The sequence below is a fragment of the Carya illinoinensis genome, chromosome 11 (assembly GCF_018687715.1).
Source record: "Carya illinoinensis cultivar Pawnee chromosome 11, C.illinoinensisPawnee_v1, whole genome shotgun sequence".
Lineage (NCBI taxonomy): Eukaryota > Viridiplantae > Streptophyta > Magnoliopsida > Fagales > Juglandaceae > Carya > Carya illinoinensis.
Genome location: NC_056762.1, coordinates 40295529 through 40367617, shown reverse-complemented (window position 1 = coordinate 40367617; position 72089 = coordinate 40295529). Strand labels below are relative to the sequence as shown.

The following is a 72089-nucleotide window of genomic DNA, read 5'->3' as shown; positions in this document are numbered from 1 at the left end:
GTTTATGATGTTAGTAAAACGAGTGTGCATACTAGAAATAGATTCATCATCATTCATCTTAAACATTTCATATTCATGAGTAAGAATATAAATTTTTGATTCCTTGACTTGCGAAGTTCCTTCATAAGTTACTTCCAAGTTATCCCAAATTTCCTTTGCCGTAGCGCAATTCATTATTCTATTAAACTCATTTCCATTAAAAGCATTATATAATAAATTCATAGCAGTTAAATTTAAAGTATAAAGTCTATCGTCTTCACGATCAAACTCTTCTTCTTCCTTTTTGACCTTTACTCCACCAACTACTTTTGTTGGAATATAAGGTCCATTTACAATACATTTCCATATTTCTCTACCTTGAGCTTGAAGAAATATTCTCATTCTAACTTTCCAGAATGAGTAATTATCTCCACAAAAGAGTGGAGGCCGACTACTAGATTGACCTTTACCAAATGAAGCTGCAATGTTAGCCATAAGATCTTAACTCAAAAGATAGTTAATCTTATAATAGAGCTCTTAGCTCTGATACCAATTGTTGCCCAGATGACTAACACAAGAGGGGGGTGAATTGAGTTGTATTAAAAAAAATAACAATTATAAATCAAATATATAATATAAAATATAAACAAAATATGAAATAACAATAAATATAAAGAGTAAGGGTAAGAGAGAAGCAAACTCAGTATGTTAACGAGGTTCGGCCCCACTGCCTACGTCCTCGCCTCAAGCTACCCCTTGAGGATTCCCAAATTCACTATTCAACCTCCTTCAGGTGGAGATAGAAACCTATTACAGCTTTGAACAACACCGCTACAAAGGATCCGTGTAGAACACCCTCTACACTTGCAATCACCTTACACGTGGTGATTCAACTATTCTCCGTGTAGAATACTTTCTACACACACAAGGGTTATACACACCCTTTTTCTGATACAAAAGCTGATAGTGGGTAGGTTATCAGAAAACACTCCTCAACGAGTGAAATAAGAACAATACAGCGCAAACTATATCTCTCAAAATGAACAAGGATTAAGGCTCAATGTTTAGAGAAGAGAGAATGAAAGCTTTGAATGAATGTTGTATGCTCTTGGAGTTATATATGTGAAGCTCTCAAATGATCTATTTATAGGCATATGAGACTTCATATTCAAATTTAAAAAGATTCACATGTCAAAGACAACATCATTCACTTTTTCAAACAATTCAAATAAAAGGTTATTCTTTTTCAATTGTCAAAGACAACATCATTCACTTTTTCAAAGAATTCAAATAAAAGGTTCTTCTTTTTCAATTGTCAAAGACAACATCATTCACTTTTTCAAAAAAAATCAAACCTAATCTTTTACTTTTGGCATATGACAAAATGAGCATACTTTCATTTTCAAAAAATTCAAACCTAATCTTTTACTTTTTGTATAAGTCTAAAAAAGCATCAATCACTTTTGAAAATATTCAAATAAAACATGCACATGTGAAAGATGACAATCAATCATCTTTAATATTTTCAAAGTTCAACCCTTTAATCAAGGCATGCACACGCAAAAGATGACAATCAATCATCTTTAATATTTTCAAAGTTCAACCCTTTAATCAAGGCATGCACATGCAAAAGATGACAATCAATCATCTTTCAAAATTTTCAAATTTAATTTTCAAAAATATTCATGCACATGTGGAAAATGTATTTTAATGCTTTATGATAAAATATTAATTTTGAGCATTAATCCTAATTTCGAATTTTGAAGAGATTTACAACATTACTCTATAATTTTAATGTGAACTTGTTCCCTTCTTGCTCATGCTTGTTTCCTTGATGTGCTTGACTCCATTGTGTAGACAACTTGAGCTTGAAACTTCTTTATTCTTTGAATTCATTTGTTATCATCAAAATCCATGTGTAAATATATAATTACACAAAACTTGAAATCTTGGGTTCAACACATCGAATAATTTCATCTTATTTGCTTCAAGCAAATTTTTCTTTCCACTTCTGGTGGTAAAACTTTATAGTAAAAGAATCTTCTGGTTCTTTTATGGACGTCCATATGAAAATCATTCGACTTATCGTAATTGATTTTGGATGATCAAGATAACCATGAAAAGATACAAATATTTTGAATCATATCACCTTTTGATGCATCATAATATTTGATTCAATAATTTGTATAATATCATCTCAAAGAGAAAGCTTACAGCTTTTCCAATACAAGCTTCTGGCTCGAAAAGATATTCATTATCACGTCCAATCTCTTAGTTTCTTTGAATGAAACGGATCATTCTTTTCACTTCAGGGAATAGAATAATATAAATTCATTATCATTCATTTCAGGGAATGATATAGATCTAGTAAGACGTAAATAATGATTCTTATTAAAAGCTCATTATTTTGCTCAGTCACTAAAAGACCTGATACAAATTTAGAATATATTGTGAACGTTTGCATTTCATATTGCTACTTCAGGAGCATACTCGATATTGCTACTTTAGGAGCACATTCGAGACGTTCATTCAAATATATATTCTTTCCACAATTTCAATTATGCAACTTCAGGTGCATAAATCATAATAAGCTTTTGGTACAAGTATCACTCATATGAGATACTCAATAAAATTATTGATTTAAGGCGATCCTTCAGGGATGCTCCATTTCTATTTTCAGATAAATCATATCATCAATAATTTATAACAAGTATAAAAGAATAAATAAAACTTTCATTACTACAAAACATTGCAGAATATAAAAATATTTTATAATAAGATAAAGGAAATACATTAATTAAAAAGAAACACTTTCATGATTAACTCTACCACTAGAATCCTCAAAAAAATCAGAAATATCAAGACTTGTAATATCTTCTCCATCTATAGAATCTAAAGCATATGATAGTTCAGCAAAATTTGTTTCAAATTTCTTTGTTTTTTCTTTTATAGAAGATTGGTATAAGTCAACCAAGTGCTTATCTGTACAACAGATACAAACCCAATGTCCAGTCATACCACATCTATGGCATCCATTTTCATCTTTCTTTAAAAATTTGTTTTGAGGACCTTTGCCCTTCTCTGAGTTGAACCACTTCTGGTGGTACGGTATATATCTATTATTGTTCCTTTTAGTGTGGTCACTTTTAGGACCTCCACTTCCATAGTTTTTCCTACTACGTCCACTCCCTCATTTTCTTTGAAAAGATGCACCATTCGCTTCTGGGAATGATGTAAATCTAGTACCATTCACTTCAGGGAATGATATAGAACCAGTAGGACGTGACTGGTGATTTCTTAACAAAAGCTAATTATTTTGCTCAGCTAATAGAAGACAAGATATAAGTTCAGAATATTTTTTGAACTTTCGCTCTCGATACTGCTGCTGCAGGAGCACATTCGAGGCATGAAAAGAAGTATATGTCTTCTCTAACAAGTCATCATCAGTGACTTTTTCACCACATAATTTCAATAGTGAGCTAATTTTAAAGAGTGCAGAGTTATACTCACTAACACTCTTGAAGTCTTGCAACCTCAAGTGCATCCAATCATGACGAGCTTTTGGGAGGATTACAGTTTTCTGGTATTCATATCTCTCCCTTAAATCATTCCACAAAATAAGTGGATCTTTCACCGTTAAATACTCAGTTTTTAATTCTTCATGAAGATGGTGCCGAAAGAAAATCATTGCCTTAGCACTGTCCTGCAGGGACCCTTGATTTCCTTCTTTAATTGTATCTCCCAGGTTCATCACATCCAGATGAATCTCAGCATCAAGGATCCAAGATAAATAACTTTTTCTAGAAATGTCAAGAGCAACTAATTCCAATTTTGTAAGATTTGACATTTTTTACATATATAAATCAGGAATATAAAAATATATTGAAAAACTTACTTGAAGTAGAGGACTACTAGCTTCAAAATCGTCAGAACTTTCGTGCTAATAACGTGTTATGAAATCATAGAAAAGAGAGAGCCATAACGTATTATAAAACTTTTAAAAGGAGAGAGAAAGAGATAGAGATCAGAAAGGTTATGAAACTTATGAATTTCTTAAAGAATTCAACGATATATGTGACGCCCCCAAATTCCGTTTGGGATCGGACGGACATTTGAAGCGTCGAGACATGCAACACAAGGTTACCTGCCCCCGTTCATGACATATAAGATGCAATATTCCTAACATGCATCTAACAATATGCAATATTCGCAGCGGATAAATTTTTTGTCTTTAGCAATACTATGCACCAAATTGAAAATATCCCAAATGCTTAAAACATACTTTATACATAAAAATCCATTGAACAACTAAGATCACAACACTAGTCCAAAATGGTTATGATCCAAAAAGTAGTAGAGATGCAACTCAATCGTACAAGTAGTAATTTACGTTAATTACTATATCAACATTTATGTCGCACCGTCACTTAGTCAACTGTGTCTAGTTGATCAGCTCCTGATTCTCCTTCAGGTCCTGTAACAAGATCTACCATTCGGGGGGAATGGTAGTTGGGACTACCAAAGTGAGATTTGATTACAAATCTCAGTAAGTTAACAAAAAAACTTCCATACAAGCTAATGATGCATGGATGTCAGTAAAAGCATAAATGCATAATCAAATTCATAAGAAATTAAAGCATAACTTGGAGTACAACATAGCATAATTGACATAACTTAAATTGAAACATGAACTGAACTTGACTTGCAACTTGACTTAGCATGAACTTGCTCTGAAACTTGAATTAACATGAAAATACATACTCCACAGTTGTTGTGGCCCCATGTATTCTACACAAACTTGACTTAACATGAAAAATACATACTCCACAATTGTTGTGGCCCCATGTATTCTATACAAACTTGACTTAACATGAAAAATACATACTCCACAGTTGTTGTGGCCCCATGTATTCTATGTGTAAATACATACTCCACAGTTGTTGTGGCCCCATGCATTCTACACATCACAATGCAGTTAAATACATACTCCACAGTTGTTGTGGCCCCATGTATTTTACATAAACTTGACTTAACATTAAAAATACATACTCCACAATTGTTGTGGCCCCATGTATTCTATGTGTAAATACATACTCCACAGTTGTTGTGGCCCCATGTATTCTACACAAACTTGACTTAACATAAAAAATACATATTCCACAGTTGTTGTGGCCCCATATATTCTATGTGTAAATACATACTCCACAGTTGTTGTGGCCCCATGTATTCTACACAAACTTGACTTAACATAAAAAATACATATTCCACAGTTGTTGTGGCCCCATGTATTTTACGCATCACATTTGTAGTTAAATACATACTCCACAGTTGTTGTGGCCCCATGTATTCTACACATCATAATGTACTCAAGATGAAATGTGACTGGAATACGAAAGAACTGAAGTCCTGACGTAACATAACGTGACTTGAACATAACTTAGAATACATGACCAACTTGAGATAGAAACATTTCGTAACATGGCATAACATATAATAGACAACATATTTAACATGACATACTTGCAACAGTGAATATTACATGACTTGACTTACATGTAATAGATGACATACTTAGCATGACGTACTTGTAATGTAGAGTAATACATAACAGAATATATTATGTAACAGATAAAAATTGATGACAGAATAAATTCTGTATAATAGACAATTACATGATAACTTGACATGGCATGACACATATGATAACATACATACATACACTGTAGTTCTTTTACTTAGCATACATACACAGTAGACTGCTAGTAAGTTAAAAGCTAACTTACCTCGATCTCCGCGTTTCTTATAAAACCTCAAGCGCGATCACGAGGAACTGTAATTAGTGATTCTAAAAGTTAGTACTAAATCACTAATAATTTGAAATATGGAAAAATACTAACTTAAAGAGTAAAATTTCCATTTTACTTTCTATATGTAGGAAAATGACTGTTTTACCCATAACTTAAGGATTTTGCATACTAACTCCAAAAGTCACCAAAATTTACATGCCTCATGTAAATTTTATCCTCAACTCAAATATCAATTTAGAAAAATTTAAAACTAATCACAACTATTAAAACTCCATAGGGCCGAAATTCTCATATGCTATTTCTATTGATTTTTGTTTCCAACTTGTTTTGATCAACCTTTTGATCTATGACTTATAAATATGTGATCTTCAAACCAAACCATCACATGGTTTAAAAAGATGTCCTAAAACATATATAAGCTTCTAATTCAAGATCACATGGTTAAAAATTAACCAAAACATAAATTTAGCCAAGAACATCCACACTTTGGCTTATCTGAATATCTCTTTACATAAAATTTCATATCTTTGAAACTAACATCAAATATCTTCAAAATAATAATATAACATGTATATAAGATGCTTAGGATCCTCCAATAAAATTATCAAAGTCATTAGAATAAGTTTAGACCACCAAAGAGTTAAACTTTCTCAAAATAGAAACTGTTTTTCTTCTTCCAGTTTCTAAGTTTCTAAATCTAAGCAAATATTTCATCAAAACCTTCAATCATGCAAAAATCCTCAACCAATAGTCATATATACATGTTAACAATACTCCATAAAAATTTCAGACCAATATCTATCCATTAGCTTGGTCAAAAACTCCAAACTATAACATATTCTCCAGTTTATCTCCTAGAATGACCTTTCTATAGTTTACACAATATTTGACTGACCAAATGATCTTCAAATGGGGCAAATAAGATATCCATGTAAACTAGACTAAAAAAGGAACAATTTATATGAAGGAGACTTTACGATAAAACACTTACAACAGCTTTGAAATGGGCATGCAAAAGAACTCCTAAAAGCTGTCCGAGAGAGAATGTTTGATATTCTTTTAAAGAAACGTGTAAATGAAGATAAGTTCGTGGGTGATGGCTGGAGATGCTTATGGAAGAGATAAGGGAGATGATAAGGCTGGAGTTGAGAGTTGAGTGTGGTTTTCTCCTACCCAAAATATCTATAAAATATTATCTCAAAATATTCTATCCAATAATATCTATAAAAATCAGCTCAATATATTTTCCAAATGTGGAGTAGACTTGGAAGAGTAAGGTGGCTAAAATCTTTCTATGTGTATTTTAAATCTCTATTTTTAAGATATTTTCCAAATGTGTATTTTGCTTAGGTGTCATGATCTCACACCTTGATTTCCTTCACAATTCCATCTAATGGTTTCTCTTTGTGCCAAGTATCTAATACTATTCATTATGTGTGGTTAAGATCTTGCCAAGTGTCCAAATAAAATATCGTTATCCTAATTTGGACATTTCACACTATGATTTTGAAAACACTACGCTCAGTACATTTACCGAGGTTACTATTCACTCCAAAAATAAACGTAATAAACTTAGTACTGAAAAATTCTAAATATTCAATTAAGCCTAGTGGTGTAGACTATAATGTATTCTGACACTTTTAACTATCTCAAATAATTAAAATCGCATTTCTGGCACCATAGTGAGTGATAACACTAACTATGTTAACAGGCTAAAATTTATGCGATTAGTCGATTCGTGTAAACTTACAGAGTTTTCACAAGGTTCCTAAAGTCAATAGAAATTCCTTAATTGAATTTCTAGCGGGCTGTTACAATATATATAGGCGTACAAAGGGGACTATGCAAGCTCACTATGCTAGTACTATATTAGCACTATACATTATGTATATGTTGGCCAACTCACTATGCTAGTACTATGCACTATATATATGTCGGCCAACTCACTATGCTAGTACTATGCTAGCACTATGTATAATGTATTTGATAACTAGATAAATATGGTCATACAATTCAAGATAGTTTATAATAGGCACACCATTATTAATTATTAATTGGTCGGTTTAGCCTAATGGCAATTAACTACATTGGACTACATTAATGGATTAGCCAAGGCAAAGCCATGCGTCCAGCCCAGAGCTACGCTAAAGTCAAATTAAGCTAAGGACAAATATCATGACTTGCGTGCTATAGGAGCAAGGTCATGTATTTTATGTCAATTCAATTCCTCACAATTCCTAGTTTGTATAGATTGATGGATTGTGAAAGAGAAAATGAAAAATAATTATGATTGTTAGAGATTATGAAAATGTAAATAGTATTTAAAAATAAAATAAAAAATGCATTAAATATAGATTAAAAAATAAAATAATAAGGAGAGGAAAAATTTTACGTAGCATTTCTTAAATCACGTATCAATATGTGATTTGTCATTTTATTTAAACATACATGATATTTTTGTGTAAATAAGTGTATTTAAATAAAAAGATAAAAATAATAAATCATGTACATGGTATTATATTAGGGTGTGAATGATAAATAACATTCATTTATCATTAACCAAACTTTGACTTTTGGAATTGCTAACCCAACGAGCTGGATGCTCTAGCACGTTGTTGTTTCTTTACACGCCATGCGCTTTATGTATAGCTACATGCATTGTGCATGCTTTACATTTTTGTCCCAGTCCAAGTGCTATTACTGATCTATTCGGCCATGCGGAGACTTATGGCTAGCAATACTAGGAAATAATCGATGGGGCGAAAATTCTCGGTATTGTAACATATGATCAAAGGAACATTTTTAGTGCACCCATCCAGTACCAGTACTACCAAGCCAGTGGTAACATGCATAAATATATATATATATATATAGTACAGGATAAATTAATACAGAGGGACAAGCTGGGCTTGATGAAAAGGCCGAAATGTGTGTAAATCAAAGGTCCATTCAATGCGAAGAAGATACAGACAGTTATCCCGCAAAGAAAATGATTAAGAAAAATGATGAGGCTACCAGCGCGCGGATCAACTAGTTTCGCATTTCGAGGCTAATAACATGAGAGGGTTGTGAACGTTTGTGAAACCACCACACTTTTGATGGAGTCCGTATATCATATATATACAAGTATAGTGTTACAACTGATAAGGAAAGCTTTACAGAGAAAGGAAAGAATTACAGAGGATTACAAGCATATAATCAAGGGTCAACAAAATAATAAAGATAGCTAAGAATCTGGAGAAGATTATGAGGAATCCTTAACACCCCCTGCAAGCTAAGCGTGGGATTAGAGTACACACGTAGCTTGGATCGAAAAAATGTAAAGAGGGGTTGTGAGACACTCTTGGTAAAAACATCAGCAACTTGCAGTGTGGTAGAAATATGCCGAGTACGAATCCGACCGGCGACCACAAGTTCATGAAGAAAATGATTATCCAGATCAATGTGCTTGGAGCGCTTGTGAGAGACGGGATTGGAGCTTAAAAAGATGGCACTCTTGTTGTCGCATAGAAGAAGAGGTCGAGCTGGAGTACTGGAAACACGCAAGTCACGAAGAAGATGATCTAACCAGAGGACTTCAGCAGCAGTAGAAGCCAAAGCACGGTATTCAGATTCACAGCTAGAGCGAGAGACCGTGAGTTGCTTTTTAGCTCTCCAAGAGACAAGATTGTCACCCAAATAGATGGAATAGCCGGAAGTAGAGCGACGAGTGTCAGGACAGCCGGCCCAATCAGCATCAGAGTAGGCAGTAATGCTAGCGGAAGAAGAGGCAGTGAATGATAAACTAAAATGAAGAGTACCCTTGACATAACGAAGAATGCGCTTCACTACCTGAAAATGTTCATCAGTGGGGGCATGCAAATATTGACTAACAGAATTGACCGAGTGGGCAAGGTCAGGGCGAGTGATAATCAAATATTGTAGTGCACCAACAAGGGAGTGATAAAGAGTGACATCCTCAAATGGAGAACCATTAGAAGGGAGTCGCTAGGCGACAACCATAGGAGTTGTGATAGGCTTGCAGTCAAGAAGCTGGGCACGCGCGAGAATATCATGTGCATACTTGGTCTGGCTGAGAAAAAGGCCAGCCGAGATGGGGGTGACTTCGAGAGCAAGGAAATAGCTAAGGGATCCCAAATCTTTGGTGGCAAATTCGGAGTGAAGCTGCTGAATGAAGTGGTTGAGAAAAGACACATTATTGCCAGTGAGAATAATGTCATCGACCTACAGTAAGAGATAAATAATGTGCTGTTGGCGATGGAGAATGAACAAAGAGGTATCCGCAAGACTGCAAGTGAACCCGAGATTCAAAAGAAATGAGTTGAAACTCTGGAACCAAGCACGCGAAGCTTGCTTGAGACCATAAAGAGCCTTCTTGAGTTTGCAAACATGATGAGGGAAGCGAGGATCAACATAGCCAGGAGGCTGCTCCATATAAACATGTTCCTGTAGAATGCCATTAAGGAAGGCATTTTTAACATCGAGTGGGCGAAGGGGCCAACCATAAGTAACAACTAGAGAAAGCACAACACGAACAGTTGAGGCTTTGACCACGAGATTGAAAGTATCTGTATAATCAAGGCCAGGAAGTTGAGTATAGCCCTTGGCAACAAGACGGGCCTTAAGACGATCAATAGAGCCATCAGATAGATACTTCGTATGAAAAACCCATTTAGAGCCGACAATGTTCATTTTGGAAGGCCGAGGAACAAGATCCCAAGTACAGTTGTCACGAAGAGCTTTGATCTCGTCATCCATAGCAGCAAGCCAGACAGGATTTTTAGCAGCTGTTTTGAAACCACGGGGCTCAGATGTAGTAAGAAGAGCATGTAGAAGTCCCGAGACATGATGACTGAGGTAAGTGGGATACCACGGCCAGAAAATGCCTGCCTTAGCTTGAGTGACTATGGGATGAGAAGGTGGAGGTATGGCCGAAGCACGAGAAACTAGAGCATCAGACTATGGCGAATTCGACGCTGGAGAATCACCAGCAAGAGACTCAGTAGAGACCTACAGAGGCTCAGATAAAGAGTTAGGACAGAGACAACATGCATGAGACCCAAACCGAGAATGTGGATCAGATAAAGGTGTGGCGGCAATGGGGTAGGGGGTAAGGGTAGGTCATGGGTAAGCAGGGGTTCCAAAAAACGGGAGAGATCTAAAGAGGCGAGAGGTTGGGTGAGAGAGGTGGGTAGTAAGGGAAAATATTGTTCATCAAATTTGGCATGAGGAGTGATGTAGATTTTGGATGTGAGGGGGTCGAGACAACAGAAGCCTTTATAGGAAGTGTTGTAGCCTAAAAATAAGCAAGAAATGATGCGAGGAGAAAACTTGTTAGCAGCATAGTCACGTAAACAGGGATAAACTCTGAAGGATGAAAGTTGGTATAGAGTGGAGGTTTACCGTGTAAAATTTCAAAGGGAGAAATACCTCCAAGAAGTGGGGCAGGCAACCGGTTAATGATATAAGTCGCAGTACTAAAAGTGTCGACCCAATAGCAAGTGGGTACGCGTTAATGAAATAAGAGCGCAAGATCCATTTCAGTCACGTGGCGATGCTTGCGTTTAGCGCGTCCATTTTGAGAAGGAGTGTAGGGATAGGACATTTGGTGATGAATGCCAGAGGAACAGAGTTGAGATTGAAAGCGATTGCTGCAAAACTCAGCACCACCGTCACTCTGAAAAATTTTGATTTTGCAAGAATATTGATTTTCCACAAATGACTGAAATTGAAGAAAAATGTCAAGAAAATCATATTTAAATTTCATGGGATAAAGCCATGTAAAACGGGAATGATCATCGACAAAAATAACATAATAAGTAAAGCCCAGTTTAGATTTAACCAGGGCTGGTCTCCATATGTCACAATGAACAAGACCCAAAATGGAGGTGGAGCGAGAATTATGATTAGAAAAAGGAAGCTTATGGCTTTTTGCAAATTGACACGTAGCGCAAACAGTAGGTTTAGGCAAAATAGAAGTAAGAGATAACTGACCTTTTTTATTTAATAAAGAAATGACAGAATGATTAGTATGACCAAGACGCGCATGCCAGAGATCATACGACGCCGTAAGAGCAAATTTATTAAGGATAGAAACAAAAGCATCATTGCCACGCTCAAGTACGTAGAGACCGTCATCACGTTTTCCGGTTGCCACCACCTTTGTTGTGAGCTTGTTCTGAATGGTAAAAGAGGAGTCAGTAAAGGTAATTTGAAAAGGGAAATTGGAAGTTAACTTACTAATGGAAATAAGACTTTTGGTGAGGTGGGGAACTGATAAAACATCAAGAAATTTTAAGGTGGAAGTGGGATGAGAAATACCCGTGTGGGTGATGGGTAAGGACGCCCCATTTCCCACAACAACTTTATCCTTACCAAGATATTTTTCGGAAGTGTCAAGTGTAGTCGAATCTGGCGTCAAATGGGCGAAGGCACCCATGTCAAGATACCAATCTGAACTGGAGGAACCATCAGAGAGAGAGCAGCTATTTTGGAAAGCTTCAGCAAGCTGTGCCAATGGGTTCGCACGATCATAACGGTTTCGGCATCGATCAGTCGTATGACCCTCTGTTTTGCATATTTGGCAGCGAGGAGTTTAGGGACAACGGGAGCGGTTGTTGCTGGAAGAGTGCCCACTAGATGAAGAACCACCCGTGCTGCCAGTTGAGCCTCCTTTGGAGCGCCGATTGCCTGTGGAACGAGATTGACCGCCACGGCCAGAGAAACGATTTGCTGTAAAAGCTGCAGGTGAAACAGAGTGAGTCTCAAGAGATTTTTGAAATAAATCATAGCTTTCAACTAGAGGGACCAAGTCATGGAAAGAGGGCAGTGGGGTGAGAGCCATGTGTGGAGGAGAAACCAGCGAACTCGATGCCGAGAGCACGAAGGAACCAGTGAGCTTTGTCCACTTAGTCAACAGGACGGCCAATGGCCATTAACTGGTCACAGAGACCTTTGAACACACGGGCAAACTCAGCAATAGATCGGTTTCCTTTCTTCATTAGCTGGAGTTCATCCTTCAACCGTAACTCACAGGTTTTGGAGCCATGACTGAAAGCACGTTCAAGTGCAACCCAAACAGCCCGAGAGGTTGCATGACCAACGGCAGCTGCCATGGCTTCTTCAGAGAGAGACGACAGCAACAAGCTAAGAATCCGCTTGTCTTTGAGTTTCCATTCAAGAAACTTGGGGTTGGGTATGGAGGTGCCATCGGTGGGGTTAGGCAGAGTTTCGGATGGTTGAGTGAAAGAACCATCAACGAAGCCGAGAAAATCCTGGCAATGAAGCAGGGGCAAGAGCTGGCTTTTCTAGAGCAAATAGTTGGTTGCTGAGAGCTTGATAGTGACTATGTGAACCATGGTATTGAAGGAGAGGGGTTCGGCCATGAGAAAGAAGAAGAAGAGAAAAAAAAAATTATCGAAAGTGATTCCTATGGGGCTCGTGATACCATGTGAACGTTTGTGAAACCACCACACTTTTGGTGGAGTCCATATATCATATATATACAAGTATAGTGTTACAACTGATAAGGAAAGCTTTACAGAGAAAGGAAAGAATTACAAAGGATTACAAGCCTATAATCAAGGGTCAACAAAATAATAAGGATAGCTAAGAATCTGGAGAAGATTCTGAGGAATCCTTAACAAGGGTCTCGCAATTAGAAGTATAAGACAGGTTTTGAAAGACAAAAACAAGAGGATAAAAAGAAGGGTAAGAAGAAAAAATACATATATGCATGTCCCTAGCTGATCATGGGACTATATTTAAGGAATCTACATGGATATATATATATATAGACGTTAATGGTAACTAAGTCTGGTTAATTAAAAAATGAACTCATGATTCCAATGATTAATTATTAATTAATACCCTTAATTTCTTGTACAGAGAATAACGGAGTAATTAGTTGGACATAAAGCTCGATCGATCGGATTGCACTGCCAAATCATGCAAAGTCGACAAAGCGCGCGCGCGGTATCATGCACGATGACAAGTGAAATAACGTCCCAATTAATTAAGAAAGATTTTATCAATGAATGTTTTCACTGGATTAATATTCACATATATATTTCAGTATATGATCAATTCATATTATTTCTTATGCTCTATCTTTTAATTAAAAAATTTTTAAAAAAAAATGAAGAAGAAGAAAAAAGAAAACGTTTATGCATGCATGGTTCGATCCAGCTGATCTATTTATATATATATATACACACATATACATATACTTAACAGGAAATAGTTAGTACTTGAAGCCAGTTAGAATGACTTGCTAGAGCCTGATCGAACATATAGTCATCACGCATTTGGTGAGTTAGTAAGGGTTAAGATTTATGGTTTTTTTATTCTTCAATGACTTTTTGGAATTTTCGGGCATTAAACTTGTTTTAAGTACTTGATGCTCGATCTAATTGAAAAAGAAAATTAATAATATCGATTAAGTAAAGTACTTTTTAAGTCCCAAATAGTAGGCTTGTGCAAAAAAGTTGCTAACCCGGTCAGTTCGTATTACCCGACCCGACCGATAAAAGCTGGTTGAACTAACTTGCGGGTCAAACCGGCTAACTGTTGGTTTTGATCTGACTAAGATGCTTTAGCAGCTCCCCAAATCTCAAACCTTATGCCATTCCTCTCCAAATCTCAAATCCTAGCTGCCATTCCTCCCCATTTCTCTCTATTATCACCATCGTCATCATCGACTCTATTCATCATCATCGTCGACTCCGTTCATCATCACCATCGACTCCAACAAGCAACAAGCAACAAGCACAACCTCAAACCCCTAGAAAGAGAAGTAGGCCTCAAGATCATCAAGAGACCTGAAGGGAAAAGGTCCATCTGCCACCTTGAGAGGAATAAAGAAGAAGAGAAGATGGAGATGCCAAGTGAAAGCTAACCCATATTTTTCAAGGTCCAATTTTGCATAGACAATGAGTTCCTGGTTAGGACTTGTAGAGGACATTGTCCTTCGACACTAGATTTCCAAATCTTAGAAAAAACAAAAAAGAAAATAGAGAGGCAAAGGTAGAGATAGAAAAGTGTGAAGATCTCTTAATGGTTCTTTTGGTGCTTTTTAAATTTCTTGGAAGAATCTCATTGCTCTAGGTGACTGTAAACGACATTAAATGCATCTATGAGTACGTCCTCTACGAGGGTGACAACGTCTCTGGAAACTTCGTGATGGTCGATCATGACATCGTTTGAAGCTCTGATCATCCCAGCATAGATTTTATAGTGAGCTTTTTTTATATATAAATTTCTCTCTTTGTGTCGGGTTATTCTTAGGGCTTATCTTCTTTGCTTATTTGTTGAACTTGGCCATATTTATCTTAATAACTTGAACCATGCTACAGTTATCGAGAATTCTCACTGAACGTGTAATTTTTCTTTTCAAAAATTTTTTTAAACCCCATAAACATTTAAAAAAATTTAATAAAGCCATTATAAAACACTTCCTTAACTATTAAGTAGAATAAAATAATTGGTAGCAAGTATTGATAAGATTCTTAAGAGAGAATATCATTTCCCTTTTTATTTATCCCAGATTGAAGCTACATAGAGGAAGAACAGTTAGCAAATGATTCGAGACACTATTAAAATTTTAAAACAAGTGAACGTCCCAAATCGGTCCCGTAGCTCAGTTGGTTAGAGCGTTGGTCTTATGAGCCGAAGGTCGCGGGTTCGAGCCCCGCCGGGACCATATAATTCTGAACGTGACCTTTTTCTTCATAATCCTCATCATTTACAGCATGTTAAACTTTTAGGTTGGCAATGCCAATTGATTACAGAGTACATAATCTGCACAGGACCCACTCGGAATGTTCCAAATATAACATAAATTTTTTTAAATTAAATTTTCGGGATAATTGTTGGAACTTTACCCTGTGTTGATGTTTTTGACTGCGGACCTTCCAAAGATCAAACAGCAGCTTCAGTTTAGTTGGGTTGTCATTTGGGAGTTGCAACTCTCTCTCTCTCTCTCTCTCTCACTGTTCTTCTTTTCTTGAATTGTACTCCAAACCTTTAAAACTACCCAGAACTCCTCCCAGGTCCATGCCTTTGCCTCTTCTCCGGTATGCATTCCTTAAACCATCTATCTTTACTTCCATTTCTTGTGCTTGAATGTATGATGGTGTTTTCTGGCAGAGTAATCTCCCTTGCAGCATACAAATCCTTGTGGCCCTCTGTTCTGTAGTAGCTTTTAAATTGTTGTGCTGGTGATTATGATATCCTTGTTTACTTCTCTAGTGCCAACGTATTATAATTACCCAACAGGATTTGGATGATATCAGAAACTGGGTTGTTGTTATTACTGTTTTCCCCTATGACTTGCATACATGAAATCTATGGTAATGGCTGAGGAAACTTTTTTGTGCCAGGTCTGTCTTAGGTTTCATTCCAACCTCACTGCATTCTGATCGATACCAATGGGTTCAGGAGACTGGTTTAGGTCATTGATTAGCATAAAAAGAGTGAAGGAAGATAGATCAAAGCAAGCAAAGGTAAACAGTTTGACAAGTTTAATTATTTAAGTACTGTTGATAAAGCATTAGTATTTGTATGTATTTTCACTGGCGGTATGAACTTGCTGTGGCTCTCTCTCTCTCTCTCTCTCTCTCTCTCTCTCTCTCTCTCTCTCTCTCTCTCTCTCTCTCTCTCTCTCTCTCTCTCTAATATACTGTGGTATACAACATATGTAGGTACACTCAGCTACTGATAAACCAAATGGATCGAAGTCGAAGGATCATTCTCATAACGAGTCAAGTAGCTCCTCCAATGATCGTCCCATTGAAAATCGTCATGATGTTCCTCCAGTTCCAGTCGAAGAAGATAATGATATTGCTGCAACTCGGATTCAAACTGCATTTCGGGCATATATGGTATATTTCACCACAGTATGGAGCATATGCCTTGGTTTTCGCCCCAATAACTTTATTTGCTTCTGTTTGGTGTTCAACTATTAACTGGTGGTGTACCTACATATAGAAGCAGTGCCACCATGTTAATGTGCCTAAATGTGAACTTGACAAATGGTATTCTCGTCCAATTTTAACTATTAAGATGATTGAAAAACAAGTAATGTGACATAATTTTCACAGTAAGATCTATGAAATCACCACGAGATTTTATTATTTACATATTTAACTCTCTCCATGACGTATGAGCCAAACTCTCACTTAATAAGGTAGACTCAACACATACAATTTTTAAATGATTAGGTGAATTGTAGAGTCCGGATTCGAATATACAAAACATATATGTCATTAAAAGACAACAAAATGTATATGTCAAGAAATTAACTTGTACCGTTTGTATAACTGTACTCGAAAATGTGAGCTTGAGCCCACACCGTCCAACTCTATCATCATCACAGTGGTCTCTACTGCCTCTTATGTAATGCAGGTAAGAAAAAAGTTGTGCCATCTGAAGAAAGGGACGGTGTGCCATCTGACCAAAGGGACAGTGAGATATCAGAGCTTGATTCAGGATCAGACTGTCACGCAGCAAGCATCAACTGCATTGAGCCATATCCATTTATGGAGTAGGATACAAGACCAAATCAGAGCTCGCCGACTCCGAATGGTAACAGAAGGCCGACTTAGGCAAAAGAAGTCGGAAAATCAGTTGAAATTTGAAGCTAAGCTTCATGAGCTAGAGGTACTCTTGACTCTAACCTTCTCCTACTTAATCATTAACCCTTTGCTTTCATTGCCCTTAACAAATATTAGTATTAAGCTGTCTTGGTGAGCGGCCAGTATTGTTCGGAGCACGGCTGCCAAGCCTCTGATTTATTTATACCCACACACAACATAAAAAAATGAGAAATTTCCAACTATTTCTATTGCGTTTGAGACTGGTATATGTGCTCTACTTGTCACTCTTTTCAGATACGTTCATCCAATATTTGAACGAACAGCCTCCTGTAGTATTCTTCTTGTTGCTGCACTGGCTAAACGGTAATGGCAATTGGTCAAGGATGGATGGCACCATTGGCTTAACAATTGTTAATTTGCTCAACAGGTGGAGTGGTGCGGTGGCTCTGAAACCATGGAGGAAATCCTTTCCAGGATCCGACAGAGAGAAGAAGCAGCAATTAAGCGGGAGCGAGCCATGGCATATGCCTTCTCTCATCAGGTCACTGCCACAGCCAAACCATGACAAACCACTTTCATCCTCACTTCTAATACTAAATATGTTTATGGATTCATTTTGAGAATTTTATGCATGAATGTGATTTGCAGTGGAGGGCCAACTCTAGCCAATATCTTGGCCAGGCTTCCTACAGTCTTGGCAAAGAAAACTGGGGTTGGAGCTGGATGGAACGCTGGATAGCTGCTCGCCCTTGGGAGATCCGGGTTCACTCAAATTCTGCAGATTCAAACAAAGCGCAGGCCAAGCAGGGCACACTAAACAAAGTGGCAAACGAGCCAGAGAAGAAAATATCAGTTTCAGTGAAACCGGCATTATCAAATGAGAAAGGAACCACAAAAGCAAAAGACTTAGTGCAGCCAACCAACGAGAAATAAGCTGTCTACGCTAAGAATCAGCATCTTTATGTTGTCCTAAAACTGCTGTTATCCAACTAAGAATTTGCTTATTGATTGGTGTCACGAGGCACGGATTGATTGGGGTTCTAGTGTATCTTGTGTTCTTATTTAAACAATTTGGATTTAGTGTGATTTTCTCCAGGAGTGTAAAATAAGACAAAGACTTCATACTCTGGATTGTCAAAGGATGTTATTATAACCCCTGTACAATGTGTACATATTATATTATGCATTTGAATAGCAACTAGAATATTGTTCCCTCCACTGTTAACCTTCCTCTCTACCATTCATCAATAGAAATAATATTGCAAATGCTGAATTTGCAATGAACTAGAGAGATTCCAATACTTTACCGTATTCCTCTCGTCTAAAAGACAGCATCTTTCCTCCATTCATACCCACATTCTTCGGAAGGTGTAGTATCAACAATATATAAGCCATGTGTTCATTTTGTTTCTCCCTAATCTCCCTTGGGAAAAGAAGAAAGTTCCAACCTAGACTGAAGTGGTTTTTATTAGGCTCAGATATTTAACGGGTAAGGGACCATGACAGATGGCCAAAAATACAATTTGGTAGTTATCCACTTTGTCATGCATTCTATAATTGAGCTTGTTGAACATGTGTTCAATAATTCCGCTTTCTTGGTTCCTCCTGCGGAGATGTACTCCAGTTAGCCCACTTGCCATGGCTATTTTTTATATAAAAAATTATACTCATCATCTTTACACCACATTCCTCATCATCCCTACACCTCATACCTGTTTTTTTATTTTTTATCTAATATAGATAATATATATACTCAACTTATTTAAATCTAATCCTTTGTTGCACCCTAAGATCACCTTTTTGAAGACACGCCAAATCTAATACATAGGAGGGCTGAATAAGAGAAACCAGATTCTCCTCATATGGGTACATAGGGGTTTCAACTTTTCTAGACCCCACCTAAGTAGCACTAATTGAGTAAATTAGTTGTCAAGATTCATCCTTGTTTTGCTTTCCCTTTCAAGAGCGAGGTCTATGGCAATTTCCGCAGTCCTAGTGAACACTGTTCCAGTCAGTTTATATATACCAAAGAGGCTATAAAGATCGGCAGTAAGAAGATACGACACTACAAAAGCAGAAATTTGCCATTTTTCCCTTTTTAGGTTGGGAGGAGAGAGAATTGTGGAACAAACTACTTTTCTTCTCAACAATCTACTGCACAAGGAAAATGACCTCTAGTCCTGTGATCCCAAAATCCGAGCAAGATTTAAAAGATAAGATAATCTTTTAATTCCTTTTGCAGGTTTAAGGAAACCCTCGAAGGAAATTATAACTGTTCCAGCGGAAAGTGGTATAGGAAGGAACCAATCACACAAATCATTCAGAAAAAATTGTAAAAAATAAAATAAATAAATAAAAAACCTTTCATCTACTTGGCAATTCTTTAAGAAGATGTCCATTTCTAAGGTGAGGTGAAAGAGAGAGAACCATATGAGTTGATTGGTTTTGCCGGGTTTTATGACAAATGGTCGAAACAGAGCCATGCTCTGCCCAGGTTTATTAGAACAAACTAGTTGCTGTTTCACCGCTGGAAACGCTAGAAATGAAAGTGAAATTAAACAGCATGACATGTACGAAGTCTCCCGACAGAAACACAGCAATCCAACAACTTAAACAAAGTTGAGCTCTAGTAGCCCACTCAAACATAACAACAAAGCTAGAACATAATCAGATGATAGAAACTAAACAAACCGCGGACCGAATAGCCTGAAAGGTACTCAGATTTCTTCTTCCCATGGGAGACGCCATCGGATCAAATTGACTGAAAGTCTCCTCTCCTCCAATTCTCTATTGACATAATAATTACTCTTCTTGGTTCTCCTAGTGCATGATAAGAGAGTAATGTAAAAGCATTTTAACAAACAGGTAGATTATTTGTGGGAAAGTCAAGTTAAAAGTGGGTAATGAGGCATTTTAGATGAATTTGGGAAGTGGGTTTTGAAGGTAGCACCTCGTAAAGAGAGGGAAATCGGTCGCTTTATTCTGATCAATCAATGGCGAGAATCGGAGGAGGCAGAGGACGGCTTGTTTGAGATGCCGTCGTGCTCCTCTTCACCCTGGATACGTGCTGGATTGTGAAACCCGGAGAATCCGCCGGAGGCGAATCCAATGCTCGATGTTGAGGACTGATGGGTTGTTGGCGGAATTTGATGGTGATAAGCGGAGGCGGTGGCAATTGACGGGTCTATCCAAGCGCGAACCGAAAAGGTGTTGTTACTGGACTGAAGGGGTCCCCTCTGCGTAGAAAACTGGTTTTGGCCGAACAAAGGAGGTGGCGGTGGTGAATTGAAGACGAATCCACTACCGCCTCCACTGTTGGGATTACCAGTGTCTGCACCAGCACTATTCCAAGCTATCATTCTCTGGAAGTGGCCCGTATCTGCTGGGGGGTATTGGTGGTGCTCAGACCACCCAGCAGAGGAGGACCCATCGTAACCCAATGGGATTGTTCCGGAGAAAAACGGCATTTGTTCATTTTGATGATGATGGGTCTGGGCCTGGTGCTGATTCCGGTGCTGGTGTTGGTGCAGAAGATCAACTGGGTCGTGAAAAGACTGAAGTGAGAGCCGCAGATCTTGGCTCTGGCTACTAGTTCTCAACTGTAAATCTGGTGGGTAATTCTGATACTGTATCGGCGAAGGAGAGTGCATTGTCTCCGCCGATGCACCCGTAGGGAAAAAAGACTTGATTGTTTCAGCAATAGAGTCCGAGTCCAGCGATGGTGGAAGAAAACTACAACTATTATTCGGGTTCTGGCCCATCTGGACTGATTGAAGATTATGCATATCAGCTTCTGAAACTCTACCACCATCGCAGCCCACCATTGCAGTTGTTGTCCTCCTACTGCTTGAAGCAATATCCATCGGAACACGGTGGATACCGATTGGATTCTCGTTCTCGTGGATTATCTGCGGCTGCTGGCTGTATTGCTCTTGTTGTGAGGTGGTGGTGGAGACCGAAGTTGTGGGGTTCCACGCTGGGAGCTTTGCGAGCTCGTCGATGGCGGCCTTGGCTTTTTTTATGAGCCAATCGACGGCCTTGCTGGGTCGATCGTAGCCAAGCCGATCCTGGACGTCGTAGAACTGGATTGCGGTGTGGGCGGAGAGACGGACCCGACGGTCTCTGGGCCCCTTGGCGGTGCAGACCTTGCTGTGGCGGTCCTTGCGTCCAGTGGAGCGAACAATGTGGCCTCCTTGAACCTCCACGATCTCGCCGCCTCCGCTTCTTATCCCCAATCTCGACGATCTTGTGGCTTGGTGGTGGTTCTCTCCCATTTTCCCTGCATATTCGATGCAAGTCTGAGGAGAAGGAAAGTGAGAGCGTTTCTTTGGAGGTTGCGATGGTTGTGGTTGTGAGTCTAATCCTCCATACAAATGTTGGTTTTGATGGAGATGGTGGTGCTGGAAATGGAAGACTGCCTCTTGCTGTTGATGATGGTGATGCTTTTTTTGCTGTGATGTGGAATCTTGGTCGTCTTCTTCTTCTTCTTCTCCCTCTTCTTGAGCATGCCTTGAATTTAGAACTGGGTTTTGATGTTGATGATGATGATTCCTTTGAGGATCCAGACTCGGCCCCTTGTGCTTTTCCCCTTCCAGCTTTTAAAGGAGCAGCACACTTTTTCTTTGTGGGTTGTTGATTCTTTACTCTCCCTTTGCTTTCCACCCTCCTCTTGTTGCTTGTGCAACTGCCACCCAACTGAGACCTGATATTTCTGCTGCTACCTCTCGCAAAAGGCTCTGCCATTCAGTTTTTCCAGTTTCCATTACCCAACATCACAAACCAAAGCCCTCTAAGTTGAAAAAAAAATGAAAAAGAAAAAAGAAAACAACAAACCAGACCCAGAAGGCTAAGGCCAGCTATATATTCAACCTAACCCATCTCTTTGCCTCTCTCTTACTGTCTCTTTACACAGCTTTTGATACACTCAGAATGTCCCAACCAAACTGAAATTTTTTTTGTTGGTAAATAGTTTAATACTCCACTTGACCAAGCAAACCCAGGGAACTAGATACACCCAATTTCAAGAGGAATCTTCTTGGAAATCTTCCTGCAGTTTTTCCATGCTGTGTGAGACTCTGAGAGAGAGAGAGGGGGGGGGAGGGAGAGGGAGAAGAGAGAGAGGTTTATATGGAGGTGGTGGAACACTGAATAAAGGTTATAGGGAAGAAGAATTCCCTATAGGCCTATACGGACCTTTGATGAAGCCAGTGATGAGGGTGGCAGTGTTTGGTCAGAAAGAGGATTAAAGATTTCTGTGATCTCATCACTGCGTCTGCTGCTGTTCTTGTACTAGCAACGCTGCACAAAAATCCAAACCAAACACTTTCACTCAATCCAGCCAGCTTTTTGCTCCTCTTTCAACTTTAATCTCCCCGCCTGCGCCTCTCTCTCGTAACCCGCTCTCTGGTCTCTTATATTCTTCCTCTCACATTAAGTAGGTTTTTCAGTTTTTTTTTTTTTTTTTTACCTTCCTAGTTCCTGGTTAGGAGTTGGATGGTTGTCATGTATCTTATGACTGGCTGGATGATGCTTCGGTGGATTAGAACCATTATATGCCACTTACCCTGCCTTTTGAATGCTGCAACTCTTGTATGATTGGAGACTTGCGCCGGTTGCCGGTTGGTGGGGACTCTCATCATAAATCTGTCCTTCCACATTTTGATTGCATGTACGACTGCCGTGACTTCTCCTTAATTTGGACTGTGTTTATTTTTTATTTATTTATTTATGAATAATGTTGATTCTGATTATAAGTTGTACAGGTATTATTAAAAAATTGATATTTTTATATAAATTTTATATTTATTAATTTTTTTAAAAATTATATACAGCGTTTAAACAATCTATAACCGCTTATTTATTAGACTAATCTTATTTGTAAAATCACCTTTGTAATTTATATTTTAAATTAAATATACTCACGTGAAAGACAATATTACTTTTATAAATAATCTTATAAAAATATATCTAGTTTAAAACAAGGTGGTGCATAAGATCATTGCTATTTATAAGACTATTAACTTAATACACCACTAATGGCAATGGTGTATTAGAGGGTATAATTTGATTTATGAATTTCAATTTTATTTATAGCCTCCAAGTATTTCCTGTGTTACATGCAGCATTCTAGCCTCCGAGTTCGTCCTATTTTATTAGCTTTTGTGCTAACTATGGTACCTCGTATAGATGGCCACAACAAATGAATTTGAGTCCCACATAAGAGCTGAGTTTGAAAGATCCTTCAGGAGATGGTATCCATTCTGCTCGGTTTGATGAGGTCCTTTATATCATGCGCCACTTGTAGTATGGTATTCGGTGCCTTGTCCATTATTGTTGTATTCATCCCTGGTAGATCCAGGGTAACCAGAGGATAGACTGTAAAGTGATGAGAAATTGAGAATTCTTTTATGTATATTCCATTTTTCCAAGCCATTTGTGGGGATCTATGATAGTTTTTATCCATCCAGACATTCGGTTTCGTGGAAAGTGATTTCATTTGGATTGACCAAGCTGGGGTTTGTTTCCATATTACTCAAAGCAATTAATGAATAGGTGCTCTGTATTGTCAGTGTCAGTGAAGCATAGTGAATCAATAGCTTCACTCTCTTCTTCAATTCTGTAATGACATTTGCCGTTTTGTGGAGGTCATGCATCGGTTCAAGAAAAGTAGTTTGACCGAGAATTTCCCATTGGCGTTGGCATTTGGCTTTAGTGTTAGAAAATTTAATCTGCACTTTCGAGGACTTTGGGAATGATGAAAATAGAAACAGTGGAAGGTGGTCGGGAATAGGGTGTGGGTTTGAAGACGGGTAAAGAAGGTATCCATGGGTCAGACCATGTTTTTGATATTCTTCTATTCTTGGTGTTAAAGTAGTCACCTTTTTGATATGTTGACAGCTCTCTAAGTTTAATGATACCTTTCCAAATCCAAGTATATTGAAAGACATTTTAGTTTAGAAGGTATTTGCTTTTGAGTGCCTGTGTCCAGAGTCCAGACCTCAGAGCCTGTTATCATCGAAATAAATTTGCCATCCACGAATCCTTAGATCCAATCCTTTGATAAGTTTTGGGTGGCAAATCAAGTCTCAAGCTTTTAGTTTTAGGTTCTTTTTCTTGGCAGGATTGAAGCACCACCAAAATTTTGAAAGAGGACGGTGTCAAACGATGAACACCATATATTTGGAGTAAAAGGGAAGACATGGTGTAGGAGGAAATGATAGGATTTTGTTGCAAAAGAAGATGGAAAGGAGGTGCCGGGATTTTGTTGGTGGTTTTTTTGAGGTTGAGGGCAGAGAATTTCAAGCGGAGCTGGGCCATATAGGGTGTGAAGTGAATGGAGGGCTTTTGGTTATCGACTTGTTAAAGAAGAGAAAAGTAAAATTAACCATCTGGTCCAGTTGCCTTGTACAACATGATCTCCATTTTCGTTTCATTGAATTGAGGTTTCTTGTTTATCTTGAAATGGCAGAGATGGGAACTTTCGTCCGTGAGTGATGGTAATGGCCGTAATTATCAATATTCTCTCCAGTTCTCCAGGTTATCTGGAAAGAGGAGTTGCAGGACTGGACTAGAAGTTGCTTCAATTGAAGTTTTATTTGAATTTCATCCATTTTCTGTTTGTTTTCAATGGATCAACTGAATTCCTTCTTAGTACTACAGTACTGAACCTTAAGTTTAAGGGCGTGTCTTGTTTCATTTTCTGCAACAACCATGTCTCTGTTCTTAAGGGACTGTTACGTCCACCCCTTACCGAAATATATAAATTTTTTTCAAATCTTTTAAATATTAAAATTAAATTGTTAAATTATTAAAAAATGTTTTCTTAATTATTAAATAAATAAAAATCAATCAGCACACGCTCGGGTGGGTACGATAGGAGTAGGCTTCTTCATGTTCTTAACTACTTGTCCTTCTGTGGTTTGTAATTAAATTACTTCGGCGATGTCCTTTTTACATTATTTAACGTACGTTAAGGTTAAAAAAAATTAAGAAAAGTACAATAATTTTTAGTACGATTTTCTTATTTAATAACTGAAAATTATCATCGTTAGCCAAATGTCATTTTGGTGGTGAGATCGATTTAGACAGTGTTTTCTCTTATCTAATATTATCATTTTAATTTCTTTTTAATTTTTATATAAAATATAATAAATAATTTAATTTTTTAAAATTTTAAAATAATAATAATATTCTAACAATATTTTATTCAAATTTCAATTTTTATCTAAAAATATCTCATATCATTTTTATCAAACGAGTTCTAAATATATGATAAATATTTTAGTTACAAAATTTTTTATAATTTTAATATAACTTGACGTATATATATTATAAAATAGATATAATATATTATATTAATTAAGTTTACTTTGTGTCAAAATAAATTAATAAGATATTATTGTTCGGCTCAAAAAATATCAATGGTAATAAAGTATTGTCCCCTCCTCTACTCAAAATAATTTTCAAACCATCTTTTATTAAACTTCCTTGATTGGCCGCAAACCCTTTCCAAGTCTAATGAGAACGACATGCCTCGATTGCTATTGTAGGATGTAAACTTTGCTATGGATTAAAGCAACTTGCATTTTACTTTACAATAATAATAGTATATGACTTTTGCCAAAAGGAATAAATGATAAGAGTTCTTGTATTTTATGTATGTATACAGAACATACTATTTACAAAATTTAAATAATAAGATTTAATTTATAAAATTTAAATTTTAAAATTTATTTTTAAAATTAAATTATATCCTATAAACATTTTACTAGATTACTCTAGAGAATAGTTTTTTTTTTTTCAAATGATAAATCTATTCAGCCAAAAAAAAAAAAAGAGGCATAAATCTCAAGGAAATGTGTTTTTTTAGATAAATTCTCAAGATAATTTAAAAGCTTTTTTAGAAAGAGAAATATTTTTTGCAGTCTGCAGATGCAGTCAGCGTGCAGTCAGCTGTAAAAAAGTGAATTAATACGGGACCTACATGAAAAAAAAATTATTTTTTTAATTTTTTTTTATTCATGTAGGTCCCTTTGAATATAAAAAAAAAAATTATAATTTTTTTTATTCATTCCGTACAGCCGACTGCACGCCGACTGTATGTAGCAAAGCCCTTTTAGAAATTCGATTGGTAGATGTGATTGAAAATCAATATAATGCATGAACTTGTACAAAATATGCGAGATTTTGGTCATTGCAATACAATTGATATATATATGATCAAAATATATATTATTTTGTACTAATAAATGGATACCATAAGTGTTTGAGAGATTTTTCTCAAGCCTGAGACCTAGGTGGGCCCGCCCAAATCCAACCTCAGGGGGGTCCCTCACACTCCAAAGGATTCGAAAAGTCAGACTAGGCCCACAAAGCCCCTCAGCGACCTGACTAGGACTCACGATCTGTGTAAGTTGAGCTTAAGAATTTAGGTTAGAAGATGAGACGCTATGCAAGGAGCACAAACTGCTACACCAACAGAAGAAGGAAGCACACCAAATAGAGAGAATGGGCATGGTCGCCTGACCCTCGAGGTAAGGTATAAATAGATCCCCCAACTATCTGCTAAGGGGATTGATGATTGAGAACTCATTTGCTAAATTTTGGCATTCTAATATTATCTAATGATTATTGCTAATTTAGACATTATAAACTTCCCGGATCACCCAAGGGCCTCCTTCTGCCAATCTCTTCTCTATAATTACAAGTCCCGAGAACGAAGATCCATACTATTGGAGGACTGGCCATTAGGCGTATTAAACATAGTCAATAATAAGTTTTAACGAAATGCAGTTGGATTGTATTCCTAGGCTATTATCAAGCCAATTGGAACTTACTGATCACAAATTAATTGGCTTGTTTATTTTGATAAAAATTTGATAAACTTTCCAATTAATAATACTATGTAAGAAAATCAGAGTGGGTGAAAGGGTAGATTTATGTGCAAAATTAATTAATTTTTTTAATAAAAGATATTAGGTAAAACATGTTCATGGAGACGAAGTTATATATGGATAATCAATGGACTGAGTCAAATTACCTAAAATATTTAGCAGAGAAGAGATGAGAATGAAAAAAGAGAAATGATTTATATAAATAAGTTTGTTTTTTGTAGACCCCTTAAAAAAATGCAGATTCATGTAAAAGTCTATCCTTAAATAAACTATTTGCACGGCCTGAATTAATCATATTTAGCATTAATCGGGACGATAAAAAAATGAAAAAAAAAAATCAAATAGAACTCAATATGAATGAAATTAAGCCAACATGAACGAATATGAATGAACATCTTTTAAACCGTTGGTAATTAGATATTGACTTGCTTGATGAAAAATAGCATATTTACTCAATAGAACACGAAGTCACGAATAGAATCAAATGGAGAATTAGCCACTAATTAACATTTATGGGGAAGAAGATGGAAAAGAAACGATCGGCTGACTTGGGATGATCAATAAAATCAGAGCTCATTAAATAGAAGCAATAATCCTTTATTATTATAATTAATTTTAATTTTTTATAGCTCCTCTGCAAAGAAAAGAAGAATTACCATAGCTTTTATTATTTTAAAAGCTACATTTTATTCGTGACCAAAATGGAGAATTGGTGGAGAAATAATAGTCACACGGTAGGAAACAAATTAAAAAGCCATGGAAATTACTGCCTTTGACTATGATTTATTCCTGAATTAACTTGATATTGATATATGTAGGTCACGCTTGAAACACTCCATGTATCACGTTTGGAAAAAGAGAAATAATTTAATTATAAAAAGATCTCATAAAAATAAATTCATGCATTAATTGAATTGGTTTAATGTGGTACGTTAATTAGATTGTAAAATTAATTTTATTGTATAATAAATTTTATCATATCATATAAAATCATGTCAGTTTATAGATTTATTTTCATAAAATCACTTGATGACCATAGCATCTCTTGAAAAAATAGTTAAACTCGTCCTTACGGAGTCTTCATTTTCTTAAAGGAGGCTTCAATTTGCAGGAGCTGGACAATGATGTTTGAAAGTTCTACTTCCTTTTCTTTACTTGCACTAGCAACAATAATCCTGTTTTGAAGAGTAACACTATACACGTACTATTATCTTATTTTTATCTTATTATATATAATGTGACGTATTTATCATTATTTAATAATAAATAAATATGTAATAAATGATCATTTTAATAATAATATGTATGCCACATCTTACTTTATATGATGCAAGTAGAATTGTAATATAGTATATAAAATTTATTTTGCTAAAACCATTAAAAAAATTACCCGAGAGTTTATATTGGACACGTAACAATTTCCAAGTTCGTATTTAATTAGCAGTTGATCAGCATATGGAACATCCTCCGCGCATCAACAACACAAAGTTGGACAGACCAAGGAAATACTATGAAAGCTAAGTACTGCAATTATTTGGCACGTGCAGGCGTGGAGACTTGGAGTTGAGGTTGTCATTATTTTTCAGGTGTCGACACGATGCATCGCAGAAGTTCTAAACAACATTAAAGTTGTTGGGAAAAACAAAACTCAAAAAGAAAGCTTAATTTATAAAATGAAATGATACAAGTTTCAGCCTTCTTTTTATGAAAAAGTGATTAAATTTAATATGGGTTTTGCTACATAACCTTCCAACATTCTAACATTCCACTTTTTTTTTTAATTTTTATTATTTTATTTTTTATTAAATATTTAATATATAAATAATGAATAAAATAATTAAATTAACTTAAAAAGAATAAATTCAAAAAAAATATTAAAAAAATATTAAAAAATTGAAAAAGAATGGGATGTTGGGGTGTTTGGAGGTTGTGTAGATTTTTTCTTTTAAAATTTACATAAAAAGAGTATTTTTTTTAAATGATAGATTTTACTATTTTTTTAAATAGTATGCAAAACTTATACATTAGTATCTATATAAAATAAAATAAAAAGATATTTCTGTTTCAGTATTAAAATATTTATTGTTTTTGTAGTTAGAATATAGGTTTATTCCTCCTTTAATTATACAAATAAATTAAATTATATGAAAGTTAAATAAAATATTATTAAAATATAAAATATTATTAAATTATTTATTTTATTTTATATAAGAATTTAAAAAGATTTAATAATTAAATTATATAACATAATATGAAATAAATTACATGACTTCTTTGTGCAACTCAAGAGAATCTTTGTGCTCATACTATATGGGGAGAAGCCGCAGTTTTCGAGCTCATTTAATTTTTAATATAATCTTTTTTGGGTCTCAATGGAATTCGATGCATGTTTCTGAGGATTTATATAAACTTATATTGAACCATTTCTCATTTTAATTAAAAAGAAAAGAAAATAGAATTGCTTTTTTTGTTACCAAATTTCAAATAATTTCATTTCATATAATTATTATAATTTTTTTAAATTCTCGCATAAAATATAATAAATAATTTAATTTTTTTAAATTATAAAATAAAATTAATATTAAAAATTATATTATAACAATATTTTATTTAATTTTTAACAAAAAATCTCATATCATTACATCTAAACTGTATAACCAAATGATACCTTACTATCTAGAAATTCTGGAAGTTGATTTGAAGCGATTAGGGCATGGTTTTTTTTTTTTTTTGCCCCCATCATTTTTTTTGGATTTTTCTTTTTGTCATAAGTAGATTTAAAAGGATGATGGGTATGTTACAAAATACCCCAACGAATACAGACTTTCTATTTATTTATTTATAACTTTTGTGGCAGTTTAGCACTCAGGCAATGGATATTTATTGTCCCTTCTATGACTTTTGAACATGTAGTATTAAATGCTATTACTCTATCATCCTCTAAATTTGATAATTGATCTCTAATTGATCTTAGGGATAGTACTGTGTGCCGTACAGTTTTAACAGTTAAATGTATCAATTAGTATAAATTTTATTTTTAAAATTTTTTTAACAAATTTAAATATTTTTAAAAATAAATCAATATATTAAAAGTCAATTTTTTAATCATTAGATAAAAAAAATTAAAAATTTAAATACATAAACGATCAAAATGAGAAAGCAAACTCATGAGGCATATTAATATTTTCCTTGATCCTAGCTCGAATTGGAATTATGAGGCGTATTCCGGTCCAAATTGCAAGTTGCTGAATTTTGCAGCATTTAGTGTAGTATCCAACCCTTGCGGACATGAGTGGCATTGATTTATCCATTTCATTCCGTGAATATAAAGTACAATTATTCAACCCAACTAAATCACTAATTTTCTACGGTTCTACCTAAATTAAGCTTCATTTATATATAAATATATATATATAGAGGTGTCACAGCCATCATCTTGAAGCCACTAATTAAAATAGCTAGGTGGTATTTATGATCAGCCTGAAAATGAAGCATATTAGACCGGAAGACACGGCAACATAGCCTAACTGCTAGAGTCTAAAATGAAAAAATTAATCAACTTAGGGTGTCAAAGGAAATGGTTGTTAGTAACTATACGTGTAAAAAATAAAGTAAAAAGTGGAATCAATCATACACGATATAAGATTTACGTGTTTTGATAATGTCCATGCATTCATGGAATTGTAAATGATTTTATTTTAGATGAAAATTGAATACACAAGACGGTGGTGCAGCGATTGTACATAAATAATACAATTTATATATAGTAGACCCTAATCAGTGAATAAATCCTAATTAACAGTTCGGATTAGATTGCTTTGAGATCAGTTAAAAATAAGTCCACATTAGCGGGTTGCTTCGGCTTGAATCTATTGACCCAAAGCTTGGGCTCTATGAACCAAGTCTCATTGAGAATCCACTAAAACTATCGCAACAAATCTTTCTTGAGTTGAGTCATCAAACCAAACTGCAGAGACAGAACCAAGTTCATACAAACAAGCCCAAAAATAGTGAGATATTTATTCTTGTGTCTTGGTGGATCAAAAATTATAACTCTAAACTTCTGTAAACATGATCTCAAGTTGATGAAATTCATGTCTATTGCACAAGCCATCCATCGAGAATAATTTATTTTACACGATCGATTGCGAGAAGGTTACAAGTCAAGTCGATCTCAAAAACAAAGTAATAAATAAATTGCTTTGGATTCAGAAATCATAAATCATAAAAGTATAACGAGTAGTTTGGATTCAGAAAACATCTTATCTAATTTTATTATTATAATTTTTTTAAATTTTTACACAAAATATAATAAGCAATTTAATTTTTTAAATTTCAATTCAATTTTTTCAAAATTTAAAATAATATTAATATTAAAAAATACTAATCTAATAATATTTTATTCAACTTTCATATAAAATATCTCATCTAATTTCACTATCCAAACAAACCCTTTCAAGTTTTAAATACATGTATTCTATAAGTTTTTAACGGGACTAAACCAAACTCATGCATCACAATTTGTTAAGAACAACAAGAAAAAGGTAAAGTAAAAACAATGGAAAAATATGTTTGTAAGTGATTTTACATATCAATACGCGCACACATCTAACATGATTTGTCAGAATGTTAACTTTTAATGAAAATAGTATCAATTTAAATTTTAAATATGAATGCAATAGTATTGATATGCGAATTCACTTGTAAGTAACAAAACTTACAAATAATATACACAAAATGTACCTATATCGATAAAGTTTTAGATCAAAGATAAAAGATGCAATAATTTCGTATATAAATAATATAATATATAATAAATTCTAATTAATTTAACTGGTCAGATTAAAGAACATAACTCTATAGCCCAAATCTCATAAAAAATATATTAAAAAATCACAAAAAATCTTTATTAAATAAAATTATTTTCTGTCTAGATAGTAAAAATATTTTATCTTATTTTATTATTATAATTTTTTTAAATTTTTATATAAAATATAATCAGTAATTCAACTTTTTTAATTTTTAAAATAATAATATTAAAAATAATATTTTATTTAATTTTTATTTTAACTCCTCCCCTTAATTTACTATTAAAACTCTTCCTAAATCAAATCACACAAAATAGAAACGACTCCACGTAAAAAGCTCAAGACAACTCTCTCTCTCTCTCTCTCTCTCCCCTTTTATTTTCTTCATCCACTTTTTTATTCTCTAATTTTATGAGGGGGATTCGGCCAAAAAGGTACGAGTTTTGTGTGACTAAGCTTTGTGTAATGTGTACTCCTTTTCCATTATTCGCCGCCCCCATCCACCTTTTTTTTTTTTTTTTTTTTTTTTTAAGGAAAGAAAAAGCAAAAAGCAGAGTAGCTGCTAGCCGCAGAAATAAAGTGTGGGTATGCCGTACATTTCTTTTCGTCTCTGCGCTTCACGGTGGGTGAGATGCTTTGCACTAAATCAACCTTATTACTTTTATTTATTATTTTTACACATCAGTTATTATATTTATTTATTTTTTCTTAGTTATTTATAGATAGTTTTTTACTCGTGTTGACTTTTGAACGCGAGCAAAATTAAAGTCTCGTTTAATTGTATAGAAAAGATGAGATAAAAATTAAAAAATAAAATAAAATAAAATATTATTATTATATAATTTTTTAATATAATTTTTTTTTATAATTTTAAAAAAATTAAATTATTTATTATATTTTATATTAAAATTTGATAAAATTATAATGATTATATAAAATTAGATGAATAACCAAATTAGACATAATATATTAATTCTCTAATAAATAAAAGTGCTATACATAATTTTAAATAATAAGATTTATAAATTAACGTGATTTAATATAATAAATTATATTAATTTTATAATTTATAATTTAATAGACCAAATTAAACTAGGTTAATTTTTAAATTTTCATATAAATTTTTTTGCATAAATCAAACATTTATCCGTAGAAAAACAAGATTCGAAGATATTTTTCTTTATAAACGGTGAAGCTAGTTCTTAGGGATGTGAAATACAATCAACTAGGCTCGTCATATGAATACGACAGATGAATACAATCAACTTTGCATAAATCATAACCAGGCCATGCATAAACTAATATAGTTTGACTTTTGGTATTATAAAAGCCTAAGTAAAGAGTACTATTAGAGACAAACTTTAAATACATAAGCTTCACTTTGCAAAAGTCTTTTGTTAAAAAGTAAATTTCACTATAAAAAATGTTCATCTTCTTATAGTGAAATTTACTTTTTTACAAAAGTCTTGTTTATATAAGACTTGTACATTTCAAATTTTTATATATTATTATTCAAAAATAAAGAGCAACGCTATATCCAATGTCCTTTGCGTAGGTCAAGGGTGGTCTCAAACCACCTCCCAAGATAGCTGCTCTGATGCTTCAGCTATGTGCATGAGACTGCACATGGTTGAGAGCCTTGGTCCATTCCTACCGTGGCGTGGCATGATCTCCGGCAGCCACCCAGTGACCCGCCAGAGTTGTCTACCCCTACCAGGGGTGGTTCCCGACCACCCCAGCCTTGGATAGTGGTCCCAAGCCATGTGCGCAATGCACAAAGCGTGCCAAACCTGAAAAACAAATAGATGTATATTTAGAAAAAAAAAAAAGACACGTGGCACATATGTAATGTATCATATCAATGTGTGAGATTCTTTTGTATTTATAATATTTTTCTTTTTAAAAATAAATGCCTAGATGGGGATTGTTTGGACGTTCAAACTTCTAAGCCGTCCTAAACGACGTTGAAGTTGGCGTTAATTACAATGACATTCTACTTTATTACAGAAAAATAAAAATCTCTTGTATCTACAGAGTTAGAAATGTTTAGCCACAAAATGTTTATATAAAAGTAAAATTACAAACTGATGTAACTTGATATAATACGTTAATAATTATTTTTATTATAAAATAGATTTAACATATTGCATCAATTTATATTAATTTGTGAGTTTATTTTTTTAAAATCTCTTTGTCATTGTAACACTTTTCTTATATATAAAAAAAAAAGTTATTATTAATGCATGTGAATCATTTACTACATTGCTTGTTGCCTATTGGGATGTAAGACTATCGATCTTGATTGGAAAAACCAACTAGACTGAATAGCTTGTTTGGATTGGTCTGGACCAATAGTTTTATCGTTGGTTTTTTTGGATTGAACTGGACCAAGACTGGCCAAATCATGTATATATATTTAAATATTATATATAACATATTATTTAATATAGTAGTTATATAAATTAATTATGTAATTTTTATCTAAAAGATCACTATTGTCTATATATACAATAAAATTATTTAATATTTATTAACTATATATAAAATGTTAAACAGATTATTTAATTTTAATTTTATTACTTTAATTAATTTTTTTATCAAAAAAATATATTCATGGACCGACCGGTTTTAACGATCTAGTACGGCAAAAATGATGGATAGCTAACGGACTTGTCCTATAATGAACGTACGTATATAGCTTCATAATTCAAGTTGCACCAGTTAGCTAGCTCATTTATTTTAGCTGGGCTCTTAAAACGTAGTATTTACTATTTAGCGTCAATAAATTAACTATGTATAATTATTATATGCGTTGAAGACCAGAAGGATATATAGTTCTGGTTTTGTTATATGTATTTAATGAAGGAATTTTGCTGCACAGTTACATACTAATCTGTATATCAATATTGATTTATTCATGTTTAAAATTTAAATTAATAATGTTTTTAATAAAATTGATTTTTTGACTAATCACATCATATTAATACACAGATTAGTGTACAATTGTACTTACAACTATATTTTTCTTTAATAAAGGAGGGACTACCAATCGGATGGGTGTAAAACACACCCACTAATAACACTGTGACACGTAAGAGTTTCATTAAGATGAAAAATAAAAGTCCATATAATGTCGCCCCCTTATGCTCCAACCCCAAAATACCCAATCTCACCCCACCCCTCTCGTCGTCCCCCCTCTCAAAAATTAAAATCTGTTTGCCTCTCTCTCCACCGTTGATCTTACTAAGATTCTCTCTCTCTCTCTCTCTCTCTCTCTCTCTCTCTCTACTTCCAATGTCTCACTACTCAATCCCTCTCCCTTAGTCGAAACTCTAACGGCTGTCTATCCTGTAAGTAATGATAATATTGCATAGTTATGACGATTTTAGGGGCGGAATTGGGTGTATTTGTTGCTCTGTAGTGATAAGGACTGGCTGTAGTTGATGCCGACGTGGGTTGGTTGGGTGTATTTGTTATTGTTAGTGTATTTGCGACTGTGGGTGCATTTATTGCTTTGTATTTGCAACTGTGGGTACATTTGTTGCTCTATATTTATTGATGTGAGTGCTTTTGTTGTTCTGTATTTATTGTTATGGGTGTATTTGATGCAATGCGGGTTGTAAACATAGGAAATACATAGTGGGAGTGTTCCATATTTGATGACATGGTTGGTATCAGGTTGAATTTTATGCATTATATACCATGTAAATAAGCGTTTGATTTTTAGAGGTTCTAATATCAGTTTGAATTTGATGAATATTTAGGGGTTAAATTTATAGAGGTTCTGATATCAGGTTGTAAATAAGCTTTTGCATTTTATGAATTAATTTGTTTTCACTACACTAAATATGGCTTTTTGCGGGGACAAGTTTAGCCACAAACGGCATAAAAACTACTGCAAAAACTTTTTTCTGGCAAAAACGACCGGTCGCAATATTCCAGAAAATATAGTGCCAAGTTAAATATCTTATCTAGCAAAACTGTAGTTTGTCGCAAAATATAATTATTCTAACAACTCTATTTGTTGCAAATAACAATAAAAATTGCCAGAAAAAGTCATTCTAATCATAATCACTGTTGGGAATACTTATTTGTCGAGCTAACATATTGGCGCAAAATATTTTTTGTTACAAAAGGCTTTTTTGAAGATAAATTTATTTGCAACAATATGTTTTCCCCGAAAATAACTTATTCTAATAGAAAAAAAATTTATAAACTATAGAACTGATGAAATGATAATGAGTCCAAAAGTAGAAAAAGAATGGCATAATATAAGCCTAAAAATATAAATATGAATGCAATGGAGATCCAAATTCAATAAAACATCATATAACAATTTCAAACAAACATGTATAAATTGTTCAACCAATTTCACCAATTCAAACAACTCCGATTTATCCAAAAAACAAATTATAATTAATTACATAGATTAAAGATCATGATAAGAGAACGATCTTCGAAAAAATCTATAGCTGCCAATAATCTTATTATATTCCCTTGGTGTATTGCTCATGCCTCAACCTATGTTTATATTTGTGTTGGCATCTTCTCGATACAAACATAAAGTCACTTCGCATAGCAAAACATGACTTCCAAAATTTAGCAAACAAAGAGAAGTAATTACTAAATTGAGACATACTTAATTTCTACATGGAATCATTGAAGAAAAGCACCTGAAGTAAAGACAAATGCAACATGCATACTTTATAGTCATTATTCTTTATCAGCATATCCATCTTGTGCAAAGAAAGCCAAAATAAATTTTTCCAAAAATGCTCCAAATTATGTTAATCGAATAGCTAAATATAGGTTGCAACTTTGTTTGCTGTAACTTGCAGGTATGCTCTTTGTCACGTTATACTAGATTTCAATTATTGATGTAGAATTTGATATGAGAAACATTAGATACTAGTATGTTAACTAGATTTCAATTATTCATGCAAAATTGGATATGAGAAACATTATATATTAAATTACCCAATTGAAAAAAATTTATTCTACCAACACAAATATGCACAGTTGGTCTGTTTTCAAGCTCAAAATCATAATCAACATACATAGAAACCTCCTTTGTGCATTATGCCTACCCAAACAACATTTGTACGCTGCAATTTTTTGAAATAAATTTAGCTAATGATTGAATAGCATAAGTTGTGATAGATGCTACAGTTGTTGGTGCTGTAAGCAAATTCATACAATAGCAAAAGAGGTCAATTTCATAAAAATCATTAATTTTGTTTGGTGAGCTTTAGTTGCTGAAAGAGTAGATAATTTAAATCCCTAGCACAAGCTATAAACAAACGCTTCTTGCAAGTTAATCAAGCAAATAGTTTCTAGGTAATTATAAAAAATGAAAATCAGAAAAAAACTTCTTGACAAGTCAGAAAATATCTACAAAAGAAAGAGTCCGATGAGAAGTACCTTTACTCGATTAAGGGGATTTTTCTAATAGATAATGTACCCTTCAAATGATATTAAAAAGTAGGTAACATAAGTATCCCCTGCATAAGAACATAAATTTATACAACTTATAGTACAAAAGAAAGCTATGAAAATCAAATCAACTAAGATGAACTTCTCAAATAACAAATGTTTATGATATGGTGTGTATTAAAGTATTTTGACTTCAAACTACAGTCTAAATATATGATATTTTTCATTTATAAGAGAGACAAACTAGAGTCTAAATATATATTGGAGAGACAACTGCCACTTAAAACATGACAAATAGCAGAAATTTTATTAGGTACTTATCTAAAGAACACTTTTACAACGTGTAGATAGTCTTTGCACATTATGAACCAGAAGATGTAAAGCTATAAACTTTTACAAGTGCATTTAGAAGATATATATTCATGTATGCTACTTTCCTTTCCTGCAAACAGATAAGAAGGTACCAAAATAAAACCACATTGGTATAATAACATGAAATTAGACACTAGTTAAATAATAATTGCTAATAATCATTTCTAACAAATAACAATTAAATTCAGTGATAAAAAATCATAAAAACATAAAAAATTTATAGCTAAAATAAAGATTAAAGTTGGTTTAGGGTTTAAGAAAAAGACGAAGAAGCCCAAAATAGAATTTAGGGGGAAAAAGAGGGTTTACAAGCCCAATACACTGGCAGCCTAGCCCAAATGGACCAAAACAGAGTAAATAGGGCATCATTTGACTTTGTTTTGGCAAAAAAACACTACACTTCACATAAAGCGGCATCGTTTTTAAAGGATAAAATAGTGCTGTTTTACGTAGTTTTACCTTTACCTTAAGGCTTCCTAGGTCCCCCACCCCTGAGCCTTACATTCAGTGCTGCAAGAATCACACATCAAACCCTTCTATGCTTAGAGCTTCCATTGCCTCTCTCTAACCCTAACATCTAACCCTAGCCGTACCAAATTTGTCCCTTCTTTGCAATCTGCTCAAACTCTATCTCTTAGCCGCAGATTTCTATTAAAGTACTAGCATTGCACTCATTAAATTTATCTTCAAAATTTGATGAAAAGTACACATTTTTCATAAATCAAAAACCTTCATATTTATAATTCCACATTGGATTGGCCATTAGATTTATTAAAATAATAATATAATATTAGTTTTTTAATAATAATATTTTTAATTTTATTTTTATATTTTGTAATTATACTAATCATATGAACATTAATAGTTTAATTTAGTATTTAAATAATTGATTCCCAACTAATTTAAAATAAAATAAAATAAAACCATTACCTTAAAATTAAAATAAAATATTAGTTTGAATATGGAATAGTAGACCTTCAAATTTGAAGGAAGAACAACAATTACTGTAACTCAAAACTTCCCAAATACCTCTTTGATGAATCTAATGTAGATTTATTTTAAATAAATTCACCAAAATTTAAAGATGTATTGGCTTTTGATGAAGCCAATGCTAGTGCTCTTAGCCTCTCTATCTCTAACCCTAGCTATACCAAATTTGTAAGTTTCTAACCCTAGTTGTGGTCAGCATTCACCTAGCTAGTGGTCGATGTTTCCTCTATTTGAAGACTAAGTAAGCCCCTCTCTCTCTCTTCTCAGTTCTGATGTCGCATCTCTTTGCTCTTTTCAGTACTTATGCTATCTATCTCTCTCTCTCTCTCTCTAGTATTTATTTTTGATTTTCTCTAAAAAAAATTTTAGGGGATCGAGGCTAACAAAGTTGCAAGAATACATTGTAAAATCCGTATGGCCCCATCATAGAATTAGAGACTCAGGCCTCGTTTGGAACTTGAACTGAATTGATATCAACTCAATTCAAGTCCAATTTTAAGTTAAGTCTAACATCAAAACACCCAACACTTAAATCATTAAACTCATCTTAACTCAAAACCCTTTTACATGTGAGACCTACAACCTTTTTTAACTTAACACTTTTTTACACATAGGATCCATAACCTTTTTGAACTTTTCATAAATATACCTAAACTCATTTTAACATTCAAACACATTTAAACTCATTTTAGCTGGGTTTCACAAAACTCACTCCACAATCTCAACTTACTATTATTAATAAAGAACTCAACTCATCTTAACTCAACCCAATATCCAAACGGGATCTCAGAGTGAGTTTTTTGTTTTTAAACTTTTTGTTATTTTTTTTTCTGATATGATTTTGTATTGGGGTAAGGGTAATGGATAGCAACGCATGTTCTTCGTGTTAATAAACCCACACAAATTCTTCATTTAGATTTCATATTCGGGTTAGGGTAATCATTAGCAAGAGTAAATCATCAATGATTTAAATTTTGAATTTGTTAATCTGTCAATGGATATATTTCACACATGACAAGTTGTTGTGAAAGCTTCCTTGTTGGTATGTTGTGTTTGAGTGCTGTGTGACTTGTATTTTACATACACTATCCAAATGTTGATTGATATTTGATTCTCTTCCTAATAGACTTGTAACTTGCATGACACATGTCTCGGGGAAATAGATTTTATCTCTGCTCTGATGTACACGATATATCTCATTGTTGCGAAATTCTATAATTTTCTTCCAAATTGAATCATTCGATTCGAAAAGTAATAAGTATGATAAGAAAGATTCATGTGAGATTCATATTGTCTCAAAATCTCATATGAACGATATTAAATGTTGTAGAACTTGGATTAGATCATCTTATTTGGACAGAAAATTCTAGAAATATCTTGATTTTCCATGCGATTCTAGTGGTAAATAATAAATCTTTTGATTATTATCAGTATTTACTAATATATATATATATATATATACACACACACATATATGTAGGTATATTATCCTGCAAGATTAATCCATGTATTATACATGGTAATAAGCTAGCAGGTTATATATATATATAGATGGAGGTTTTGATCATTTCTTGACCACCCAAAATGGTACACATGTTTATGATTTTCCTGCACTGATATATCATGTAGGTCCAAAAATGTTTTTCTTATTAATCTTGTCATTATTTTTTAAGTGCAACTTGGAAGTTGGAACATTTAATTTATTTTGGTTTATTTGTTGGAAACATTTGTTGTTGTTGTTGGAAATATTTAATTTGGCTGGCATAAAAAAATTGTTTTATTGTTATTGGGTTGTTTTGTTGTCGGAATGAAAACTTAGGAAATGTTTATTGTAGTAATTAGAATGAAGTATTATTATAATGGATGATGGCTATGGATGATTTTGGGTGTTAATATTTTGTGGTAGTTGAAAGGAAATATTATTATGACGGATGATTTGGATGTGGATGATTTTGGGTGTGGATGATGGATATTATTTATTTTTAGATTGTAATATTTTTATAGCCAGCAGGTATTCAGTATATATTCAAAATTACTAAATTATTTATGTTAGATTGTAATTTTTGAAATAACTGAAATTTGAAAGTTCACATAAAAATTCTTTGTTAAAAATTGGGCCAAATATGAAGTGTTTTAAAAAAAAAGAAACCCAAATCTGACTCCTATTCGATAAGTCGAGTCGAAGTCAGATCGGATGATTCACAAGTCGGAGTCAAAGGTAAGATATACCGATTCCGACTAGGTTGATGTTTAGTCCTAACACGATATAAAATTTATATGATTTGACAACGTGTCTAAGCTCTTGGAGATATAAATGATTTTATTTCATTTGATAATAAATATATAGTGCAGCAATCATATTATGCATATATATAGTAAAAGGTCAGACTATGGGGACGGAAGGTCTATCGATAGCTAACCGATACCTTTAATTATTATTTTTCAAAACATTAAGAAACATTTTTTAATATTTAAAAATAAAAATAAAAGAATTAATTCATTACATTTTTTTAGTATTTGAAAAATATAAATAAAAAAAAGCACCTATCTTGCTTATAGTATTTGAAAAATAGCATTTTCCTATAGTAAATTACCGTAGTAAAATGCTACACATCCCGCTAATTGATCCCGTTTCTTTCTTCCCGCTTTACGTGGATATCTTGCCTAGCAGCGTAAATCACTTTTCTCTACTTTTTGAAAATGTCAGATAACACTTTCCCCCCACTGCCCATTTTACCCTCCAGTTTTAATTCTCCTATTTTACCCTCAACGTCCAGTACTCCCCTCGACTTCTCAAACAAAAATTCTCCCATTTAGTTCGCACTAACCGTTCATTCCCTCGACTTCGTAGTCATCTCTTCATCTCCCCTGCTCCGACAAACAAACTTCTCCAGCATTTAGAATAAATCTCTGCCCCGCACTACTTTTCACTCGCAAGTCTCCATTTCCGACAACTTCCACCATTGCTGACCTGCTCGACCTCCTCTCCGAAGTCATCTCCCACACCCTCCATCTCTGACTGGCCTCATTCCCTTCTACGACCTCATCGCCCCTGCATCGGCCCTTATTCAAGTAAATCGATTTTTTTTTTCATTTCCCTTGATTTTGGTCATTATTGTATTGTATTGTATTGTTCTGATGTCTGAGATTTTTCGTTTCCCCTGAGATTTTTTTTTTTCCATTTTTCCGTTTCCCTCGTAGAGATTAAAGGAGTGAGTGCTCGACAGAATGCCACAACAGAATTTGCTTGCGTATTAATGGGTTTATTTGTATTATTAATGCCACATTAGTTTATTAATGTGTATATAGGAGCAGTTTAACCACTTCTTACATTTGAGTTTTCTCTTCTGTCAAATTCTTCTGTTTGAAATAAGCTGTAGTGGTGAATATATTTGTGTTTGAAATCACGCTTCCTTGATATATCCCTTGATATATCAGTGCCAAGAACCTTTCAGAAAACATATTTTTTCATTATAAATTGTTAAGAGTATCCATTTCTTCCTTAGCAACAACTTAAAGGCTGATAATACCACAAACTGAAATATTATAAGACTAGAATCTTGTGGAGTGTTATCAATGCTTTTACAGTAGTCTTTTTCTTGTCCATTCTAAATGCTGGAAGGTCATGAGCTCAAAGGAATTAAACGCTGGAGGGAAACGAAAAAAATTAAGGGAGACGGAAAAATGGAAAAAAAAAACTTGATTTACCTGAATGAGGGCCGATGCAGGAGTCGTGCGAGGCAAAGATTTATTCTAAATGCTGGGCGGGTTTGTTTGTCGGAGCAGGGAAGATGGAGAGATGAATGCGAAGTCGAGGGAGGGAATGGTTGGTGCAAACTAGAGGAGAGAATTTTTGTTTGTGAAGTTGAGGGGAGAACTGGACGTGGAGGATAAAATGGATGGTGGGGGGAAGTGTTATGTGACACTTTCAAAAGGGCGCTGCTACATACAGTCCCCTAAAGGGGACTGTATTGCAGTCCTAGAATGGGAAATGATCATATTATCCTCACTTTTGAACATAAATTTACAGTATTACCCTTATAATCTAAATCTGAACGTGGCCAACATGGGAAATGGCCATACTATCCCCACTCCAACATGGGAAATGGCCATACTATCCCCACTTTGTGATATGTTGTACGCCGTTTTCCTCTTCCCTGTGCGTGACTCTAGACCCGTTTGTTGAAGGCAGTACACCATCGATGGATCTGCGCAGAGAGAACAACGGGGTTGTGATTATCAGTGGGAGCAATGCGGATAAGGAAGATGTCGACGTCTCTTACGTTTTCGTCGGCGGAAGCAACTCTGTTTCCAACGATCACGTTGAGCCGTTGGATCTCAATGGGGTTGCCGAAGTTGTGGTTGTTGAGAATGGGGATTGTAACGAGAATAATGGTGGTGGTGGTGGTTCAGAGGGTTCCAAACGTGAAATTAAGGTGGGGCAAGTGAGAGGGAGCAATGGCGCTGAGGAGGAGAATGGGTCGGAAGCTGTTGGGGAATTTGAACCAAAGGCACATCCACTGCCCCAGCAGCTCGAGGTTGAAGAGCAAATCAAGGTTGAGTCCTCTGAGGATGCGCGACAGATTAAGAGATCCCATCCTGTGGTTCCGGATGCTGCTGAGTCTGAATTATGTAAGTCGTCCATGCAGGTCCGTGATGGCAGGGCACAGGATAGTAATTTAGACGCAACCGCTGAATCTGAGATGGTAGAGATTGCTGGAGAAGATGACGATACGAAGCCTGATTTGTCAACAGAAGGCAAGGAAAACACGAATCTGGGGATATAATTAGCATGGATGTTCAAAATGATTTTGTACAGGAGGAGGCAACAGAATTAGAGACCAACGAGGCTCCTCTTGAAGATGCTGCACGAGAGAACCTTGTGGTAGACCTCGGTGCGCACGTCCATGGAGATGGAGGACCCCGCTGCGCAATTGGCGAAGAAGAGGGAGTACTCATCGGGGGAGGAGACAGGGTAGGATTGGTTGAAGGAAGATACGGGAGGGGGGGAGCGCTCTCGGAAGGTGAAGAGTGGGCAAGTGTAGTGGGAGTCGAGGACGCAGAACTGGGGGTTCTGACGGATCTCGAGGAGGACCTGGAGAAGGGACTTGTCGGAGAGGAGGAAGAAGCCGAGGCGAGAAGGGTCCCGTCCGTGTATTTTCTTTCTTGCATTGAAATGATGCGTTTCATTTATATTAAATGAAACACACCGTTTCATTTAAGGTTTGCAATCCAGTCCCGCATACGGGGCTTGCAACCAGAATTATTCCTTTCAAAAAGTGGTGAAAAGCAATTTCTTACTGCCAGTTGGGGTATCCACATAAAGCAGGGAGGAGAAACGGGATCCATTAGCCGGACCTGTAACATTATCCATTACCGTAACCAGAGAGTCGGGTCAAATCAAGAGTCAAAACAGGTCAAAGATTTTTCTCGAAGCCTTCGCCCCCAAATCCAAGCCCCATTGAAGATATACGAAAAAACTGCAACTAATCCTTATCGAATCGGATTATCAATCGAGTTGCCACAAACATGACAATACTCCACACACAAAGAAGCCGATTTTCTCAAGGCTTCCGATACTCTATTCCTATACATCTGAATCCGATCGAAGGCTGAAAGCAGTGTTATGCAGTACATAGTCGTAATTTATAGTCGTAATTAAGTCCATGATTTTAATTTGTTGAGGAGTTTGATCAGGCGTGACATCGATGATCATTGGAGCAATCTTTCCAATCTAACGTGATCTTAATTTTCTTGTTGTATGGCTGTAATGTTCACATCTATATATTATTATATCTAGCGAATTATTTTTTAAAATCTTTCTTTCTAAGCCTCTTATGGAGATATTTGAATCCAGAAACTATCTCATTTTATCTTTATAATGTTTTTAAATTCCTACATAAAGTATAATAAAAATTCAAAAATTTCAAATTTCAATTTAATTTTTTTCAAACTTCAAAATAAAAATAATATTAAAAAATAATATTTTAATAATATTTTATTTAACTTTTATCTAAAACCATCTTATCTCATTATCAAAACTTTCGTTAGTAAACTTCCATATCTACCAAACAACCAGCTAATTATATATCTAAAACATCCTGATACCATATTATATATATAATATATAAAAATTCTATGTGTATGGTATTTTTTACCTATTTAATTAATGCGATAGTCTGTATATTTTTTTTAATAGAAAATAAATATTTTGACCATTTACATAAGAGTTTTATTATATATAAATATAATTGTGCATTAATTTATATATTAATATTAATTTATTTATATTTAAAATTTAAATTAATATTATTTTTAATAAAATTTATTTTTTAACCAATCACATTAATATAATTTACAGATTAATACTATATTTTTCCCTTACATAATTAGAATGTATAAGAATTATGTAAAAGAGAAGTCGAAGTCGTGGCTGCTAATCATCTCTCTGGTCCTCTTCTCCACTTTCTCTTTTCTTCGACATTTCAATTCCAGAGCTACAGCTGCGGAGCTCCACTTGCTACACAAGTCTTCCCAAATCTCCTTTTGAATCCCAAAGCCCGGGCTTCTCTTCCCGCTCAATGCTGTATTCTCCTCTGTTTCGTCACCACCAACTTCCCCAAACCACTCCACTTTTATATCAACCACTATCCCCACTTCCTATAATCCAATCCAAAACCTCCTCTTCCTACCACTTCCCACCCCGCCCTTTTCTTCCTGCGTTTATCACAAAAACTCCATATGGACGTCCAAATTCTTCTCTTTGTTCTTCGAGTTTGAACTCTTCAGCTCGCCCTTTGACAGACGGAGATGATTTTGATGTTGAATTGGGCCGCCTTTTGGCATTATTGCCGGAACAAATGCGGCGGAGGGTTAGCGAGCACCCGGAGCTTCATCAGTTGATTGAAGTGGTTATGGATTTAGGTCGGAAGCCTCTTGCTCGGTTTCCATCTGGAGACTTTGTTTTATCGGATTCCCCGATCACGGCTGAGGATCTTGAACATGCCACGTCTCAGGTAAAAGATGATTGTTGCACGCCAAGTGTTTGTTTAATCGATTATAATGTGATGAAATTTTTACTGTGATATTTGTGTTATGAATTCATGTTGCTGTATGGTTCCACTAATTAGTTTTGGTTTTTGGCGCTGCTGATTTTTGATTGGCGTTGAAGAACATAGTTGATCTCAATTTCTTTTACAAAACCTTTTTTTTTTTAATTTATTTTATAAGTAATGATAGTGCTAATAAGAATAGGCATAGCCCAAGTACACAAGAGGGTATACACAAGGTGACACCTATCTAGGAAGAAGAAAAGGAAACAAGAAAGTCATGGATACCAAGGCCATTAAAATCAACAGCTATGGCCAATAGAAATAAAATTCTAACAAAGAGTGATCTAATATCCTCTAGAGAGCGTGCCTTGTCTTTGAATTTCTGGTCATTTTGCTCCTGCCATAAGCACCACAGAATACATATAGGCACCATTATCCATACTGTTTTGATTTGTGGAGCACCTCCAAGATTTGTCCAACTAACCAAGAATGCAGCCACTGTGGCGGGCATTACCCAGGCTAGCTCTAGTCTGTAGAACGCATCATCACATATCGTTCTAGCAACCTTACAATGTAGTAAAAGATGATCCATAGTCTCGCCACTCTTCTTGCACATACAACACTAATCTACTATAGTGACCCCACGTTTCCATAAGTTATCCACTGTCAAAATCTTCCCTAGAGAAGCCAACTAAGCAAAAACTGCTGCTTTAGGAGGCACCCTATCTCGCCAAATCCTCTTCCATGGGAATTGATCTTGCGAATGTGTGAGAGATTTATAGAAAGAGCAAACTGAGAAAATGCCTTTACCTTCGGGTATCTACCACAACCAATCAACTCCTTGAGTGCTCGGTCTCATGGAATATAGAAGATGAAAAAAACCCTCAAAGCTATCTACCTCCCAATCTTGGGCAGCCTATTAAAGTTCTCGCTCTAGTGTACTTGGTCCCCGGATATCACCATAACATCAGCAACTGAAGCTTCTTTTTCACATGCAATCCTGAAAACTGAGGGGAATGAGTTCTTAAAGGCATTATCTCCACACCATAGGTCACTCCAGAAGTTGATTCTAGAGCCATCTCCCAACACAAGTCTAGTGTGACGAGTGAATTCCCCTTGTCCTTGTCTAATATGCTTCCAAAGTCTAACTCCATAGGCTCCACTCACCTCTCTACTGCTCCAATATCTCTATACACCTTCATATTTAGAATCAGTCACTGACTTCCATAAGGTTTCTGATTCCTTTGTATATCTCCACAACCATTTCCTAAGTAATGCCCTACCAAAAATCCTTAGATTTCTAATTCCCAATCCACCAGAAGAGATAGGAGAGCATATCTTATCCCAGTTGACCAGTTGGAATTTGAATTCCTCCTCCATACCATAGGTCAATCCGTGATGTCACACTAGCTGGAATTGGGAATAAAAAAAAAAAAAATACATTGGTTAGTTAGACAAAGTGCTTTTGATTAATGTGATCCTACCACCTTTTGACTAGTAGAGTCTTTTCCAACCAGCCAATCTACGTTCAATCTTCTCAATCACTGTATCCCATATTGATTTAGCCCTTGAAGTTGATCCTAGTGGGAGACCAAGGTAGCTCATGGAAAAAGAGGAAACCTTACATCTAAGAATATTAGTCAATTGTTAGGCGTTATGCACATTGCCAACTGGCACCAGCTCTGATTTGTTGAAGTTAACTTTCAGGCTTGATGTCGCTTCAAAACAGAGTAGGAGAGCCCTCAATGCCTGCATCTTGTTTTGTTCAGCCTCACAAAAAATCAATGTGTCGTCTGCAAATAGTAAGTGAGAAATGTTTAAAATACCCCTATTGGGGTCACCAACTGAGAATCCAGTCACAAAACCATTGTTCTTTTTCTTTCTTTCTTTCTTTTTTTCTCGTTTATTTATTTATTATTATTATTTTTTTAAATATCCGTGGTTGTTCAGGCTAGCTTGCACGCACCTTAACTAATCCCACGAGGCCCTGAACTTAACGGCCAGGTAAACCTCTAGTAGCCTCTAGGAGACTCGAACTGGTGACTATTGGATAACAAACCCAATGCCTAACCAACTGAGCTACCCTCAGGGTTACAAAACCATTGCTAACTAAGGCTGAGACCATTCTGCTAAGTGCCTCCATAACAATGACAAACAATAGTGGAGACAAGGGATCCCTTTGTCTTAAGCCTTGCAAGCTATTAAAGAAGCCAATTGGGCTACCATTTACCAACATTGAAAAATTCACTGTTGAGATGCACCATTTAATCCACGAGCACCATCTCTCCCCAAATCCACACCTCACAAGCAAGTATATTAAGAAGTCCCAATTCATGTGATCATGGGCCTTCTCCATATCAAACTTATATAAGATCCCCTTCTTGCCAGATTTTAATCTACTGTCTAGAAATTCATTGGCGATAATAACTGAGTCCAGAATTTGCCTACCCCTTACAAATGCATTATGGGGTTTCGAAATGATCTTTCCCAACACCTCCCCTAAGTGGTTTGCAAGCACCTTAGCTAAAAATTGAAACTTCTATTCTTCATGAAGGTGTATTCTTGAATGTTATAATCCCGTGATGGGAGAGTGATGGTAATTATACGCAACACAATAAGTAAAGCTCGAAATGTTATTCTTTCCACGTGTAGTATTAACTTTTAAGGTCAATGATTGGGCCTCCTAGAACTTGTGGCTGATCACTTGTTTGAGCAAATTGGTTGAATGGAAAAGTTAAGTGGATGGTTGACCGGGTTAATAATTGTAAACGAATCCAGTTTCAAATTTAAATGTGTTTTGAAGCTCATCAGGTATATATCTTGACTTAATTAATATGTCTTTTGAACTCATATCGCCATCTTAGAACATTCTAACCATTCATTGACGAGACTCATCAAGTAAAATGGTACAATGTTCTTCTTCAATATGAATAAGTAAATTATCTCTTTTTGGAATTTAAGTTACTGCCCACCCTTTTATTGTGGTAAAAGGATGCTATCTAAATTTCATAGTGTGTGTGCGTGTGTGTTTGGTACAATCAATTTTACAGGCTGCCGTTAAGGACCTTGCTTGACCCTTACTAGAACCCACATGTCTCAGGTTGGTGACTTTGTGGTCGACAATCGAGCAGGCATTAGCAGGACATTACACCGCATTAGTGCCATAAGGAATAGAAAAGGTGCAATTATTGGTTTAACTTGTCGAGTTGGTCGGGCAATATCTGGTAGTGCTAATTTGCTGCGAGATTTGGTGCAAGATGGGGCTTCCTTGTTGCTCATAGGACCTCCAGGTGTGGGAAAAACTACAATTATTCGGTTAGTGTTTCCTATTTCTCCATTTGATACACATTGTTAATACCAATACCTATTATATGTCTTTTAAGTGTTTCCTGAATTGTTTTGCTTTGTGTCTGTATAATTATGTGGTTTTAAATTCCCGTGGAAATCAAAAGTGGATCCCTGGATCTGTAATTCCCTGTTTAATGGCCCAGAAAAATGGCTTTGTGATATATTTAGAGCATAATAAAGTTAAGATTGATGCAGATAATTATCCCACTTGTAGATTTGTTGCTTTCTTGAATTCTTGTATTGAAGATTGGTAATTTTTGACAAGTTATATTTTGAAATATATCTTTTTCTATTTTAAGCAAGAAACCTAAGCCAAAATGTCTTGGAGTATCCCCTTTATTGGGGCATATGATACCCAAGGGGCTAGCTGTCTTCTTGTGTGTTTTAATAAATACATGGCTACTCATCTTGTAGCCATCAGGTTGTAGTGCTAATCTACTTTACCAATCTTTTCAGGGAAATAGCCCGAATGCTTGCAAATGATTACAAGAAACGTGTTATGATTGTTGACACCTCCAATGAGATAGGTGGGGATGGTGATATACCCCATGCAGGAATAGGGAATGCACGTCGGATGCAAGTCCCCAACTCTGAAGTGCAGCATAAGGTATGATCTGTAAGTACAGAATTTAAACTTTGTTGTTATTGTTTAGAATTGGTTTGAGAGTTACATAGATGGAGAAAGATACATTTGATAGAATTCTTGACTCCTAGACAACTATTACAGTTGGTAGCTTTTTTTAGCTTTTTTGTTTTGTTTTGGTTTTTTTTTTTGTTTTGTTTTTGGGGGGGGGGGGGGGGGGGGGGGTTGGGGTTTTACCTGATTGTTGGAATGTAGTTAAGATAATGCTACATATGCTTTCTCATTTTTTCAGAACAGCTAGGATCCCTCGTTCATTTATTTCATCTTCTATATGTTCTTTAATAAGTTTTGTTATGAAGGTTATTGGTTTATTTTTAGCTTTTCTGTTTAGGTACTGATAGAAGCAGTTGAAAATCATATGCCACAAGTGATTGTGATAGATGAAATTGGAACAAAACTTGAAGCAATGGCTGCAAGCACTATAGCGCAACGTGGTATTCAGCTAGTTGCTACTGCTCATGGAGTAACAATTGAGAACTTGATAATGAATCCAGCATTAGAGATGCTTATTGGAGGAATACAGGTGAGATAAGTATATTTCAATTTAAAATGTGTAATTAGCTTACTGCATGAGGTATAAATTTGTGGACTTGAAGCTTTTATATGTGATGTGTGCAACAAAGCTATACACTGTTGTCAATTCCTGGAAGGTGACATGTTTACAGCAACAACCTTAGAAGGAAATAAAGTAAATGGACTTTAATGTAACAAGTTGTCACTTAAAGTTTCTGGTGTGGAATGCAAGAAGTCGTTACAGATCATGGCATGGATGAAGTTAAAATTTTGAAGGATATAAAGTTATAGGTCGGTTCAAACTGGAAGTTATCCAAAAAAAGAGAGTCAGTTGAAACTGGCAAGCTGTCATATTTTTTCTCACTTCTCATTTTACGTCATGTTGTAAAGAAAATCATATGCTTTCTTCTTTTCATATATGTGTCATATAGACATTGCTATTTGAAGAATTTAAATCATGCTTGAAACCTTTATATAAGATTACTTTTGTTGCTAGTTAAAACTCTACCCCCCTTCCCAAAAACATGAAGCCTTTGACATCTCAATATTTCCCTATCAATTTTGTGAATTCTTTACTCATAAAAAAAAAAAAAAAAATTTGTGAATTCGGCTATTTATTTATTTATAAAAGAATTATGTGAATTGGTAGCAAAACAATGATGTACCTTCATTTGATTTGCCGATAGTGATACAATAAGTTTTTAGAGTGTGACACTAGGTGATGAAGAGGCCAGTCGAAGAGGTGTCCAGAAAACAGTTTTGGAAAGGAAAGGACCTTCAACATTTAGTTGTGGGGTGGAGATAATTTCAAAGACTGAGTTGCGAGTTTATCGTAGCCTAGAGTCAACAGTGGATGCCATTCTCTCCGGTATGATTTCCCTTCTTGTTAATAACATGTTATTTTTCTTCCTCATTCCTCATAAATTGATTTCTAAAATCGAGATGACACTGGTAACTTCTCTTATGGTTTGGCTTATTACTACTCTGATTGGTGAAGGTCGTTTTCCAAATGTTGAAGTTCGCAAGATGAGTTCTCAGGAAATGAAAGAAACCATAGAAAGGGAACTTCTTATTAGCACTTCCTCTGATGAGGAAAATGAGATTGTGGTTGAATTGACTCCAGGGATAACCAATGATACTTTCACTTCTGAGGTCCCTGCAAAGATAGGAGAGGAGTGTTGGGAAGAAAGGGTTCCCCTTCACCTATTTGTTTATGGGGTAAGGCCTCACTTTGGAACTTTTACAAATGAGTGCAAGTGAGGCTGTCTTTACATGCAGAGTTAATTTTCAGTTCTCGTCAAAATATTCAATTCCAATGTTTTTTCGGGAAAGGTTACTTTGAGAGTTCAACTGTTATTAGGACTTCCAATCAGGTTGGGCTGAGCACACTGTCATCCACTAAAGCTCCTTTATAGCTGAAAACACTTATTCAAGCTCAGCCCAGGCCAACTGTATCTGTTGCTGCTAAAACCCAGCTTAGCCCACTATAAAGGATGAACCATGGGCCTAATCAGGGCTGGCCTGGGGTCAAAAGTGAGTCAGGTTGAAAATTTTCAGCAAAAGTATATTCACTTCACCGACCATATGTTTTGTACCCTTGTTCTCTGCATTCAAATTTAGAAGCATAAAAGGCAGATAACATGAACAAACTTAAGAAAAAATAGCACGACATTATTAACATGGCTCTTAAAATCATCCAAGTACCTCATGGCTTCACTTCAACTGAGCTTTGCCGACCCCAAGATTTACATCTTGGCTTCACATGCTTATTGAGCTTTATTTGTGCCTGAGCACAAATAGCACAAATAAAGCTCAGCCCAATTTGGGCTCAAAAAATTATGTTCCAGGTTTGGTGAGCAATTCAGCTTAATGGTCTAGATTGCTTCTTCCCCTCTTTGCTTGTGTTGTTCCTCATGATATTTTAGTACTGTGGTTAGAATTTATTCAATATGGAACTCATAGAATGAGCAGTATTTCTAGATCCTTGAGGCGAGCGTGATTCAAGTGATAAAACAGTTGAAAATAACTGATGCTGCCATTCTGTTAACTGATAATATCAGTGAGGCAGATGCAATACTTGCCATGCAATCAAAACTCAAGAAGAATTCCAGGATTCAAGCTGCTGCTAAATCTCATTGCATACCCATTCATGTGACTAAGGTAATTAATTGCAATTTCTTTCTTAGTTTCAACTGTAATACTTAGTCATTGAAGTTTTGACCATGAAGTTCTCTACTTTTTGTAGACAAGCTCGTTGGATCAAATAACAAAGGCAATAAGGGCATTAATGAGTGATATTAAAGATGGTCTGAAGGATTCTGAACCAGTAGACGGGATGAAATCATCTGAGAAGCTTGATGCCTTGGAGGTTAGAAGGGATCTTCAATTTCACTATAAAGGCTTATTCTTGTCGCACATAAATATGGCAAATGCCTGCACACTATTTGAAGTTGCACTGTAGATTCGGGCGGGCTATTCTATGAAACTCGAATGCCATTTTGCTCAATTTAGTAGATCTCTATTTTACAGGAGGCAAGGATAGCCATTGAGCAGGTAGTCATTCCAAAAGGGGAACCTGTGGAGCTACTGCCAAGGCCATCCAATATAATGTCTCTGCAGATGGAACTTATTCGAAAGTACCAACTGGAAGCAGAGAAAATTGGAACAGAGTCAGATAGACGCCTCCGCATCCTTCCCTTCCATAAGGGAAAAACCAGTGATACAGATGGTGCTCATGGAGGATTTGATGACTTTGTCGGTGCTGATGGCAACATAAATGGTTCATTCTACAGCGTGGACAGATTACCTTTATTGCCTGATTAAAATGTTGTGTATATATACTGGGCTTTGCTCCCTATCAACATTGTAATTTTTATAGCAGCCTTACGAGCTCCCATTGCAGGGTCGTCGCAACTCATTTGATTTTGCAGTTGATGGTGGCTTGACTTACAATTTTTTTTTTTTAGGCATTGCCATATCAGAACTCAAAGGCATTTCTGAAGAATTACCACCACAAGTACATTGGTGCTGATTGAAATATTTATCTTCCATTTTCATGTTTCTCTTGTTCATTCGGTGCTGGGTACCTTCATAGGGCCATTTCACTCTTATTCATTGCCCATCACTGTGCATAACCTAACCATATCCCACAATAATTAGATCATATTAGGTAATAGTAGGTTATTTAGCTGCTTTTGTCATATTATATACATAAATTTATATATATTCAACCCTTAATCGAATCACCATGAAGGACTATCTCTCGTGTCCTTGAAACTTTATCTTCTTATACTGTCTCCATTTTGTTTCATGATGTCCTGCCATTGGTTATGCTTTCTTTAAAACCACTTGTTTATTTTTCTGCTGCAGGCACTGTCTGCCATCCCAGATTCCCAATATGTCTAAAACGCTTCTCAGCTCTTCTATACACAATAGTGGAAGAGAGTAACTTTATAATTTATTCCAACTATAGTATCCTTTTATATCAATAATGTGAATAGAGGTTCCATTACCCATATATATCCTTTCATGGTACCTCTGAGTGACTGCAGCGAGTTTGTGGTTTGTCAAGCAAACATTGATCTTTCGCCAATGGCTGTCCTGAAATTCTGGTTTTGCCTCTTCCTAGTCTTTGGTGGCTTTTCATGTTCCGAAACTCGCTCTCCGATTGCCAATCAAGTGCTGATGAAGGCTAGCATTGAAAGACAGACATGTTGGGGGAAGTTTTGCGCCCAAGCGACTGAGTCCTGGCGGACCTGATCCACGACATCACTGATCTTTAATATTACTGCTAATTCCAGAAGGAGCCATTGGTGGAGACCTTTTTTTTTTTTTTTTTTTTTTAACTTGTTTTGTTGGTTCAGGCATGTATAATTGCACGGAAGCTTTTGTTCTGATCTTTTAGTTCTGAAACCATGTGGTCATGGAGGTTCGTACGAATAAGATGTACCATATATTTACACTAAAGAAAATCATGTTGCTTTATATGTTTCTACTAATTTTGGAAGTAACTAGGCTAGAGCTGAGAAGAGTAAAAAGAAGGAGAATTTATTATGATCATGAGGGTTGAAGGTTTAATCAAATTAGTATCTAATAGTTTTAGAGCTTTTGGATCAATGATTGGGTTTTTAACAATTGGTATCAGAGACAGGTTCCACGTCACAAGTTCAAATTACGGAGGGGGCGACCTATAAGTTGGATTAAAATGACTTGATACTATGTATGGATATAGTGTTAGAGTGATGCTACCCTTACCACCCAACAGTCACTGCTAGACGTGTCCTATAGGCTAAATGCCACTTCCTATTTTTTTCCTTTTTTTTTTCATATATTTTTTAAACATATTTAAATATTTTTTTAAAAAAATACACCAAGACACTAATATTCACTTTCTTAATCATCAAGTAAAAAAAAAATAAAAAATAAAATATATGAGAAATCAAAATGAGGGGACAAATTCATGGGATACAATAGCATTTTCTATAGTATTAAGTTATTGAATACTAATAAATGAATGAAGCTGCCAAAAGGAAAATGGATTCAGAAGTGTTATGATCCTAAAATTTAAAGGTTTAATCAAATTAGTATCCAACAACTGACTTATAGCTTTTGGATCAAAGGTTTGGTTTTTAACAGAACTGGAGATGGAGCACTAGGAAGGGATGGAGAGTTAGAGAGGTGATATTAGTGCGTCTGCAAAGAGAGGAGCTGGGAGATAATGGAAAGAAGATCATTGGGGTTAGAAATTGAAATGAATCGGGATAGCTAGGCTCGCTAGTCATGTTTTTATCAAATATTTATTTATTTAATTTTAAAAAAATTGGTTGGTTCCTTAATTTCATGTGGGGTAAAAGCTGGTCGGTCCAGATCAAAGAAGCCGATTGGACCGATCGTCTCGGTTTGGACAGACCTTGGGACTGTTTGGTATCGGTCTAAGGATTTTCCAATTTTAGGTTTTTGGTTTGGTCCCGAGGTGGTGTTTTCCCAGACTGGACCCCGGGACGGGACCGAATAAGAAAATGTATATTTTTAATTTTTAAATATATTTTACATATTATTTTATATAATAATTATATAATTAATTATGAAATTTTTATCTAAGGTATCACCATTAACAATATAAAATTTTAAATAATTCATTGAACATAAAAAACATTTTTTTAATGAGTTAGTTATATAATCTACATTAATAATTTATTTAATTTTAATATAGTAATTTAAATAGAATTTTTATTAATTTACATAAAAAAAAGAAGAAAAAAAATTTTGGATCCAGTCCAGTTTGGTAAAAATGATGGACTGTTTCAGTTTATCACCCGAATTGGACCGGACCGAATAATTTACACCCAATTTTCATGGAACCAAACCCCTTATAAATTAGTGAAATGTTATGGGTTACCTACATGAAATTGGGGAGCCGACACCGAAGTACGTTAAGTGAGAAAATCGGCCAGAATCAATGGTCATTTGGAAAGAAAATTCCGGCTTGGAGAATCTTTCATCATGTGAAAGAATTTGTGAAAAGAAGAAGAAATCCAACTTTAAGTTGGACTTGGGCGGGCCCGGCTTCTAGACGCACCGCAAAAGAAAGAAAGCCGACCTGATCTATATATCTATTGCTATACACGGCACCTAATTCACTTGTTTATCTTGCGGCAACGCCACATGGAAAAATGAAAGCAGCCTGCCTTTTTCCAAAAAGAACCCGATTAGCTAATTTCTTTAAAAAAAGCAGCCTGCCTTTATAGCCAGGCTAATTCGTTTGTATATAATTCAGAATCAGAAAGTCGGCTAGTTTTTTATGAAAAAACACAATGGGTTTTCCCAAGGCCGGTTATAGGTTTGACACAGAATTAAAGTGATCATATGAAAAATACAGAAAGTTTTCCAATATTCCTCACACGATCAGGTGCATGCATGATGTGTCGACCTTTGTCGGCTACTGTGCTGACTTCTAAAGCTAGACAGCTAAGGTATAAAATTATTAATGGAAGTCCATTGATCATTCCCTTGATTGATTCAAGACCCCGAAGATAAAAAATAGTGCCAAAGTTATGATCAGTACTGCAATATCAATACTATTTTGATGTAAACGTGACCATGCATGCATGAATGTGTGTGTGTGTGTGTATACACACAGAACAATACGCAAGCACAAGTTGATCAATGAGCTGCAATATGAACATCTACTCATCTCTTTCCATATATGTGAATGCACTTTAATTATTTCTGATCGATGTTGATGTACTCTGGCCGCTTCTGCGTATAAAGCCCACATGACTAACCATGCATGACTGGACTCTAAAAATATATAATCTTATATGGAATATTTGCTAATTAGATGGTTCCGATCCTCCTGATCCTTAAAAGTCGTGAAGCAGACAAAATTTGGCTACGCATGCATTAATTCAAAGCATGATGTTCTGGTTTCCATGCATCGATCATGTCTTTGCACAGTAGTACTAATTAATTGAGAATCAGCGGCCAACCATTTGCAAAGAACACGCACTTCTTTTAGTAATCCCGCGAAAGTGATAAATACTTGAGAAAAAAAAACATTATAAGCTGGGGGATCCTAATGAAAAGTTTAATGTCTTTTTGGGTTAATAGGTTCTCTTAAATATACAAATTAGATGGACCGTAAAAGGGACAATTCATATTGAAAGATCATGACTGGGTTGTGAGTTGTGAACACAATCATCTAATGATGTTTTGGTTTTGTGGGATCGTTTATATATAGGACATGATCATCATCAGCAACCTCGATCGACAATCTCTAACCTTTGCTCTTTTAACTTCTTCCTCCCAATTTCTTTTATAAACTTTATTGATCTCGTTTGAATCAAATTGTCACATGACTTGTGCTTCACGTTAACAAGATCCAATTTGGTGCTTTTTTTGGTGGTGGATCTCGTAAGTATCCCTTATACATAATGAGACAAAATTACTATCACGCAGAAGCTCTGAAGCTCTGGTTGATTGACGTACTGTGCATGGTTTCATTGGCTGGGTTATCTGGCCTGGTGGGTGTTGCCAATTAATTGTATATAATAAAATCATATATATGGACTAGGTGTTAAATGGGATTAATATGGACAATATTAGACAGTCGTTATACCCGGTGCATATGCTGCTTCTTCTTCTTCTTCTTTTTTTTTGAAAGAAGGCGCATGCATGCTAATTCTAATAGTTCTAATCATAAATCAAGAGTATTTGAATAAACTCATGATTAGCATGCATTACAATTTTAAGAATTCATACCAAATTTTAAAAAAACTATAAATTTAGATTAATTTATTTAATTACCTTTATTTTTAAACATAAACCAGCATATAGTTTTAATGTAGGGTAGATCAATAAGGATTATTTTGGTAGCTAGTGAATCAACAGATACTAGGAATTGAGATTGAAAAAAGACACGCTCACAATAAGATTTATTCATAAAAGTGGAAAACTTGTTCTGAACCCCACACGTCGGGGTTAAATAGCTAGGAAATATGAGATTTTCACTACAAGAAATTGGGCATTTTCTAGCAATTTTTTTTTTTTTGGAAATAAAATCGCTACAATAGCTTATTAAAAGCAGCGATTTTGGTACGCTGCAGACTTTTAAAATAGTAATTTTCTTTTTTGACTATTTGCAGTGATTTTTGACTTATGGCAATGAAAATTATTGTTGCAAAAGAAAATGAATGTTCACTGCCGAAATTTGCAGCAACTTTTTGTGTTATTACAACAATTTTTGCCGTCAGAGGTAGAGTTATGTTTTTGCAGTTCTGTATTCTTCGCTACTATTGAGACTGCCGCGCCAAACACCCTATATCACTTTTAATTTCCCCCCAACTTTTTTTTCTCATGTTTGCTCACTTCGACCGATTTTAGCAACCTTCTACACTTCAACCTGTTCCCACCAACAAGATCATAGCTCAATCCACCCCAACGAAAACTAATTTATAGTGTTCTCGAGTGGCTTGAGTTCCTCCACCTCTAGCGACTTTCGCGTTTCTCCCTTTCGGGTTTCTCCCATTTGCGTTTTTGGTTCACCAAATTCAAAGAAGATCGATTTTGATCTCCCAATCGTAAACCCTAGTGTGCACACAACCTTCCATTTAGTTTGGTTATTGTCTCGGTTTGGGAAGCTGAAGTACTACGTTTCCACCTTCCCTAGAATAGACGATTCCTTGCCTCCATTTTTATTTCGAAGTTATCAGTTCTTTGTTTTCAAGAATGATCGAACGAGGCTCCAGGTATCTCCTATTGCCACTGAATTTATGAAACCCCTTTACGAGTTGGTTGTATTACAAAAGTTGTCGTTTTTAGATGTACACGAATTTTTTGGGTGATGTGAAACTGATGTGCATGTGCCTCTGTTTGATGAGGTATACTAGTTGTGTATCTGCCTCTTGTGTTTGGATTGCTGAATCAGTTGTGTGTATTGGATAATTTGAGTATTAAGCTAATAGAACTTCTTGTAGCTGAACCAGAAGCAACGATTTGAACAACAATAGCCAGAAAAGGTGTTTGGACAAATATAACCTGTGGGTTTCCAATAATATAGATACATTATAACATAACATCAAAAGATGTATAAGAAATGCTAAAAAGAAAAATAATTCAATATAAGTTGTGCCAATTAATTAAAGAATGTTCATTTCTCCATCTCATGACTGGTGGGATTTGGTCCTTTTTTCCAACATTTAGTATGTAAGTAACTTAGTGAAATATACAAGGGCCAAGCAAATAAATGTCTCTTTAATGAAATGTGGAAAGCCTTAACTTTGTGCCAAGAAGATCAAACTGTCATACTCTATAAATAAGATAGGAGCATCTTGATTGTTTTCTGGGTGTTGTGTTGTTCTAAATACTTAGAAATAAACATTAGCTGAAGAGTTTGAGGGATTGAATAAACTAGAATAACATGTATCCTTCTGCTCCCACTATGGGCATCTCTTTCAATCAATATAGGAAGGTACAACGCGTGTCATTATATGTACTTTTACCATACAGGCCTGATTATGGCTTTCCTAATGAAAACAAAATAACTGTTAAGGTTAGAGTCTAACAGTCAAAAGCTCAGTCTCATAAAGCCTAGAATGATTGATTATCACACCTCAATTATGACAAAACTTGACCGGTGCAAAACTGCAAGTGCACAGTATCGTAGTTTTATAGTAAAGTAATAAGAAGAGTATCGTTCTCAGGGATTGGTACCTTACTCTTGCCAAATACCAAAATTATACTAATCTCAATTTTATCTAGAGGAATCGCTAAGGTTTTTGTAGTTGCAAATAAAACTAGATCAACTCAAAGAGAAATAGGCAAAGAAAATAAAACTGACTTTCAAAGATCAAATTCAATAGGGAAGAAAACTTTTAGGAAATCGATTTCACCTAATTCTTCATTATGCTTTTCTCATCCAGCTAATTTAACTTAAACTTCTTTTGTCTATTAGCAAATCTCTAATTCATCCAAAAGCCTCTTTCGATAGTCAATTGGAATTGACTCTTGGTTATCAATTCACACAAGAATATGCAAATTCAATAATCAAGAACGCAATAAGATCAATGATTTAATTACTACATAGGTTCATACAAGTCTTTCGATCTCTATACTTACCTATGCTGAAATATCCAAGATCTACCCTATGATTCCCTCTTTCGATAGCAAATCACAAGATTACTTATCATCTAATCAATGACCAGTTAATTAGAAGCAATAAATTCAGAATAAATCGATAAACAAAGAGAGAATTGCATTAAATTAGCTTAGACAATCAAGCATAGTTCAGAAATAGGTTACATCGTTTTCCTAGAATGAAGAAAATTTAGCTCATGCTAGAAATGAAATTCAACATAAACGAATTCACCATAATTGTTCTGAGAAGATGGGAAGAAGAAAATAAACACTGAAAAATCTTCCTTGCAGCCTCAACTCGTCGTCAAAAGCTCAAGGGAACGATTCAACGCTTTTCTCTCGTCCGTGCTCGTATATGATTCCAACGTACGTGCAATAATTGGAATTCCGTCTCCAAAACAAATGAATTGAATCCTTCTAGCTGTGTTTTTCTGTCCCAAAGAGTGTTCTCCAGTCAAAACTCGCGGCCCTAGAGTAAAAAATTGCTTTTATATGGTCTCACGGCGGAAAACCTAAAATCTGTCAAAATACGATGTTCGCTCGAGCGGGGTGTCGAGCGCCCGTCGAGCGTTCGACTCTGCCTGATTTCGCTCGAGCGTCCTATCGAGCGCACATCGAGCGTTCGACTCTGCCTGATTTCTCTTGAGCGGCCAATGTCTCCGCTCGAGCGATCTTTATTTTTCAGCAACCCGCTCGAGCTCCCTGTCGAGCGGTAGTCGAGCGTTTGAATCTGCCTGAATTCGCTCGAGCGGCCAAAAGCCTCCGCTCGAGCGAACTTGTAAAATCTGCAATATGAAATTTTTGCAAGTCATCACATCTCTTTCAATCAATATAGGAAGGTACAGCGCGTGTCATTATATGTACTTTTACCATACAGGCCTGATTATGGCTTTCCTAATGAAAACAAAATAACTGTTAAGGTTAGAGTCTAACAGTCAAAAGCTCAGTCTCATAAAGCCTAGAATGATTGATTATCACACCTCAATTATGACAAAACTTAACCCACTTATCTGTACTATCAGCACACATAGTTTAAGTATAGCTTGCACGTTTTTGCTATGGCCTAGCCTCTTTTCATATTGACATTCGGTGACGTATAGACTTAGTCTGAATAAATTAACATTACAACTTCTTTGGTGCATAAACTAATTTTTTTATAAACTCATTATCACTTTAATCATTTTAATTATAGGGTAGCTGAGGTGAACAACATTCATCTCTAATCTCTTCAAAAAAAAGCAAACTTTTTTCACTTGAATTTGTGAGGGGGTAACTTTTGCAAATTCTGGTTTATTAACAACTTTTAAGTTGTCCAAATTAGGCTTTTTGATCTAAATTGAAAACCTCCTCAATCTAGATCAGACATCTAGCACTTGATATGGACTTAAATTGTTGAGTAAAAATATATTTTGGTTTGTTTCTAAGTACCTAATAAGTAAATGTAATTATCAGTACTCCAATTGGTCAAGGAGTTGGCATGCATCTTGTGCATACTTAAAACCGAACTAGCTGACTTTCCGGTTATTTGTTTCCCTATCCCTTGGTGAAGTTTGGTTGTATGCTATATGTTGTAATTCAAAGTTTGATTTATAAGAGATTTTTTCTGATGGTTTTTTGTTTGTTTTCTGTTAAATAAACTCTATGTATATATCAACAAATTTATTTTCTGTGTGTATGCAGACATCATATAAATATAGCTTTACTCACATCGTCCCCTCTCCCATATCTTTGTTTATCCATTATCATTGGCGGAAGCTAATAGTCATGCTTCCTGTTATTTATCTCTGACATGTTTAAGCCTAAGGACCACCATAGGGAAAAAAATAAGATTAGACTACAACCATAGTAATAGTAAATTGACTCGTAGAATGACTTTTAAGTTCCAATAAAAGGTGACATGTGGATATCAAGTATCAAGTAACCATCTAGACTTCTATAAATTTCTGTCAATTTTGAATTTTTTTCAATTTTTTTACTTAGCTTCTTATTTAGCTGTATTAACAGTCATTTTTTGGTTTTTATATTTTTCCGACTAGTCACATGTACATTTTTCTTTGTCCTTACTATATATATATATATATATATATATATATATATATATATATGGAAGCACAAGATTGTTGAATGCAATTATAAGGGGATTGCCTCATACCAAAAAAGATAAATTGCAAAATACCATTTTTGGAATGCTAATATACTTACATCACAACAATTATATATCCCCTATGACAGATAGTTGGATTTTTTTTAAGTAAAAATTTTATCCAACAATTTTAATAGGTGAAGCCCATGTCCATAGGGAATATACTAAAGAAACACTTAATTTCATGCACAGTTAGAGTTTGCATAGCCTACCAACCATTCTATACATTATAACAAAACACAGTATTTATTTGATGAAACAAGTGATGATATATTAATGAAAGTTCATAGCTGCAAATGCACTTTTCTTGTAGGCTAATATTTATCTGTTTGAGTAAGAAAACTTCAAGTTTTCTGCATGAAAATGTACCATTTATATCTGCATTTTGTGTGGGTGTTGATGTGGGTATTAGACATTTCTCACACACATACGGATATTTTTTTAGATAGTCAAAGCTTGACCTTGATATGGGAGAAAGAGGGGCTTATATTGGAAAGAAAAAATCTTCACAATCTTCCAATACTCCACACTCCATATTTTTTTTAATTTTTATTATTTTATCTTTTATCAAATATTTAATATATAAATAATGAATAAAAGAATTAAATTAATTTAAAAAGAATAAATTAAAAAAATATTAAAAAATTGAAAAAAAGTGAAGTGTGGAGTGTTGGAAGGTTGTATAGCATTCATCTCTTGGAAAAGTGTGAAACATGTGGTTGGTATTAAGAAACGAGTACTAATGGATTTCCTAACTTCAATCATCCTTCTCTCACTCTCTCAAGCTCTCCTTTTTATTCTATTTTTTTTTTTTTTTATGTTTTTTTGTGTTTTTTTGAAGCTGGAAGATTTTACATATATACTATGTGATTTTATTTGGGATAGGGACAAAGGGTCTTACACTGATAATCGGCCACATATACATCATCGGCCTAGGATTAAGTCCGTCGAATGCCTTAAAGGCAAGGAAAACAAAACCCTTATATATTAAATTTTGACTTTTATGATGATCACTGAAAACTCCCATGCAGTGAGAAGCTACCACATTTTCGTGCAGATGAATAATATTACTAAATATTGTTAAAGTTAGTGCTTCCCATTATACATATATAAGATGAGCTTCCACCCATCGATATTTATTTATATGTTTAGTGCATTTTGCGTGGAAATCTCAATTATTGCGTAAAAATAAAATACATAAAATAATCTTGCCAAAAGTTTGACCAAATTAGAATAAGAATCATCTATAAAAGTGATAGCACAATATTACTATAAAAAAGAAAAAAATAACTTAAAGCGGCAATTTGGAGAGAAAAATGATTGATTTCAAGGTCTAAATAGGGACCATCAAGTATAGCGTGGTGACCGATAACTTTTTAAATTGGGGTCACTTATATGATTATCTTACTCGCAGAAAAAATTATGGCCAAAATATTGACACATTCATAATATTGGCCCAATTCGATGAATCTTCACTTTTTCCTGTTGTACGTATTTGCTCTTATTTCCCTTCTCAAGATGGTCCAGCGCCATCAACGTAAAATCTGCTAGCTCAACATTATCAAACCTGAATCCGCTACATCAAGTACTTTCCATTTCGATCGGAAAAAAAAAAAGAGAAGGTAACACATCCAGGCTGAATTACAATAAAACATGCACATAGTTTTACCTTTTAAGATTTTAAAGACGAAACACTAAAATATTAAGATTTTTTTATTTTCTTTTCTTTTTTCATTTAAAGATTTGGAGTGAGGTTTTGAGTTTTTACAAAACCTAAAATATAAATGTTTCTTTTAAGCTTTCAAAAGAAATATTATCATAATTATCATATACTTTTTATTTATTTATTTATAGTTAGGGGCTATAAAAATTGAGTAATGTTACATATAGTCGTGAAGTGTGCAAACACCGTACAATCGTTTTAAAAAAGTGTGGAGTCTACGATTAAAAAGTTAGTTTTTTTTATGTGAGTCTCGTATTAATTTACTTTTTTTAAAGAGACTGCACAACGCTTGCACAATCCACGACTGCAAATATCTTTTCTCATAAAAACTAAATATAAGATTATATAATATAAATATCTATATATATATATTAAACAATAAGGAGAATAATCGATGGTCCGCCCATGGGAGAGAGTTTGTGATATCCTATATGATAAGTATAAAGATATATAGTATATGAGATTCTACATTACTTGTAAATTAGAAGTTCTTTCTCTTTATAATATTTTAATGGTACTCCAATTATATCATTAACTAGTCATTTTAGAATATAAGTTATGTAGTTTAGACTTTCTATTTGAGCATTACAGAGTTAGAGAAGGGAGCTAGCTTTATAAAGAGCACAAAAGAATAAATAAATGCAAATATAAGACATTATAGATGATGACCTATAATCATATTCTAAGCTACGTTTCAACCACTAAATAAATCCATAAATATTTTATGGATCACATGAAACAGCTAGCATGCATATTGTATGTATATATAGTTCAACCACTACTTTTCGATCGCTTCATCGACATTATAAATTAGTTTTTTATTTTTTTTTAGACACCTTTAGTCTTTAATTAATCAAAGGAAAGAAAAATAAAAATAAAAAAAGGCCTCCAATTCAAAGACGCTAGGACGACCCATGATATAATATATCGATAAGGTCTTTTAAAGCAATGAGAGTACCCAAGCAGTATTGGTACCACTTATCTTGATTACATACTATATACCTAAAAATGATGGAAAAGTGAGTTGATATTGACCAAAATATGGTTTGACCGATGATATTATTGTAGGGAATTAAAAACCATGATCAATAAAATAAATCATGATCCACTTACTAAAATATACCGCAAAAAAATTGGTGCGGATTGCAATTTCTTTTAGTAAATTACATGATAGATAATATTATCCAACAATATCATCATTTTGCAGCTTTGATTTATATATATATATATATATTATATATAGTCACTAACTAAAAACAAAACTCTATGCGTGTCAAAGTGCTAATTATAATTTGACAATATGATCTAAAAGTGATCATCACTATCTTAATTAAGATAGAAAAAGTCAAATAATATAAAATTAATTAATGAGACGTCCTAATTAATTAATTAATTCTATATTATATGGTGAAATATTATAATAATAATAATAATAATAATAATAATAATAATAATATATATGAAAAAGAGCGCCTTATAAATTGATCGATGATCAGGCCAGCCAATAATGGCTAGCCACGTACATTATCGGTATGCACAGCACACTAATTAACTTGATCTTATGTTATAAACAAGTTAAAGTGTAAAGACTACAGTACGTATATTCCATTTAATTACTGATCATGTGAAACTAATTAAAATATTTATGGACCCGATTGATCTTGAAATTCCAATATTCTAAATTCCATATTAATTTGGACTTCAAGCCGGCCATAACTATCACTTTTAGGACATCCTGCATGAAACACGTGTTATATATATACAACAAATTCATGACCCACAATTAATATATGGTTGTATATCATGATCATAGTCTATCACATGGATCGACTATTAGCACAAGATATACGGGAGTTACTTAAATAATTTATGTAGTTAAATTATTTAAACAAGCATTCAATATTGGATCTAATACGAATTACGTCTATGCCGATCGAAAAGCCAAGAAAAGGGTTCTAGAGATTCTTGTATTTATATATTATTAATGGATGGTACTAATAATTAATATTAAATTAATTATGAATTTCATTAAGATGCGGCGTTTGGAGCTCAACAAAAATAAATAAATCCACTGTTGGAATACATATATATTATATTATAGTAAGTGATTGTCTAATTATGAATAGTAACTTTTATTATTTTTTCATTAACTTTTTTTTATTTTTCTGTTAAGTCCTGTTTTATCAAAAGGCCCTTAAAACACCATTGACCATTTGATGTGTAGTTTCATTATAGAATTTAATGAAGGATTCTTGTCTTTTTGTTAAGTCCGTTAAATCCTATTTTACCAAAAGGTCCTTAAAATTCTTAACAATTTGACGTGTAACTCCCTTATATGATTTAATGAAGAATCTTGTCTTACCAAAAGGCCCTTAATAGCCACGCAACGCATATAAATTGACGTCTTTTTTCATGTCTTTTTTGTTCTGATAGTGTACTCATTTTCTTTTTTTTTTTTATGTTTCAATTTTTTTAAATAAAAAAATTAAAATGATTTTACTATTTAGAACAGAAACACTTTAGAATATTCTCATTGTAAAATTTAACTTTAAGTAAATTTAACTAATAAAATATTTAAAACACTCAATATATAATATTAATTATTAATTTCATTAGAATATAATTATTATTAATATTAATATTTAATATTATTAATTTGATTAGAATATAATTATTATTGATATTTTAATTAGTAGAACTATAAAATTTAATAAAAATAAAAATGAAGAAAATATTAAATTAATAATGTTTTATTATTATATTGAGAGTAAATAGATAATCCAATATGAATATAGATCAATACTTATACTTCGTTGAAGTTTAGATTTTTTTTATTTTTTTGCATTTATTTCACCTTGTATTTTCTTTTCCTAGACAAATAAATTACTGATTTTTCCACTTGTTATTTTATTTTATTTAAATCATTATGTCAGGTGTGCCCTGGAGCTTACGCAGCCAGGGCCATTCCCTAGTATAATATAAATTAAGTGAAAAACAGATCAAGATTTGTCGAGTTTAAATCATGTTTCTCGACTGATCAACGATTGAGTTAATTAAAAGAAAATTAACTAAAATTCCAATTTGCTAATTGTAACCCGATTGGTGCACTAGTGTTTCAAGATGTATTAATAATTCTGCAGATCCAAACTCTTCAGATATTGCTTGATGCTACATGTAATCATTGGATCGTCCACTTCTATAAATTAAAGTGGAATGCGCCTCAAAACGTGCATATTACATTCTTTTCAAAAGCATTAATCTTCTCTTTTCCACCCACATTTTGTAGTGAATGCAACTTTAAAGCCAATCAATTATGGGACTGGGACCGCTAGCTAGTACTGTTGTCATTATCCCATTTCTCTCTTCTTCTTCTTCTTCTTAAAATTTTCAGTTACCAGCTTATACTATCTTAATTATTCTTGGGTGATTGTTAGGGCCTCACCTCTTTTATCAAACTCTAATTGAATCTTATATAAATCTATTTGCTTAAAAAAACACAAACTTTTCCCTCATGATATGGAGGATTTTCGAAAGAATATATGAGACAGATTGACCATATATACATGATGCAATTAATTAAATAATAAAACCAAAAGAATTCAACTTTAGAAGGTCTAGAAACTAAAATATAGCTAGAAAGGGACCGGAAGGCGAAAGGTCACCAATATGCAACGTCGTCTATCCTATATCAATTTCAATGGGTCATAAGCGCCGTGTTATAAGGACGTATATTCTTTTTTTTTTTTGGGAAAAGTACATTAGTTTGCACCTTAAAACTATTAAAAAAATTTGAATTATACACTCCAAACCACCATAATTAATGATACGTTATACTTTTCAACAATTAAGAGGAAATCAATTGAAGTGTTAATTTTGAAAACTTCTATATACCATATTACCATCTTATTTTCATCCTATCAAATATGATGTGACACATTTATCACTATTAAATGATCATTTATTGCATGCTTCTTTATCATCTAATGGTGATGAATATGCCACACCTTGTTTAGTAAGATAAAAATAGGATGAGAGTGTGGTGTATAGCATTACTAAAAAAAATATGACTAATTTTCATTCTTTATAGGAAATTGAATTTCATTGAGTCAAAATAGATTACAAAAGCAAGAGCTTCAAGAGTTTCTAGGTTTGCCACTTCATTCTCCACTTTGCTAGCTGTCATAATAACTTCTCCTTGTTCATTTATGAGAATAGCACCACTCCCGTGCGCATTCCATTGATCAAAAAAACAAAAAAAAACAAAAAAAAAACAAAACAAAACAAAGCATCATCAACATTTAGTTTTAAAAAACCTGGTAAAGGAGGTTTCCAATGACACAATAGCTTAAGATTTGTAAATTTCAAGGATTGCATATCCTGCTGGACTTTCTGCACAGATAGAGTAAACTCAATCACATATCTGGGTTTATAATAGGCATTTTCATATATCAGTTTATTTCTTCTGAACCAATATCCCCAAGCCCTTGAAATGAATTTTGAAAAATCTTTTAGGTTGCCTTCTTCCTTCATTAAGAATGCCAAATTCCAAATAGATATCAATTTCTCAGCCTTTTGTAACAATGGGATATACTTATTCCACCACTCTCGAATCACTTTGCAGAAAAATAAAGCATGTGCAAGATCCTCACTATTTTGCTGACAGAAAACACATTTATCATCCACTGCTACTTGTTTTTACTCAGATTATGAAGAGTGGGTAATCCATCTCGACATGTCCTCTATGCAAAGATCTTAATTTTGTTAGGAAGCTTCATTGTCCACAACCACTTCTAGAAAGCCGTTGCTCTAGATTCCATAGAAGTTTCTCATGATGACTGTTTTTCCTACTACAGAAGAATTTATAATTACTCTTTACAGTGAAGTTCTCATTCTTCTCGTGATTCCAAATCCTTTTGTCTTAATTAATGGAGCTAGGGTAGAAGATGATCTTTAAAATTATTGCTACAAAATTTGGATCGAAAACAGCTCTAATTTTTTTTCCATATTCCACCATTGAGTGTTATCATCAATAAGGGAATCAACAGTAGCATCCCTCTCTTCTATTGCATTCAACTATATGACTTATTGGATATTGAGGCATAGGATCCAAGCTTCATGGAAGATGGAAGATCTTTGCAGACTTTCCATTTCCAATTCTCCATCTACAACCTTGATACATAAGTTTGTTTGCTTCCCATATTCATCTCCAAGCATAAGAGGGGTTTGTTCCCAACTTTGCCTGAAATAGGTTTGTTTATGGGAAATATTTCGATTTATACATTTTGTGGAGCAAAGAGTCTTCATTCTACACTATTCTCCAACTTTGTTTGGCTAGAAGGGCTGGATTAAAAGTCTTCAAATCTTTAAACCCTAATCCTTCTCCAAACTTTGAATTAGTAAACATCTTCTCCTAGCTAATCCAATGGATTCTTTTTTCCTCTACTCTCTTTTCCCACCAAAATTTGCCATTATCATCTCCAATTCAATGCATAAAGAGCCATGCAGCTTAAAACAGCTCATGGCATACATTGGAATAGAAAGAGCCACCGCTTTCATAATAGAAAAGCTTGTGTCTTTGATTTATCAACTATAGGAGTAATCCTAGATATTTTTCATATTGTTGAATGGGGCTTCCACCCCATAATGAAATAATTTCTTCCTTACACTCCTTAGTCACATTTATGCTAAATACCATGGAGATTTTCTTTCTATTTATTTTCTGTCTCTAGGCTTTTTCATAGTTGTTAAGTAGTGCTTGGATTTTTCTAGTTGTTTCTATGTCTGCCTGATGAAAGATGACACTATCATTTGCAAAGAGTAAATGATTTACTTTAGGGGCTCCCCTGTAAATTTTAATATCTTCCACAGATTCATTAACTAGCACTAAGTGTGAAAATCGACCATATCAGCGCAGCTTTTGACAAAAACCACTGCCAACCGATAAATGCCATTATCATGGAAGAGTTGACCGGATCGGCCGATGGGAAGGAGAAATACTGATCATACCAATTCTAGTAGTTCTCGATCGCGTAGAGGTTCATATGAGAGAGGACAGAGAGAAAGAGTGGCATTCTAAGAGAGGAGAGAGAGAACGAGAGAAATCAGAGAAAAAGAGGGGAGGAGGAAGGCGACAGGTTAAAATCAAAGGATGTTGTTTGGTTTAATACCAAATAATGTTATTTGACTTATATTTTTATAATATGTTGTGTGTAAAACGACGCCGTCATTTCACTAATATTTTTTTTTTTGCATCCGTTACGTGTAAAACGACGTTTTTTCACTTAAACTTAAGTGAAACAACGTCGTTTTACCTAAGATAAATATAATATATATCTGGTCAGCCGGTTTGGTGGTTTAAAATAGGTTCAAATCAAAATTGAACAGGTTGACATCAGTTTTGGGATATTTTTGCTGCCAGCCGATCGGTTCCCTACCAATTTCAACCTGTTCAGTACTCCAGCGGCCTATTTGACTCGGTTACAGCGGGTTTGGCCACAGTTTTTGTACACTCCTAACTAGCACAAAGAAGGTAACATATTTAACACACTTCATAATGAGGTTATCATATTTGAATTAAACACAAGAATAGTCATAATCTTCTCCAAAAAGTCTCACTCAACCTTGTCATAAGCTTTATTCATGTCTAATTTGAGGGACATATACATTTCTTCCCATTTCTTTTGTGTCTCAAAAAATGAATAAGTTCATATGCAATGAGAACAAGATCAGTGATTTGCCTCCCAGGATCAAAATCACTTTGGGATTCAAAAATGATATGAGGCAAAATATGCTTAAGTCTATTTGCAATCACTTTGGATATCAACCTGTAAGTGACATTGCAAAGACTAATTGGGCAAAAATTAGCAATTTTCATAGGAGTTTTTTTCTTAGGAATGAAAGTTTGATTTAAATAATTGGGGAACTCACCAGTATTAAGCACTTGAGAACAACATGAGCAGTTATTGAACTCCCTATGACATGCCAATATCTTTGAAAAAATATAGGGGTCATACTATCTGGACTAGGTACTTTTGTGGGGTGCATTTGCTTCAGAGCTTGAGTCACTTCGGCCACAGAGAAAGGTCTTGATAAATCTTCATTCATCTGATCTGTTACTCTGCTTTCAATCTGTGATAGAAAAAGCCATTAAATCATTTTGGCCAGCAGCTGAGAATATTGACTGAAAATAATCCGTTATAAGGTTGTGCATCTGGCCCCTTTCTTTCCATTCACCAGAGTCATCTTGCAGCTTTATGATCCTATTCTTTTTTCTTCGAAGAGAGGTTTTGAAATGGAGATATTTTGAGTTCTGATCTCGTTCTTTTAACTAAAGTGCCTTAGATCTTTGCTTCCACATAATTTCCTCTTTCTAACCACCATTGCACATCATTTCTTATAAAATTTCACCACATTTGGAAATCATTTGAATCACTTCCCCTATGGTATTTTGACTTGCACTACACCTTAAATTATTCTCAATAATATTGGCACATTCTCTTTCACCAACCCACATAGCTTCAAATTCAAATGGTTTCTTCTCCTGGTTGTGACACCTATCTCCAACCATATTGATCCATAAGGGAATATGATTTGAATAGGTTGCCACTCCATGGATAGCCATTGTTGAAGGGAATAAATTACACCATTGAGAGTTTGCCAGAAACCTATCTAACTTCTTACTTATACAATATGTTCCTTTTCTTCTATTGCACTAGGTATATGGAGGTCCAATAAAACCCAAATCCTGTAATTCACAATCAGACAATATAGCTCTGAAGTCAACCATTTGTTTTTTAGGTCTGTTTCTCCCTCCACAATTTTCAGATAAATCTAGTATTTCATTAAAATCTCCAAAGACTAACCAAGGTAGATCATGTCTGCCATACAGAGATTTTATTAAATTCTAGGTTTCTGATCTAGAAGTCGTATCAAGGTGCCCATAGACACTCGTGATATGCCAGACCGTATTATGCTCATCATCAATATTAATCTGCACATCATCATGGTATTTTGAATAATTTGAAATTGACAAGTTAATCCCATCCTTCCACTACAGTGCAATCCTCCAACTTTTCCCCTCACAATTTACAGCAAGACAATTTTGAGAGCCTAATTGATACTTACATATTTCCAAATGCTAAACTTTCAATTTTGTTTC

The 72089-nt window shown here is 34.6% G+C and overlaps 4 protein-coding genes and 1 non-coding gene across 9 annotated transcripts; 4 read left to right on the top strand and 1 right to left on the bottom strand.

The window, feature by feature from the left end:
* Window positions 1–15412: 15412 nt before the first annotated feature.
* On the top strand, window positions 15413–15486 carry TRNAI-UAU. The gene has a single exon. It is a non-coding gene; the product is annotated as a tRNA-Ile (tRNA).
* A 226-nt stretch (window positions 15487–15712) lies between these two features.
* LOC122281372 (protein IQ-DOMAIN 10-like) lies at window positions 15713–18598 on the top strand. 4 transcript variants are annotated; one of them, XM_043092801.1, is made up of 6 exons: window positions 15713–15859; window positions 16166–16291; window positions 16487–16666; window positions 17190–17444; window positions 17808–17921; window positions 18029–18598. In XM_043092801.1, the coding sequence occupies exons 2-6, from the start codon at window positions 16214–16216 to the stop codon at window positions 18311–18313; spliced, it is 912 nt and encodes a 303-aa protein (XP_042948735.1). In that variant the 5' UTR covers window positions 15713–15859; window positions 16166–16213; the 3' UTR covers window positions 18314–18598. The 4 variants fall into 4 exon arrangements, with proteins under 4 accessions (XP_042948735.1, XP_042948737.1, XP_042948738.1 ...); XM_043092803.1 differs by having other exon boundaries at window positions 15714–15859; window positions 16166–16288; XM_043092804.1 differs by lacking the exon at window positions 15713–15859 and adding an exon at window positions 15863–16003 and having other exon boundaries at window positions 16166–16288.
* Window positions 18599–19798: 1200 nt separating this feature from the next.
* Window positions 19799–22818, bottom strand: LOC122281371 (transcription factor TCP4-like). Its single transcript, XM_043092800.1, has 2 exons — window positions 20331–22818; window positions 19799–20200 (listed from the first exon to the last, which is right to left on the bottom strand). The coding sequence occupies exon 1, from the start codon at window positions 21652–21654 to the stop codon at window positions 20371–20373; it is 1284 nt and encodes a 427-aa protein (XP_042948734.1). The 5' UTR covers window positions 21655–22818; the 3' UTR covers window positions 19799–20200; window positions 20331–20370.
* An 18828-nt stretch (window positions 22819–41646) lies between these two features.
* Window positions 41647–43830, top strand: LOC122280986. Its single transcript, XM_043092153.1, has 2 exons — window positions 41647–41948; window positions 42078–43830. Exon 2 carries the CDS (start codon window positions 42950–42952, stop codon window positions 43661–43663), a length of 714 nt encoding a protein of 237 aa, XP_042948087.1. The 5' UTR covers window positions 41647–41948; window positions 42078–42949; the 3' UTR covers window positions 43664–43830.
* Window positions 43831–45296: 1466 nt separating this feature from the next.
* On the top strand, window positions 45297–53492 carry LOC122281838 (protein SEEDLING PLASTID DEVELOPMENT 1). Of its 2 annotated transcripts, none has more exons than XM_043093643.1 (9): window positions 45297–45892; window positions 49029–49243; window positions 49733–49883; window positions 50251–50442; window positions 51138–51300; window positions 51430–51650; window positions 52413–52592; window positions 52678–52800; window positions 52962–53492. In XM_043093643.1, exons 1-9 carry the CDS (start codon window positions 45458–45460, stop codon window positions 53253–53255), a joined length of 1974 nt encoding a protein of 657 aa, XP_042949577.1. In that variant the 5' UTR covers window positions 45297–45457; the 3' UTR covers window positions 53256–53492. The 2 variants fall into 2 exon arrangements, with proteins under 2 accessions (XP_042949577.1, XP_042949578.1); XM_043093644.1 differs by having other exon boundaries at window positions 45754–45892; window positions 48979–49243.
* The last annotated feature ends 18597 nt before the right edge of the window (window positions 53493–72089 follow it).

Bases quoted from the DNA above. Each gene is read 5' to 3' on its own strand.
- LOC122281372 (XM_043092801.1), top strand. From the start codon at position 16,214: ATGGGTTCAGGAGACTGGTTTAGGTCATTGATTAGCATAAAAAGAGTG. The intron at 16,667-17,189 runs GTATATTTCACC...TATGTAATGCAG, and splicing joins CTGCATTTCGGGCATATATG to GTAAGAAAAAAGTTGTGCCA. The intron at 17,445-17,807 runs GTACTCTTGACT...TTTGCTCAACAG, and splicing joins CTAAGCTTCATGAGCTAGAG to GTGGAGTGGTGCGGTGGCTC.
- LOC122281371 (XM_043092800.1), bottom strand. From the start codon at position 21,654: ATGGGAGAGAACCACCACCAAGCCACAAGATCGTCGAGATTGGGGATA.
- LOC122280986 (XM_043092153.1), top strand. From the start codon at position 42,950: ATGGCCATACTATCCCCACTCCAACATGGGAAATGGCCATACTATCCC.
- LOC122281838 (XM_043093643.1), top strand. From the start codon at position 45,458: ATGCTGTATTCTCCTCTGTTTCGTCACCACCAACTTCCCCAAACCACT. The intron at 45,893-49,028 runs GTAAAAGATGAT...CACATGTCTCAG, and splicing joins TTGAACATGCCACGTCTCAG to GTTGGTGACTTTGTGGTCGA. The intron at 51,651-52,412 runs GTAAGGCCTCAC...CAGTATTTCTAG, and splicing joins TTCACCTATTTGTTTATGGG to ATCCTTGAGGCGAGCGTGAT.